Raw genomic sequence first — 72089 nt, forward strand, 5'->3', positions numbered from 1 at the left:
CCTAATTGATGTGTATAAAATTGTGAGGGGCCTAGATAGAGTAGATAGGAAGGACCTATTTCCCTTAGCAGAGGGGTCAATAACCAGGGGGCATAGATTTAAAATAATTGGTCAGAGGTTTAGAGGGTGGTGAGGGTCTGGAACTCACTGCCTGAAAGGGTGGTAGAGGCAGAAACCCTCATCACATTTAAAAAGTACCTACAAGGCTACGAACCAAGTGCTGGAAAGTGGGATTAGGCTGGATAGCTCTTTGTCATCTGGCATGGACAAGATGGGCTGAATGGGCTCCTTCTGTGCTGTAAATTTCTATGATTGTATTCTATGCTTTGTGACACCAGGTAGCTGGGAGGTCCTCATCTCCCTATTCCCCCAGCTCTGATGGCCAACGATGCTGAAACACCACTGATCTTTAGTGCTTCATTTTCTGCAGCTGTTAGCTGGGAAATCTGTGGAGGACCACCTCCAGTTCTCTCCCTCTCCATAGTGTTCAGTGCTCTCTTCTCCTGAGATGGGGCAAAGAACAGGTCTATGAGTGACCTGTAATGGCATGTGTTTACCCGATGGATAGAGTGCATTCGGTGAGGGTGTCTATCAGGGAGAGGCATGAAATTGCATAAGGATCAGGCTGAGTGGCAGTGGTGGATGGATAGATGGGGACATGCATAGGAAGAGAAGGATGGGTGCACCTGCAAGGTAAGTGGGTGTGAGAAGTAATGTGATGGAGTAAGCTTGACAAGGCAGAGTGAGAGTGTGATGCGCACAGCAGGATGTAGGTGAATGTGCAACTGTACCCACCTTTCCTGACCTGGTTAGGTCATAGGATTGCATAGGATTACATAGGATATATGGCACAGAAACAGGCCATTTGGCCCAACCAGTCAATGCTGGCGTTTATGCTCCACACGAGCCTCCTCCCATCTTTCCTCATCTAAATCTATCAGCATAACCCTCTATTTCCTTCTCCCTCATATGCTTGTCTAGCCTCCCCTTAAGTGCATCTATACTATTCGCTTCCATCACTCCCTGTGGTAGCGAGTTCCACATTCTCACCACTCTTTGGGTAAAGAAGTTTCTTCTGAATTCCTTATTGGATTCCTTGATGACTATCTTATATTGATGGCCTCTAGTTATGCTCTTCCCCACAAGTGGAAACACTCTCTCTCTATCCAGTCTATCAAAATTTTCATAATTTTAAAGACCTTTATTAGGTCACCCCTCAGCCTTATTTTTTCAAGAGAAATCCTTTCCTGATGTGTATACCCTCGCATTTCTGGTAGCATCCTTGTAAATCTTCTCTGCACTCTCTCCAGTGCCTCTATATCCTTTTCATAATATGGCAACCAGAATACTACGCAGTACTCCAAGTGTGGTCTAACCAAGGTTCGATACAGGTTTAGCATAACTTCCCTACTTTTCAATTCTATCCCTCTAGGAATAAACCCTAGTGCTTGGTTTGCTTTTTTTATGGCCTTGCTAACCTGTGTCGCAACCTTTAGTGATTTGTGTATTTGTACTCCGAGATCCCTTTGTTCCTCTACCCCACCTAGACTCGCACCCTCCAAGTGATAAGTGACCTCCCTATTCTTCCTACCAAAATGCAATACCTCACATTTATCTATGTTGAACTTCATTTGGCAATTATATGCCCATTCTGCAAGTTTATTAATGTCCTCCTGTAATTTGTTGCAGTCCTCCTCAGTATTGACTATCCCCCCCCCCCCCAATTTGTGTCATCCGCAAATTTAGAAAAAAATACTTCATTTGCTGTAAGGCACTTTGGGACGTTGTGAAAGGTGCTATATAAATGCAAGTCTTTCTTTTTATAAGATTATTACCTGTAACTTAATATTATTGATGTCTTGAAATTCTTTTTAAATTCTGTATATTGAAGTATTAAGCAAGAAGGTGAGCATGGGATGATATTAATCATGGATAATTTCAATGACCCAAACAGAAGCAGAAGTGTGTTTTATCAGGCAAGGTGCTACAGGTCCTTAAAGATGAGAGATGGTGGATGGTGGAGTAGGTAAAATTATGGCAAGACCTTTAAGAGATTTGGGGGGAAAAATTCAGTATCGCCCCGTTTGGGGCGCCATTATCAGCCGCGCACAAAGTTTAACGCCTGGCGCTAACTATCACTTCCGATGGCAAACTTGGCTTTTATCGCCCCTGGAGGTGATTGGAGTGCTAAATCAGGTGCTTCACACCTGTCTTAAGGTGCAAAGGCCGAGGAGCGAGGCGCTACCTCAGAGCGCTAGCGAAGCAAGGAAGGGCAAATGAAAATGAACCTGCAAAGTGCTGCTCAGTACCCAAACCTCCTTCACACAGCGTTGAATCTCTCCAGAAGTCTCTCTCTCTCTCTCTCTCTCTCAGAATGCGTGGTGCAAAAATGTCACCAACAAGAAAAGGCAGGAAGCGGTCGCCTTTAAATAGCGCTCCCCCAGTCCCTTTCTGACTGTAAAACGCTCCCCTCAACCTGTCGTTGCTAGCGGCAAGCGGTAAGGCAGGGGCGCCATTCAATATCCAGTCTGGGGTGCTACCGGGGCGTTGCGCACTTGACTGACGTCACGATCTGCCAGCGCAGGAGATCATGGTGTGGTGGTAGTGTTTAGCACCGTCACAAAATGCCTGGTTAATTTCGTGATCGACGCAAACATCGCTGCGTCCGGGCGCTAGTTGCTTTGCGCCCCATTAGCGCCCTCTTAAGGCGCTAACGGGAGGCGCAAACAACTGAATTTCCCCCTAATGGTAGACTGGCAGAATCCCCTTGGAAAACAGTGGAGACCCGGTTTTTATCTTATATAATGTTAGGAACAAAGCAGCTCTCATCAGGGGGCAGAGCCAGGGGTTGGGGACTCCCTACACTGAGTGAGATGAGGTGTGCCAGCCTCCCAATGGGTGAAAGTGGGGTCCTGAGGAAGCAGCCTGGATCCTCGAAGGAAGGGCTGAATTTTTAAAACAAACAGATTGGACACCTTGCACAGAAAGTTGAAGTGGCTATGGCCAAGGATCGGGGATAGGGTCTGCTCTTGCCTACTCCAAATAAATTAGGCATGCTGAGGAATTTGGGACCATTGTACATTTCCTCCAAGAGAAACCTGGAGTTCGGAGTCTGTAACAACCTGTGCCTAGGTGCCATGCCCTGCTGCCTTGCTTGGCTAATTGTTTCAGTGGTTCCTGCTTGAGACATTCTTGAAAATATGAGGAAAAGATTGATGAGATAGACAGTGGAGTGATCTGAGGGACAAGTGAGTGAGCCAAGCACTTTCCTTCCTTACCCAGTCGTTCCCTAGTCTGCTGCTGAGGATGAGCAGCTAGAACTATCCTTTTAAAGGCCGCACTCCATGGTCTCCAGCAGATTACACCCATTTTATGCTGGATTTACGCCAATGACTCCTCTGAGGTGTAAGAATTTAGATTTCTGGATTCGGCCTGATGGTTAGTGACCAGCCACAGACAAAGAGGAAATAAAAACAGATAATGCTGGAAATACTCAGCAGGTCAGGCAGCATCTGTGGAGAGTTGGGCCATCGACCTGAAACATTAACTCTATTTCTCTCTCCCCAGATGTTGCCTGACCTGCTGAGTATTTCCAGCATTTTCTTTTTTTATTTCAGATTTCCAGCATCCGCAGTATTTTGCTTTTGTACAGACAAAGAGGATATTATTTTAAAATACACTTTATTTATCAATTTCATCGATAGTTGACCAGACAAAGCAATCATACAACCTTATCTGGGGAGTGGCGCTCAGGGCGTCGGGGTGATCAAGCTCCGATCTTGGGTGTCGTTCACTGGTAGTCCACGCATTCATCCAAGTTCTTCTTCTTCTGAGCCCTCCTGTGCTTATTCTTGTGAGTCCTCCTGTGCTTCTTCTGAGTGCTGTTTATGCACCTTATCATATCCCATTGTTCGTGCAGTGTTCGTCTAGCTAATCAACTTAGCCTTTGGCCATTGCAAACTGTAGATGAGGGTGAATTCACAGCCTGTGACACATCTTACCTACTGTCTCAGCAAAGCAACAACCTGCCAATAATTAGCAAACAGTTCCAGTACAGCTACAACACTGGCATCTATCCAACAATGTGGAAAACTGCCCAGGTATGTCCTGTCCACAAAAAAGCAGGACAAATCCAACCCGGCCAATTACCGCCCCATAAATCTACTCTCAATCATCAGCAAAGTGATGGAAGGTGTGGTCGACAGTACTATCAAGCAGCACTTACTCACCAAAAACGTGCTCACTGATGCCCAGTTTGGGTTCCGCCAAGACCACTCGGCTCCCGACCTCATTACAGCCTTGGTCCACACATGGACAAAGGAGCTGAATTCCAGAGGCGAGGTGAGAGTGCCTGCCCTTGACATCAAGGCAGCATTTGACCGAGTCTGGCAACAAGGAGCCCTAGTAAAACTGAAGTTAATGGGAATCAGGGGGAAAATGCTCCACTGGCTGGAGTCATACCTAGCACAAAGGAAGATGGTTGTGGTGGTTGAAGGTCAATCATCACAGCCCCAGGACATCGCTGCAGGAGTTCCTCAGGGCAGTGTCCTAGGCCCAACCATTTCAGCTGCTTCATCGATGACCTTCCCTCCAACATACGGTCAGAAATGGGGATGTTCGCTGATGACTGCACAGTGTTCAGCACCATTCACAACTCCTCAGACAATGAAGCAGTCCATGTCCGCATGCAACAAAACCTGAACGACGTTCATGTTTGGGCTGATAAGTGGTAGGTAACATTTGCGTCACAGAAGTGCCAAGCAATGACTATCTTCAACAAGCGAGAGTCTAACCAACTCCCCTTGACATTCAATGGCATTACCATCACCGAATCCCCCACTATCAACATCCTGGGGGTCACCATTAACCAGAAACTTAACTGGACCAGCCACATAAATACTGTGGCAACAAGAGCAGGTCAGAGGCTAGGTATTCTGCGGCGAGTGTCTCACCTGCTGACTCCTCAAAGCCTTTCCACCATCCACAAGGCACAAGTAAGGAGTGTGATGGAATACTCTCCACTTGCTTGGATGAGTGCAGCTCCAACAACACTCAAGAAGCTTGACACCATCCAGGACAAAGCAACCCCCTTGACTGGCACCACATCCACTACCATAAACATTCACTCCCTCCACCACCGGCATACCGTGGCTGCAGTGTGTACCATCTACAAGATGCACTGCAGCAACTCGCCAAGGTTTCTTCGGCAACACCTCCCAAACCCGCAAACTCTTCCACCTAGAAGGACAAGGGCAGCAGACGCATGGGAAGACCATCACCTCCAAGGTCCCCTCCAAGTCACACACCATCCTGACTTAGAGATATATCACCGATCCTTCATCGTCACTGGGTCAAAATCCTCGAACTCCCTACCTAACAACACTGTGGGAGTACCTTCACCACACGGACTGCAGCAGTTCAAGAAGGTGGCTCACCACCACCTTCTCACCTTCTTAAGGGCAACTAGGGATGGGCAATAAATGCTGGCCTTGCCAGCGACACCCTGATCCCATAAACAAAGAAAAAAAAACCAAGCCTGTGATCCTTTTCAGGACGCATCAATAACCTAATTTCCCATTATTGTGTTTTTGCTTTTATGCAATGTCTCTTTGGTTCAAGGCCTTTCATGTTCAACGTCATTTCAATCCTTCAAATGGATATGTAAATGAGCTGACTGAGGAAACTCTCAGGTAAATACCTCTCCAAACCTACAGCTAGCCCAAATGTTTATCCATTGGTGTAGAAGTGGTGCAACTCACCCCATGGAAATTCTGGACCTAAATGTATTGAAACACAGGATGTGCTTTCTGACCTTACATCCTGATTCAAAAGGAAACTCATTATGACTAAAGTAGTCACTTGTGAGGGAGTTGAAAGTTAAAGTTAAAATATGGCCTCCCAGTTTTGGGGTTACTTTCATGATGTTTCCTAGAAATAATAATATTTAGCCGCACTTTTGTTTTGCTCTTATCAGTCTTGAATGACATGTTATCACTAAACTCATCTTGACATTTGACACACTGACGAAAAACCACTGGGTAGGAGGAACATTCCAAACCATCGCTAGCTTTCTGTGAATGAGGCTGATTGACTACCTTGGTTCTAAGAATGAAACAGCTAATCCCCTCTTTTATCCAGTTTAATACCCAATATGTATTTCCCCAGGGTTAGTTTATTCCATACCAGGGAGATTCCACATTAACACAACTCAAGGGGGGAATTTTAACCCCACAGAATGGGTGGGATGGGAGGGGGGGTGGTGGGTAGTTAAAATAAGTTACTTTTAGATTGTGCCTGCAACCCAGCTCCAACTTCTGGGTTTAATGGAGGTGCGATTAGATGCCTGTGAGTAACCCTACTCGCCGAAGCTGGGGCTTTAATTAGTTGAGGCGGGCGGTTACTGTGGCAGTCCAACATCCCAGACCTTTTCATCCCAGGATGCAGACTTAAGGGCTGGAGAAAAATGGTACCCCTTTCACACTTGGCTCATGATACCTGTGGCACCAATCACCTGACCAGTCGTGTAAATCACTGCCCGGGATGCCAGGAATGCCCTGATAGTGCAAAGGTACAGCTAATGTTGACTCACACAGGAAAACATCACAAATGAAATCCTCTGGCCCATTCCCACTACCAGCACCAACCGGCCCCCCCCACCCCCGACCCCCCACTCCCTTTGCACTAAACCGTTCTTCAACCACGCATCCATCCATTGCACATCAGCCCAATGTGTCCTTTCATGTATTGGCATTCATCATGAAACAAGTGAAAGTGCGAGTTGAAGCAATAATGGGCAAGATGTGGTAGTGGTGCTAATCAATAAATATTAGGTCCTGTTATAAAAAAAGGAAACTTAACAACATAACATTTTGTCAACACCCCATGTGCATACCCTTGGTGAATTACAATAGCTTTCTCTTTCACTTCCTACTGGTTCTATGTGGTGCACCTTCAGATTAATATTGGGACCCACATGTCCACCAGCAAGTTATATCGTTAAAGCTGCCCCTCTCTCCACCGGCCTTTAAAAAGCAGAGCTTGCATCTTTTGAGTTCTCAGATCATACAGCCACATAAATCACCAGTCAATCGTCTTCAGGCCAGAGCAATTTATTTATTAATGAAAAATCTCCCAGCAAAAATGCAACCACATAATTTTTTGGTTGAGGACTTTCCGCAAGAATAACATATTTAATAAAGTAAACAACTTTGAGGAAAAACATTGCCTCACGGCTCCGTTGACTAAGGGATTAAGTAGCTGAGCCATACAGCCAGGATAGGTCCGGGTTTGATCCCTAAGATCAGATACCTGTTTTGAGTTAGCTGATATCATGCAAGATGGTGCCAGGGAAGCTGCAACTGACTTCATCCCCCTTGGATTAGTGAGGGAGAAACTGGCCAGACCTCTTGCTCCTGAATACTATCCAGCACTCCCTGTGTGCCTTCAGTTGCCTAGGCCCCAAGCTCTGGAATTCCCTGCCTAAACCTCTCCGCCTTGCTACCTCTCTTTCCTCCTTTGAGACGGTCCTTAAAACCTACCTCTTTGACCAAGCTTTTGGTCACCTGCCCTAAGTTATCCTTATGTGGCTCAGTGTCAAATTTTTTGTCTTAAGATACACCTGTGAAGTGCCTTGGGACGTTTTACTACGTTAAAGCCGCTATATAAATACAAGTTGTTGTTGTTGTTGTGTGTGCGTGTGGACATTGGGTGACTGCAGGATCAGACCCCTGTAGTAAAATCACCTGCCGATATTTATTGATTCGGTCCACGCATGGCCAGTTTGACGAGCCACCGTGCAGCAAGCAGTTTTGTAAAACTGTATCCTACCAAGAAGACGATGCCTTCAGAAGGAGCGGGAAGAAAATTGTGAGAGAAAATAAGAAGTAGTAAACAAACAGGCACTTGTTGTTGAATTTACAAAACTCTTTCACCTATAGTAAGCACATAAAGAGACATTTTAAGCGAGCGTGCAAGCGCTTTGCTTTCCTTTTATCTGAAGAGTGTTCCAGATCACAAGTTCAAGTTGGAAAAGGCTAGTTTAGCAAAATGAGTTCTCACTTCAGGAAGCAAGTTTTTGAATATAGCCCAAAACGGATGCAACTGTTCTAAATTTGGTTGATAAGTGTATTGGGGTAAAACACTGAAAAAAAGTCAACAGCGTGACAAAGTTATTGGCATGCTCATAGGCAGATCTTTAATAGTACTGTAGTAGCACAATTATGTGCGTACGGGAATGAGTGACAAACAAGGTTTAAAGGGCAATAATAATAATAATAATAATTCAACTTTATTGTCATTGTACAATGCACAAGTACATGAACAACGAAATGTGATCTTGCAAGCTCCCATGAGTCCAGTACAAATAACATTAACATTAAACGTAAATAGCACCGTCCTGGGAGAAGCAAAGCCGCTGCGTCTGTGCGCGCCGCCATTCCATTTCCACCATTCCTCCTGTCCGACAATCTTCAGCCCAACGCCCGGGCCTGCTCACCAACCGCCCCTCCCGGGGCTCCTTCTGTGACCTTCTGCATCTGGTCTTACCCTGATGGTCACCCCTCTAGGTACTAACCAGGCCTGGCTCTGCTTAGCTTCCAAGCACTTGCCAGTGACCCTGTCCCTAGTCCCAGGTACAAGACACCTCAATAAGGAACTTACAAAATTTTGAAAAGTTGCGTGAATTTATTCCTTCATAATTCTAAAGAAAGGTATTAACTTGAATACTCAACAGTGTTTGTTTCAGTTTAATAGCTTTTAAACAAATCTCTTTAAACCAAACTTGATATACCTTGGACCAAATTCAATGACAGCATCAGTCTAAATGAATAATCCTGATCTACTGTCCAGACAACACAGTTAGGTTCTTTGAAACAATTGTAGCTTAAAGTGACATTGTAATTGCATAACTTGCCTTTCAGGACAATTAGGGTCGTGATCCATGACATGGTAAATGTGAAGGTGTCACTAATCACATTGACTGCTAAATAAAACAGTTGCATTTACACCCACCTTCATACATCTGTGAGGACCTCCTCACTGCATCTTACAGTGTTGCTATGTCCTTATGTACCATTGTTGTGGCTTCAAGCCCCACTCCAGAGACTTGAGCACCAAAATCTAGGCTGACACACCAGTGCAGTGCTGAGGGAGAGCTGCACTGTCGGAGGTGCCGTCTTTCTGATGAGACATTAAACCGAGACCCCATCTGCTGTCTCAGGTGGATGTAAAAGATCCCATGGCACTATTTTCGAGGAAGAGCAAGGGAGTTATCCTCAGTGTCCTGGTCAATATTTATCCCTCAACCAACAAGAGTAAAAAAACAGATGATCTGTTCATTATCACATTGCTGTTTGTGGGAGCTTGCTGTGTGCAAATTGGCTGCCGCGTTTCATACATTACAATAGTGATTACACTTCAAAAAAGTACTTAATTGGCTGTAAAGTGCTTTGGGATGCCCTGAGGTTGTGAAAGGCGCTATATAAATGCTTTCCTTTTATAGTAATCTGGGATGTAATGTTTAAGTTATCCACCAGATGGAGCCAAAGATTAAGGATTCACATTCACCAGTATTTAAGGTAATGGGTCATGTATTCAATGTCCTGGTACACCAGTTTATACGGTAATGTGGTATTGCATTATCACAGAATCACAGAAACCCCACAGTGCAGATAGAAGCCATTTCGGCCCATCGAGCCTGCACCGACACATATCCCACCCGATCCCCGTAACCCCTACCCCAACACATATCCCAACCTATCCCCGTAACCCCATGTATTTAATCCCCCTAACACTAAGGGTCAATTTATCATAGCCAATCAACCTAACTCGCACATCTTTGGACTGTGGGAGGAAACCGGAGCGAATCCTCCATCTTGCCATCGTGCAGTAAGAATTGTGTGTTTTGCTTGCAGCCTGTAAGAGATGTTTCTCTGCTACACCGGGTAATTAAACAGTTGGGCTTTGTTCCTAATATCTCGCTTCTCTCAGTTTCTGACCTTACTACTCGGATATCACACCTTTTTTATTGCTGCTCAGGGTGTTGTAGGAGGTTGAGCACCTGCTGGATTCATGTGCAATATATATCACACTGATCCCCAACAGACATAGGAGCCCCTATTTTCAAGGGTCTATGCATTTATAAAGACGTCAGTTGTTGCAATAATAGCACGCACCCGACAGTGCACTGACTGCGCCTCTATTACTGGAATTAGCTTCAGCTGCCAATAATGGCTCTCATTGGGAGCTCACCCATTAGTGGGTAGAGAATCACATGCTCCAATTTAAAGCATGATTGCTGTTTCCAGTACCAAAAGCAAAGGACTCATTGATGACAACAGGTGTATTCGGTTCTTTGACAACAAGGCAGGTAAAAAGTAAACTCGCCTGTCAGTTTCTTATAAAGGGTTGCAGATGTGGCAACTGAGATGAGAGGCTTATGAAATTGTTCTGAACAGTGTAGCTGTAGCCTATGATCAGATTGGGTGATTGAGCTGGGAAGGAGTTCAGAGTGGGATGTGAGTTCGCAGGTGGCAGATACAGATTCAATAGTAGCCTTCAAAAGGGAATTGGTTAAAGCATTGAAGGAGAAAAAATTGCAGGGATATGGGGAGGGAGCGGGGGAGTGGGACTAACTGGATTGCTCTTCACGGGAGCCAGTGCAGACTCGATGGGCCGAATGGCCTTCTTCTGTGCTGTACTGTTCTATGATTCTATTTACAACAATGCAACAGGCAGTCGTGCGAGCAGCAGGTCGGTGCAGGTTACGGAATGGGGGAGTTGGAGATCTTACTGGAGTAGGTGTGCCAGAGGTTCACCAGACTGATTCCTGGGATGGCAGGACTGTCGTATGAGGAGAGATTGGGTCGACTAGGCCTGTATTCACTAGAGTTTAGAAGAATGAGAGGGAATCTCATTGAAACGTATAAAATCCTGACAGGACTGGACAAGCTGGATGGAAGGAGGATGTTTCCCCTGGCTGGGGGGTCTAGAACGAGGGGTCACAGTCTCAGGATACGGAGTAGGATATTTGGACTGAGATGAGGAAAAATGTCTTCACTCAGAGGGTGGTGAACCTGTGGAATTCTCTACCACAGAAGGCTGCGGAGGCCAAGTCACTGAATATATTTAAGAAGGAGATAGATAGATTTCTAGACATAAAGGGCATCAAGAGGTATGGGGAGCGAGCGGGAATATGGTATTGAGATAGAGGATCAGCTATGATCATATTGAATGGCGGAGCAGGCTCGAAGGGCCGAATGGCCTACTCCTGCTCCTATTTTTATATGTTTCTGACCATGTGTTCAGATGAGTAACGCGGGCTGCATGGCAGGTGGTAGCCAGAAACAACAGCACCAGCAGCAAATGGATGGAGTTGCTGTGCAGAAATTTAATGACCTTTCCACATCTGCCAGAGTAGCAAACCACACCTTTATTGATAGGAATGGAACCTCTGGCTGTTGAATTAGAGGTGAAGTCAATGAGGTTAAGGCGGATTTGTTGTGGGCATGTCGGTAATGGAATGAGTTCTGTTGTGGTCGCGTTCCTGGTCCGGTGTAACCCGACGAGCCTGCCATCTCTTCATTCCTGGTCCGGTGTAACCCGACGTGCCTGCCATCTCTTCATTCCTGGTCCGGTGTAACCCGACGAGCTTCCATCTCTTCATTCCTGGTCCGGTGTAACCCGACGAGCCTGCCATCTCTTCATTCCTGGTTCGGTGTAACCTGACGAGCCTGCCATCTCTTCATTCCTGGTCCAGTGTAACCCAACGAGCCTGCCATCTCTTCATTCCTGGTCCGGTGTAACCCGACGAGCCTGCCATCTCTTCATTCCTGGTCCGGTGTAACCCGACGAGCCTGCCATCTCTTCATTCCTGGTCCGGTGTAACCCGACATGCCTGCCATCTCTTCATTCCTGGTCCGGTGTAACCCGACGAGCCTGCCATCTCTTCATTCCTCTTCCTCTTTTCCTACCTCCACATGGCATAAATAAACAGGAATTCTAACAAGAACACTGCTGGCCCCCAATTAGTTGGTTGGTAGCAAAGAATTGGTGGGTTAAAACCCATGCTGCAAACCCTCTTCAACCACAGAGCTGGCCACAGAAAAAAAAAAGAAAGAAAACAGTTGGAAACGATGGTTTAAAAGCTGACATTACAGTTGTAAGCTTCCCATTTACATAAGCTGATATTCAGATGGACAGTCTACCTACCCTGGAAGACCAATTGATACGAACAAAATTATGAATTCGGGGCTTGGACATCTTGTTGATATCCTAATAATGTCCCTTTTGCTGCATTAACATATTGAAACGAAGCTTCCAGACAAATACCATCACTACTCAAGGAATGTGCGCCATGTGCATTGCGAGTAGTGAGCCAGCTAAGTGATTTCCGCTCATATTTGTGGCAATACACCTCGATTATATCCATTCATAAGCTGTAACTGACACTACACGCACCCTAGTGGGTACCAGTGGTAAATAGCAATCTGTTTCCCTCATTAATAGACAGGATTTCTGCAGAAATGTTTTTGCTGGATCTTCAGATCTCATTTTTGTAAATAAGTTCGCGAACCCAGGACATAAACAGCAACAACAACTTGCATTTGTATAGTGCCTTTAACGTAGTAAAACGCCCCAAGGCGCTGCACAGGAGTGTTATCAAACAAAATTTGACACCGAGCCACATAAGGAGAGGTGAACAAAAACTTGGGCAAAGAGGTAGGTTGAGAAGAAGGTTGCTGGTGTTGCGCCTGCTGCTGCTGGTGGTGGGGCTTATCTTGGTCCGATTCTGAGGACCAAGGTGAGACAGTATAAGCAGCACCCATGCTGATGTCGTAGATAGCAGGTCAGGTAGCGAGCAGAGGGCCAAACCCTCAGGGTTTTAATACTGACTAGCAATGTGCTGAGAGTGGCTTCCGAGGCTGCAGAAATTACCTGCAAACTCCAGAAACCTAAATCTGTGCACAAAATGGAGTCAGCAAGAGCCTTTCCCTTAGGCAACTAATGAGGTGTAAGGTGTGTGTATTTATGTGGTTTTCCCAGCTCTCAATTAATGCCCTTGCACAAGGGCCACTGAACTTCCGCCTCCCCTTCACAGGCGAGGCTCCCGAGTTGCGTGCTTCCCATGCTCATCCCGTTAAATTCGAAAGCTACTGTTAAAAACCCTCTTAAGGGTCTGATAACAAGCAGTTAATGAATTGAATTAGGTTGCCCGCCTCTGCCAATCGGGTCCGTGGTGCGCTGGGAAACGCGCCCAAGTTAAAGGCGCGAGGAGGTGGGGCCCCGCCACGCTGCCTATTTCAGCTATTTTAACAGCCGACCCGCCTCCACACCCTCATGCACGGCAATGGGAAAATTCCGGCCTCAGTGTCCACACTCGCAAATAAAGAGCAAACACTTGAGTGTGCAACCATCTCAGGATGGACCAATGCTTGGTCAATGGTGCCAAATCCAAGTCTGCACTTGTAGGGAATGAGGGAAGGAGCAAAGACGGGTGCTGCTACTTTTCTCCAGTTTCTTTATTATGTAATTAAATCTTTGCAGCCAGTGCTGATTTCTTCCATAACATTTATAAACCAATAACACATTGACATTTCTTGTGGTGAAAGCTACAAAAATAAATCACCAGCCATTACAAAGCAGCACTCTGAAAATCTTCTTACAATGATTTTGATGTTGTGTTGCTCTGATTGCAAGGTGATAGTCTCGATGGGCTGGACTTTGCCAGCCCTGGGGAGGTGGGTTTGGAGGCGGGACTGCTGGGAAAACGGCAGAATTTGGGGCCGGGTGCCCATCCCGCCCCCAACCCGCCTCCATGCCATCTTCCCAGGAGGCAGGTAGCCGTCCCATGTCGGGTCCCATCTCCTTGGAGACGGGAAGGGACTAAAGCCACTTAAATAGGATTATCCCCTTTTTGTCCACACAAGTGCGGGCATCCCGAAGGCTCCAAAACCCGCCAGGGTCACTGAGGCGGGTATTGGGTCTGCAGGGGTCGGAGGAGCCCAAAAGTGCACTGTGGAGGTGAGTGATGGGTGCAAGTGTGGAGAGGTGAGTATCTGAGGTAAGTGCAAAGTGTTAGAAAAAGATAACTCACCTTTGTTTCTTCCTGCAGGCTTCAATCGGTGGGTCTGCCAAAAGTCTTGCACCTCCGCGGTAGAGATGACAGATGGCCATTGCATTCTCCAATGCAACAACCATCTAATTTCTACAAAAGAAAGAGGTTTGATGAGCTCTTGAATTCAAGAACTCATCAAACTACAGAGAATGTCAGTGTTTGACAGCTTCACAGAGCTGTCAAATGACAACAATTCATCTGTCTAAAATTTTTGATAGATGAAACGTTATACATTGACGTTCTCTATAACCGGCTTTCCCTTAATTGGCCTGCTAAGCCCGCTGGGTGGGCTTAACAAGGTCAATCAAGGGAAAATAGCGTGGATTGGCCAGAAGTTGAGGGAGGCGGGACTGAAGCCTGACAAGTAGGAGTCCCGCCTCCAAAAGCTCCCCATTGGCAAAATCCAGCCCAATGTGTTGCATTAAGGTACAATTCTTCATAGCAATCAGATATGTGAGACTGTCTGTATAAGAACGGTGACCAGGTGGCAAAGGAACAGTTAGAATAGCTCCTGCCAGTCTTGTAGAATGGAAGTGACAATTGAAACAGGCTTTCCTTTTATCCCTCAACCAACGCCTAAAACAGATGATCTGCTCATTTGCTGTATGTGGGAGCTTGCTGTGCACAAATTGTCTGCCGCCTTTCCTACATTACAACAGTGACTACACTTCAAAAGTGCTTCATTGGCTGTAAGGTGCTTTTGAAGGACCTGAGGTCGTGAAAGGTGCGATAGAAATACTTTTTTCTCCCCTTCAGTTTCCACCTGATAATTGGATCAAAACAAAGTGAATTACCTTGAATTATGCAATGACATAGAAAAGTAAGAATTTAGTGCTGGAAAAAAATTAGAATTATCAGATATTTTGAATTAAGTGACTTTGAGTGAAGTTTAAACTGTATTCTTTAAATAATTTATCACTACCGTACTAAATTATGCATGTCGTATTTTTCAGACATTTTTATAGAGATTTTCCACATCTCATGAAATTGCGCATCTCCTCACCCAGTGGTTTTCCGTTCAATAGTTCTAATGGATGGAAAATCATAGACCGAGTGTTGGCAATTTCCTGAGGAAAAAATGTCAATGAATTTTCTGCCAATGAAGTGGAAAGGTTTTCCTAAAAGCCTTGGGTATTGAGGAGTTTTTTTAATAAACAGTTACAGTGGCAGTTTTGTTTTGTCAATTTTCTCTGCCATGCTCCATTCCTCCTTTCCTGAAGGTGGCAACTCCTTGACATGTTGGAGTTCCACAGCCATTGGCCATTATTCATGTGCCATTCTTGCCAGTGACTCTTGACAACCTATTTAACCTCAGAAGACCATCAAAACCAAATCTTATCCCATTCTTAACTGATGCATGTGTACATACACAGTTCCAACAATGGTTGCAGGATGGGGATTAAGAGTTAGAACCCTTGCCAATTTTCTCCTGCGTAACCGAGGGAAAATGAGGCCAATTTTTTTAAAATTCATTCTCGGGATGTGGATGTCACTGGCAAGACCAGCATTTATTGCCCATCCCTAATTGTCCTTCAGAATATGGCAGTGGATCGCCGCCTTGAACGACTACAGTTGGTGTGGGGAAGTTGTTCCCACACTGCTGTTAGGTAGGGAGTTCTAGGATTTTGACCAAGTGACAATGAAGGAACGGTGATGCATGTCTAATCAGTGTGTGACTTGGAGGGGAACTTGGAGGTGATGGTGGTTCAATGCACCTTCTCCCCTTGTCCTTCTAAGTGGTGGAGGTCGCGGGTTTGGGAAGTGCTGCCGAAGAAGCCTTGGCGAGTTGCTGCAGTGCTCCTGTTGTAACCAATTGTAACCATCCTATTGTTGCCTTGTCTGAAATCAGCTAAACCAGCCCAGTTATACAAGTAAATCTTGGAAATTTCTTGTCCATATGGTTCAATTGCTCACTTTATTCAGACCCACTGTATGGTGTGCTGTAGTGAAATAAATATCATCCAGTTCAAGTTTTTTTATTGAGTACATTGTAGATAAAAACATATTTAATATGTTTGTACTTTGTTTTATTGTGAAGGAATAAGCCATATTTCAGAAAAATACACCAGCGTATGAACAGAATTCTGATTTTATTAATACATGATATACTGGGTTTAAAAATCGAAAGTCTCGGCAACACAAGCTGTGTCAATACAGGCTTCTGAGATGGGATGGTTTGATAACACAAAAGTTGTAAACACCACAAACTTTTGAAATGGGAATTGATTGTTAATGCTAAAACAATGGCCCTATTGAAATAGCAGTTTGGCACTTGCAGAAGGTCTGGAGTTTGGGAGAAACACAATGGACCCAAGTATAGTGTTAAAAACGAACACTCAGGGAAGCAGAAACAGAATATTGAAAAAACATGTGCCTTTGTAAAAGTAACTTCAAACAAGACAGGAAGAACAATTATAATATGCAACCAATTGAGATAGCTAGAAAACAAGCAAACACCCTAGTTGAAGTGGTTTTGATATACATATTGTAAAAGGTACCTACAGAAGGCTTTGAAAATATGACTTCAATAGATGACACCAAGCAATCACATGGTTTTTGTATTGAAAATGGAATAGTTAGTAGACACAACGGGCTGGATTTTCATTGAGTCGGGTAGGAGGCGGGACTACAACTTTTGGGGTTGTAGTCCCGCCTCCATTGAGTTCTAGCCAACCCATGTGATTTAGACTTGATTGACCTTGTTGAGCCCACCCAGCGGGCTCAGCAGACCGATTAAGGGCCACCCGGCAACAGGTGACATCACAGATTGAAATTTCATCTGTCAAGACCTTTTGACAGATGAAATATCAGTGTTTGACAGCTATTTGAAGCTGTCAAACACTGACAATCTGTACTCCAGGTTAATTCCTTCCTCTCAGGATGATTTAGAGATCTCCCCAGAACAGAAAGCAGAGGCTGCAGATTTTGCCGGTGAGATGAAGGACTCCCGAGACCTGAAGGAAGGAAGGCTGTAAAGGTAAGTAAAGGTTAGTATAACTTCTTTAAACACTTTACACAGACCAAGCACACTTACCTCTGCAATCATGCACTCATCACTCACCTGAACACCAGACATCTTGACCTCTCCAAGCACTTCATCCCGACAGCCCGCCTCGCTAACTTGGCATAGTTTGGAGCCATTGGGAATCCCACATTTCAACAATGAAAATAGGGATTAGGCTAAAAAACTGCCTGTTAACTACCTGTTAACATGCAGTTAATTGGCACTAATCCCCTTCCCGCCTCGGGGAGGCGGGTCCCAGTGTGGGGCAGGTACCCACCTCCTTTGAAACTGGCATGGAGGCGGGTTGGAGGCGGGATGGGGTTAGGACCCCCGATTTTGGGATTTTAAACCCTCACACGCCTCCAATCCCAACTCCACGGCCCAATGAAAATCCTGCCCGATGTCTGTTTTCAAACAGCTAGGTCATTTTAGAATTGAATGGAAACCCTTTGCTAAGAATGGCATCAAAGAGATAAATCTGTAATAACAATTTTATGATAAGTTTTGAAAAACCTAAACACAGAGACAGGATTCTAAAAGTTAACAGCTAAATTGACAGAAAGAATAGAAAATGTCAACAGAGGATGACTTAGAGATAATTAGCTTACATCAGCAGAAAACTTCAAAGAATATAAAAAAGAGTATAAAAGATAGGATTTTCAAATGGAAAGTCAGAAGTCGCTGGAAGGGCAAGCATTTCTCAACTTCACAGGCACGCTCTGTAAGTTTTTAACTTTGAGTCTCGGGTCATCAAGGTATTTGATTTTGGTGGATATCCTGGATTAGAATTAAGAATAAGAAATGTAAAAATGTACAAAGTTAAGATTTGAGAATAAGGATCTCTGAGGATAAGAAATGTAAGCTATTTGTATATTGAACTGTTAAAGTCGCAATTGACTCACAAGCTGCTAACTATATGTTGGCTCTTAAATAAATCTATATATTTTTAGAATTGTCTCAAGTAGTATTTCTGTATCAATCTCGCAAACTCAATTTCTGTACACTCTTTTCTAAGGAGTTGCAGAATTCTGGGGGGTATTCCAGACCCTTATAATATCCGGAAGGTTACAGTCTAGTTAAACGTATTAAAAGTGCTATCCGGAGGACGGTAACATCTTCACATCATCCCTTTCCTTTAGGGAGAGATAGTCTGAACCTTTAGACCCAATTAGACCATTAGACCCAATGCTGAGGACATCATGGATAGCACGTTTAGGGAGTTGGTCGCACCGCAGGTAAAGGCTGCACAGGCAGGAAGGGAATGGGTGACCACCAGGCAGAGTAGTAGGTGCAGGCAGGTAGTGCAGGGGTCCCCCGTGGCCATCTCCCTCTCAAACAGATATACCACTTTGGATATTGTTGAGGGAGATGGCTTATCGAGGAAAGGCAGCAGCAGCCAACTTCCTGGCACCATGGGTGGTTCTGCTGCACAGGACGCGAGGAAAAAGAAAGGGAGAGCTATAGTGATAGGGGATTCTATTGTAAGGGAAATAGATAGGCATTTCTGCAGCCGCAAACGAGACTCCAGGATGGTATGTTGCCTCCATAGTGTAAGGGTCAAGGATGTCTCGGGGCGACTGCAAGGCATTCTGGAGGGGGAGGTGAACAACCAGTTGTCATGGTGCATATAGGTACCAACAATATAAGTAGAAAATGGGATGAGGTCCTAAAAGCTGAATATAGGGAGTTAGGAGGTAAATTAAAAAATAGGACCTCATGAAGGGATAATTACAGTCCTACCGCAGATCAGGTGTATTCCCCAGACGTTCACCTTCAACTTAAGTTAGAGATAGCCGAATTCCATAAGATGCTTAAATAGGTCTAAAGGTTCAGGCTATCTCTCCCTAAAGGAACGGAATGACTGAAGGTGTCGCCATCCTCCAGATAGTACTTTTAATAAGTTGAACTAGACTGTAATCTTCCGGATATTATGAGGGTCCAGAATACCCCCCAGAATTCTGCAATTCCTTACAAAAGAGTATACAGAATTTGTGGGTTAGCGAGTCTATACAGAATTACTCTTTGAGACTATTCTAAAAATATATAGTTTTAGTTAAAAGCCGACATTCAGTTAACATCTGTTGAATCAGTTGCAACATTAACAATTCAAAATACAATTAGTTTACATTTCTTATTTCTCAGAGATCCTTATTCTCAAATCTTTATTTTGTTACATTTCTTATTTCTTACTTATTTCTAAATCCAGAACATCCACCAAAATCAATCTGACTTCCCGGGACTCATAGTTGAAGACTTACAGAGATGCCTCTGGAAAGTTGAGAAACGCTTTGCCCATTCAGCGTGTTCTGACTTTCTGTTAAAAATGCTGATGTTAGCTAATTGTCTTTATTGATACCTCTTTCGAATGCGTTCTCTATTATTATCAATTCAACTATTGCATGCATAATTATTTCTCTACCTTTAAGTGTTTCAAAAATCATCATAAAAACAATGACAGCAATGGTTTCTGTTTGATGCCATTCTTATCGAAGATTCTTTATTCAATTCTTAATATTGGGCCAAAAATTCGGGTCGTGTAAGGTTCTCAAAATTCTCACATTCCCCCAAGGTTATTAATAAAAGGGACCCTGCATGGACAATTTAAAAAGGGTACCCAAAAAGATGGCGTCCGCACCTCGTGACCAAAAGCCTGTAAGATTTTAGAAGCATGGACTCTGCAGCACAAGCTGGCAGCTTTGGGAAATCAAAACTTAAAATGCATTTACGTGAAAAGGACTTTGTGTTTGAAAAGCCAGACAGCTAGGCAAACATTGAATATGCATTGCGTCAGATCGAAACAGATCAGCCCAGTTAGGCCTAAGCATAAGGCCATTAGTTTGTCCGCATAAATAATCGGAAACAGCTCAAGGGAGCCACCAAGTCTGGTCAGGCTGATTAAAATGCACTAATGACAATACAACCCAGACATCAGGGCCATCAGGTGCGATAAACAGCCATCTAAAGCCAGTTAACTTAGATTGGTATAATAATTTAAAACAGCCCGCCAAAAGTTGGACAATAGACTGACCTGATTTGGTGCGCAGATAAGGGCTTTCAACGGGAGTATAATTATAGGCCCATTGGTAGCCACGTTGTTCGCTCTCTCTCTTCCTCCTGCGCTTGTTACCTAGCCACTGCCCGTGTCTTCCCCAAATCCATCATGGATGCCCGGCACAGCAACAGGCGAACACGGGCAGACCAGGCCGGACGAGACGTGACGAGACGAGATGAGACGAGACGAGATGAGATGAATTTGAGACGAGATGAGTTGGAAGGAGATTGAAGAACGTTTCGAATAATCGGGCCTTCAATCCAGCTTACCCACGACGATCTTCATGCAAAATTCAACCGCCACCTGAAGAAGAATGTAATACCCACTGGAAATGTTATGTACGCTAAGTATGGTTATCAATCTTTAACTTAGACACTGTATTATCATTGTTATAAATCCCTGGGTTAAAGTTGCCCATGTGAAGGTACGGCAAGAACTTTTAAGGACACAATGTGACTAAGAGCAGACTTTCCATAATTCTGCACCAGTATCAACTGTTGCAGACAGTGAGGCTGCACAGTCTCCAGGCAGAAACCCCAGGAGGAAGGGGTGGAGTCGGGTTTTTCGAGCGGGAAGAGGGAGTGACTGGAAGAGAAGAGGGCAGGAGCTCTGAAAAGAGGGCTCAGGAGGCAAATGGCTGCCGCATCCCGTCCCGGGCTTCCAAACTCGGCCGCCGCCCTTCGTATTAGTAGCTCTGCATCCAGAACTCAAAGTGGGATTCAGTGATCGTGAAGAGAATTCAACGAAGGGGTTCGGAGTCGTAAGTCTTGCAGACATTATACATACCATGAGCTCCAACTTAAGCGCGCCAACAAAAGAGTGCACTCGAATTTGGACACAGGGACAGATTCTCCTTTGAATCCATATAAATGGAGAATGTATGTTTATTATGCCTAGATTCATTCTAATGTATGCAAATGTCTAATTTAGTTCATTGACCTGTAATCTTCTTATACTGTCTGACGTTAAAACTATAAAGTAAGATAATTAGAATTAAGCCATTGTAGTAGTGATCTCCTTACTGGACTATAGAATACTGTCTACAACAGAGACCACATCTCACATATATCTAGAGAACCGTGAAGGGGTTACATTTTGGGGGCTCGTCCGGGATTGTGGTCTATTTATGTCAGTAAACTAACAGTATTGAATGCTCATTGCTAAGAGAGTGGTTTGTGGTTTCTACTGGGCTGTTTGAGCATAAAAGATGGATGTTATTGAGGTTGAAGCTTGGTGCAAACAGAAGCAGATAGCTACTACCCATGCCATTGTGCTGAATGGTGTTGCTAACGATGACCCTGATGATGTCTTGCTAAGGGCTCTGAATTGTGTCAAAGCCTTTGGAAAGGTTAGGATAGTTGAGCGCTGCTTGGATACAGCTACCAAGAAGCAGTTTGTGTTGATCCAGACATCAGAGAACCTGAGAGGTCATGGTTTACCTGAGGCAGTTGGGCTTTCTGAAGAGGCTGGTCCCTGGCCAGTTCAGTTTGTCCCTATTACTACTAAGGAAGAAGAAGGGTTTCAGACCAAGTTGTTGTCATTCTTGAGACAAGAAGGAAAGACTGTTGCTGATGTCAAAGGTCTGATAGGTCCTTTGGCCCTGGGTATGAACACTCAGTTGGTCAGTGCCATTAGTTCTCTGGTGGATAAATGCACCAATCTGCCCTTCGAGGCTCAGGGATACCGTAAGCTCCGTATGTTCTCAGGAGTGAGACCAACTCCCAGTGGGGAAGAGGAGTACGACGCCTGGGCTGAGCAGACCCTGCCTCTGCTAGAGGAATGGCAGAGCAGTGACAATGTGAAGAGGCAGAGAATAGTAGAAAGCCTTAAGGGTCCTGCTGCTGACATTGTAAGATTCTTAAAGGCGCAGGACACCTCTGCTACTTCCTTTGACTACATGCAGGCTCTAGAAACTGCCTTTGGAACTACTGAAACCATTTCAGATTTGATGGTCAGATTCAGAAGCACATTCCAGTGTGAGGGAGAGAAGCTGTCCAGTTATCTGCTGAGAATAGACAAACTGCTGCATTGTATGTTACGGAAAAGAGGGATTGAGTTGCCTGAAATGAATCGGTTCCGCATTGAACAGGTTGTGCGAGGTGCATTGCTCGAAGACGTGACTGCTCTTCGCATACGCATGACCCATAAGTTGTGAGATCCACCTACCTTCACTGAGCTGCTAAGGGAAGTCAGAGAGGAGGAGGATATGCTTCAGGCCCGGAATGTAGCAAGGAGTGCTGTGATGTCCAAGCTTGTGACTCCTGTTACAGTTCCTACTCCTAAGGGGGATGTCAACCCTGAGATGGAACAGCTGAAGAAGGAAATAAATGTCATGAGAGCCGAGATGGCATATTTTCGGTCTAAGCCCAACACAGAAAGGGATGACGCACGGGTGCAAAAGGTTGAACACCCTGCGAAGTCTAACAGCAAAATGAATGATTCCTCTAAAGGATATCCCCATGAAGGAGATAGACCTGGAGTCTTTTGTTATAACTGTGGAAAGGATGGACATTTCAAGCGAGAATGTAGAGGTGAGGAAAATCTAAAAAAAAGTAAATGACCGTCTCATAAAACTTACCAAGAAGTCGGGAAACTACAAAGGGGCACAGTAACGGAACGGCCTGCTGTCCCTGTAGTTAAGACACGTTCCGCTAAGTGCAATAATAGATGAGGGGATATGAAAGACATCATACCTGAAGGTTTAGTAGGGCCGAGTTCTGCTGTATCAATACAGATTGAAGGCATTTATACTAAAGCTATCCTCGACACGGGTTCTCAGGTTACCATACTGTACAGATCCTTCTATGACCGATACCTGACGCATTTGCCGTTAACCCCAATCAGTCTTCTGCAGATCTGGGGCCTTAGTCCTGCTGATTACCCATATGATGGCTATTTGTTGCTGAGGTTGGAGTTCTTGGAAGCTGATGTAGGAACCACTGAGACCATTGATGCACTTGTGTTGGTTTGCCCTGACCCCATGGTGAAAGGTGAGGTTTCCATACTGGTTGGCAGTAATACACCCATAGTGAGACGACTCCTGACAAGCTGCAAAGAGCAGGGAGGTGAAAACTTCTTGAGCACCAGACACATTCACCCTGTTTTCAAAAAAACTTTTGAGAAACTGCCTGAACTTTCTTCCGACGTAGATGATAGCAAAAGAGGAACTGTGTGGTACGTTCGAGCCAAACCTATCACCCTGCGTCCTGGAGGAGTGGCTAGAATCCCTGGGATACCAAAATTCCCTGGAACGCCAGGTACTGAAGCCATTCTGATAGAGTCACCTGATGATCCTGCAGAAGAGTCACGGTTTCCAAATGAGCTTCTGGTGAGACCAGAGTTGCAGACCCCGACAGCTGTGATGTCAAGGAGAGTTACAGTGACCGTGAGGAATATGTCAGGCAAAGGAATCACATTGAGGAAAGGAATGCCGATTGCGCATCTGTTTCCTGTAAATGTACTGTCGTCACATGTGAAGGAAGAGTCCAAAGTTAACTCAACCGGAGATCTGACACCCTCCTCCTTCAACTTTGGAGATTCATTCGTTCCTAAAGAATGGAAGGACCGATTAGTCAGGAAGATGATGGAGCGGAGAGGAGTTTTCTCTACTCATGAGTTTGATGTTGGTTGTAGTAAGAGTACTCGCCATTCTATCAGAATTACCGAAGATAAACCCTTTCGGGAGAGGTCTCGACAGCTGGCACCAGCTGACATCGAAGCAGTGAGACAGCACCTGTCGCAGTTAAAAGAAGCTGAGATCATTACCGAGTCCAGGAGTCCTTATGCATCTCCTTTAGTGGTGGTGAGGAAAAAGAACGGAAAGATTCGGATGTGTGTGAACCTTAGGATGCTTAACAGACGTACTATTCCCGACCAATACACCGTTCCAAGAATTGAGGATGCACTGGCTTGTCTTAATGGAAGCAAATGGTTCAGTGTGTTGGATCTCAGAAGTGGATACTACCAAATACCGATGAGTGAATCGGACAAAGAAAAGACAGCCTTTATATGTCCAGTTGGGTTCTACCAATTTGAAAGGATGCCACAGGGAGTTTCAGGTGCTCCAGCAACTTTTCAAAGAATAATGGAACAAACAGTTGGGGACATGAACTTGCTCGAAGTATTGGTGTACTTGGATAATATCATTGTGTTTGGGGCAACCCTTGAAGAACACGAAGCTCGATTGCTGAAAGTGCTTGGTCGCCTGGAGGATGAAGGTCTCAAGCTATCATTGGACAAGTGTCAGTTTTGCCAAACATCCGTGTCCTATGTGGGGCATATTGTATCACAGGATGGAGTAGCCACAGATCCATCCAAGATCGAAGCTGTTACCACATGGCCCAAACCGAACACAGTGACTGCCTTGCGGTCATTTCTTGGGTTCTGCGGATATTACAGGCGCTTTGTGCAGGATTACTCCAAAGTGGCCCATCCTCTGAATCAGCTGCTGGCTGGTTACCTCCCACCAGCCGAGAGGAAGAAAAAGGCTAAAGGTAAAGAGAACAAGGACTACTTCAAACCCTCTGAGCCTTTTGGTGTTAGATGGGATGAGAAATGCGAAGAGGCCTTCCACACCTTAAAGCAAAGTCTTACTCAAGCCCCCGTGTTGGCTTTTGCAAACCCACAGCTGCCATATGTGCTACACGTGGATGCCAGTCAAGAAGGGTTGGGTGGTGTGTTGTATCAGGACCAAGGAGCAGGGCTGAGACCCGTAGCGTTCATCAGTCGCAGTCTTACGCCATCAGAGCGTAACTACCCAGCTCATAAGCTAGAATTCTTGGCGTTGAAGTGAGGGGTGGTGGATAAGCTGCAGGATTATCTGTATGGAGCGAAGTTTGAAGTGAGGACAGACAATAATCCATTAACCTAAGTGTTGACTTCGGCAAAACTTGATGCCACCGGCCACCGCTGGCTTGCTGCACTATCTGCTTATGACTTTAGTCTCAGGTACAGACCTGGGAACCAGAACATTGACGCAGATGCTCTGTCTCATCGCCCACACTACCAGAAACCAGAGTGGAAAGATGTTGCTTCAGCAGATGTGAAAGTAATGTGTCAGATGTCCGTGGTATCTGGACCAAAGAATTCATTTCATGCCCGAGAGATTGACCACTTGGGAGCGTCAATGCATGCTGTTCCCCAGGCATTTTGCAACCTTTCCAGTTTGGATGTACAAAACTTACCCATGTTGTGTTCATCTGAAATATCCAAAGCACAACAGGAGGATCCCTGTATTCATGAGGTGTTTTAAGCTCTCCGTCTGGGTGATATTACACAGATCAACAAATCAAAACATCCTGACTGTTGTCTGCTCCTAAGAGAATGGGACCACTTGGAAATTAAAGAGGGAGTGTTGTGTAGAATCACTCACCCACCCACTAAACCATGTCATTCACAGTTGGTCCTGCCTGAAAAGTACAGGGAAATAGTGATGAAGTCTTTGCATGATGACGCAGGTCATCTGGGAGTAGATAAGACCTATGGGTTGGTCAAGGACAGATTCTATTGGCCGCGTATGAAGTCTGCGGCTGAGGAGTTCTGCAAGTCCTGTGCACGTTGTGTCCAGGGAAAGACTTTACCTAAAAGAGTTGCTCCTCTGTTTCACATGCAAAGTGATGGACCTCTAGACCTTGTCTGTATGGATTTTCTGTCCATCGAACCCGATTCCAGCAATACCGCAAATGTCTTGGTCATTACAGATCATTATACTCGCTACGCCCAAGCTTTTCCCACAAAGGATCAGAAAGCATCCACCGTTGCCAAAGTGTTGTGGGAGAAATACTTCATCCACTATGGACTGCCAAAGCGAATACACAGTGATCAAGGTAGAGACTTTGAAAGTAGACTTATACATGAGTTGTTGTCCATGCTCGGGATTGAGAAGTCAAGAACAACTCCATACCATCCTCAGGGAGATCCTCAACCTGAGCGGTTTAACCGTACTTTGTTAGACATGCTTGGAACGCTGGATTCAAAGCAAAAGAACAAGTGGAGTCGGCACATTGGACATCTTGTTCATTCTTATAATTGTACCCGAAATGACGCTACTGGTTTTTCACCGTACTACCTCATGTTTGGACGTGAAGCGAGGATGCCGGTGGATTTGTGTTTCGGAGTATCCAGTGATGGCACATCACAGAGAACTTACCTCAAGTATGTATCTGACATGAGAAAGGAATTGTAAGCTGCTTATGAACTTGCTGAGTCTGTTTCTGCCAAACAGAATAAAGGAAATAAGCAGAGGTATGACCAGAAGATCCGTTTTTCCCAACTCATGCCTGGTGACCAAGTTCTCATACGGAACCTAGGACTTCAAGGGAAACATAAGTTAGCAGACCGCTGGGCTTCTACACCTTACATTGTTGAAAGTCAAATGTCACAACTACCTGTGTTTCAGCTAAAACCTGCAGGTGGGAATGGACCCATAAAAATACTGCACCGGAATCATATCCTGCCATTGGGACAGCAAGTGCGTCTGGATCCGCCAGTGGATAATGAGCCGACACCTAGTAGGAGAACCCTGCAGAGAAGAAGAAGGAAAAAAACGAGAAACCAGGAAAACTTTGTTCCAGAAGACAGAAAACCCATGACACAGTGTGTGGATCATGAGGAACCTGATGAGTTGGAAGATGAAGAATGGGATCTATGGTACGACCTCCCAGAAAGACGCACAAGACAGAATCTGGATGAATTGTCTGAACCATTTAGCTCAGACTTGGACATGGTCTGGGAAGAACCAGATGCTTCCGAGAAGGAGATAAAAGAGACTGAAAGGCATGATAACAAAGGAACCAACGCCTCCAACGTAGTTGAAGGAACTGAAGACCGGGTATCCGAAATAAGGAGCTCACAGCGAGTTAAGAAGGTTCCTGAAAGATTGACATACAGTACACTAGGAGTGCCAAGTGTAATGATAGCCCCTACGGTTCGATATGTTACCTCCCTTTATACATGGTTGGGAAGCATGCAACCACTTATGTGTAAAGTTCATTAGTCATGGGGACATGCCTATATTTGGTAGGGGGGGAGTGTAATACCCACTGGAAATGTTATGTACGCTAAGTATGGTTATCAATCTTTAACTTAGACACTGTATTATCATTGTTATAAATCCCTGGGTTAAAGTTGCCCATGTGAAGGTACGGCAAGAACTTTTAAGGACACAATGTGACTAAGAGCAGACTTTCCATAATTCTGCACCAGTATCAACTGTTGCAGACAGTGAGGCTGCGCAGTCTCCAGGCAGAAACCCCAGGAGGAAGGGGTGGAGTCGGGTTTTTCGAGCGGGAAAACGGGAGCGACTGGAAGAAAAGAGGGCAGGAGCTCAGAAAAGAGGGCGCAGGAGGCAAATGGCTGCCACATCCCGTCCCGGGCTTCCAAACTCGGCCGCCGCCCTTCGTATTAGTAGCTCTGCACCCAGAACTCAAAGTGGGATTCAGTGATCGTGAAGAGAATTCAATGAAGGGGTTTGGAGTCGTAAGTCTTGCAGACATTATACATACCATGAGCTCCAACTTAAGCGCGCCAACGAAAGAGTGCACTCGAATTTGGACACAGGGACAGATTCTCCTTTGAATCCATATAAATGGAGAATGTATGTTTATTATGTCTAGATTCATTCTAATGTATGCAAATGTCTAATTTAGGTCATTGACCCGTAATCTTCTTATACTGTCTGACGTTAAAACTATAAAGTAAGATAATTAGAATTAAGCCATTGTAGTAGTGATCTCCTTACTGGACTATAGAATACTGTCTACAACAGAGACCACATCTCACATATATCTAGAGAACCGTGAAGGGGTTACAAGAAGAACCATCATCCCTGCGAGGTAGCAAGGTGCTCTCAAGCCACTTGCAAGTGCTGAGGGGTACCTGACCCATGAGAGGGAAGTTGGTGGCAAACATCAAGGAAGTGGGGGCTCCTCTCCAAGCGCTCACACTTCCATGCCACTGCAGAGCGCTCGGTCAGAGCCCCACCAGAGTCCACACCCAATTGAGATCGGTGTCTCAACCCCTGCACAGCTGCAGGAGCAGCAGACTGTTGCCGAGCCCTCACAAGTTCGTAATCCCAGAGGACGCCCGGCAAAGGTGTCAAGACAGGAGCAGCAGGAAAGTGAGCAAGGGGCCTCCACATCTGCTGAAGCCACAGGGGAATCACCACGTAGGAACACGCGTAAGAGAAAGATACTGCACAAATAGTCACAAGGGTAGTCACTTGGGTGAAATTTGATGTTTTCTGTGAAAAAGCCATCAGATGAATAATGTAAATAAAAAATCTGATGGCTACTGCTGTAGTTGTGGCGTGTGTCATTTTGCGAATGGGACTTCCACTTTGAGGGCTTAGGATTACTTGCAATTGTCAGTATGGTGGTCAAATTGCTAGGAATCTGCTGGTCCTTGGCCATTGTCGATGCTGTAAGAAGCTGCGAGGCAAAAGTGCTTGATTGGCTAGGCTAAGCAAATCTGGCCAAGATAAGTGCTTTCCTTGCATCCCGGGCAGCAATGTGGTCGCGCGCTGGCACCTTCTGGCCTGTGCAGCTTCAGGTGGGTGAGAGCAGCAGCTTGGAGCTCCTGCTGTTGCTGCTGCTGTTGGTGGTGCTGTTGTTGATGGGTCTGCTGCTGCCGCAGCTGGTCTTCATCCGAATCTGATGTCCAGGAAGAAAGGAAATAAATGGCTCCCATGCTTCTGGTATATGCCTCAGTTGAGGAAGCGCTCAGTGAAGGTGGGGTTTCCCAGGAGGTCACACTGGAGATGGGTATCAGGCTCCAAACTTCCACAGCTGTGGTTATGCCTTCTAAAAGTTCCCCAGACCTGAGACAACAAAGTCCTGCCACCTGCAAATGATGGCTGATCAAATATCCTCTTTAATGGTTGACCTGCAGCTGATAGTCAGCAATCCAATTGTGCTCCCACCAGGTTTCACCACCATGTTTCAGAACAGGCGTGTTTCATGTGGGAAAAGGGTTAAAATCGCAAAGGCTTTTCAAAATGGCATTATAGAGGCAACTTAGTGCTTGTTAAGGGCCTTAACGGCCTATCGGCAGAGACGGGACCATTAGGCACGAATTAATGAAAATTGCGTGGAGGCGGGATGGAGGCGGGGTTGGGCCCGCCCGCCAGTTTTTGCAATTTTAACCCCCCACACCCCTCCAATCCCGCCTCCACGGCCCAATGAAAATCTTGCCCAGTATGTCTTTTATTAATAATATTAGAAATCTGTCCATGGTATTGTGTATTTCTCTGAATCATGGCTATTCCTTCACACTCAAAGGTAGTAATCTCAGGGTTGCTACCAGTGCCACACGCTAGTCAGAGTAGAAATAGAAGGATATTTCAGATGAATACATGGCTAGAGGAGTGGTGCAAGGGGGAGGGATTCAAATTCCTGAGACATTGGAACCGGTTCTGGGGGAGGTGGGACCAGTACAAACTGGACGGTTTGCACCTGGGCAGGACCGGGACCAATGTCCTAGGGGGAGTGTTTGCTAGTGCTGTTGGGGAGGGTTTAAACTAAAATGGCAGGGGGTTGGGAACCTGTGCAGTGAGACAGAGGAAAGGGAAGCAAGGATAGAAACAAAAGACAGGAAGGAGAAAAGCAAAAGTGGAAGACAGAGAAATCAAGGGTGTAAATCAAACAGGGCTACAGTAAATAATAATTCTAAAAGGACTAAGAGTGTTAAAAAAACAAGCCTGAAGGCTTTGTGTCTTAATGCGAGGAGCATTCGTAATAAGGTGGATGAATTACCTGCGCAAATAGATGTAATCGGATAAGATGTAATTGGAATTACGGAGACATGGCTCCAGGGTGACCAAAGCTGGGAATTCAACATCCAGGGGTATTCAATATTCAGGAAGGACAGGCAAAAAGGAAAAGGAGGTGGGGTAGCATTGCTGGTTAAAGAAGAGATTAACACAATAGTAAGGAAGGATGTTAGCTCTGATGATGTGCAATCTGTATGGGTAGAGCTGAGAAATAACAAGGGGCAGCAAACGTTATTGGGATACAGACCCGCAAACAGTAATGCTGAGGTTGGGGATGGCATTAAACAGGAAAATAGAGACACGTACAATAAGGGCACAACAGTTATCATGGGTGACTTTAATCTACATATTGATTGGGCTAAACAAATTAGTAACAATACTGTGGAGGAGGAATTCCTAGAGTGTATATGGGATGCTTCCCTGGACCAAAATGTCGAGGAACCAACGAGAGATCAGGCCATCTTAGACTGGGTAGGATGTAATTAGAAAGGATTAATTAGCAATGTTGTTGTGCGAGGCCCCTTGGGGAAGAGCGATCATAATATGATAGAATTCTTCATTAAGATGGAGAGTGAAGTAGTTGACTCAGAGACTAGGGTCCTGAATTTAAATAAAGGAAACTAAGATGGTGTGAGGCACAAGTTGGATAGGATGGATTGGGGAATGTTACTTAAAAGGTTGACGGTGGATAGGCAATGGCAAACATTTAAAGATCACATGGATAAACTAGAGAATTTGTTCATCCCTGTTTGGCATAAAAATAAAACAAAAAAGGTGGCTCAACCATGGCTAACAAGGGAAATTAGGGATAACATAATATCCAAGGAGAGGACATATAAATTGGCCAGAAAAAGCAGCAAACCTGAGGATTGGGAGCAGTTTAGGATTCAGCAAAAGAGTACAAAGGGATTAATTAAGAGGGAGAAAATAGAATATGAGAGTAAACTTGCAGGGAACATAAAAACTGACTGTAAAAGGTTCTATAGATATGTGAAGAGAAAAAGATTGGTGAAGTCAAGCGTTGGTCCCTTGCAGTCAGAATCAGGTGAATTTATAATGGGGTAGAAAAACTGGCAGACCAATTAAATACATACTTTGGTTCTGTCTTCACAAAGGAGGACACAAGTAACCTTCCAGAGATGTTGGGGAACATAGGGTCTAATGAGAGGGAGGAATTGAATGAAATCAGTATTTGTAGGGAAATGGTGTTAGGGAAATTGACGGCATTGAAGGCCGATAAATCCCCAGGGTCTGATAATCTACATCCTAGGGTACTTAAGGAAGTGGCCCTAGAAAGAGTAGATGCATTGCTGGTCATCTTCCAAAATTCTATAGACTCTGGAATAGTTCCCATGGATTGGAGGGTAGCTAATGTAAACCCACTATTTAGAAAAGGTGGTAGAGAGAAAACGGGGAATTATAGACCGGTAAGCCTGACATCGGTAGTGGGTTAAATGGTAGAGTCCATTATAAAATATGTTATAGCACAGCACTTGGAAAACAGTGAGAGGATCGGACAAAGTCAACATGGATTTACAAAAGGTAAATCATGCTTGACTAATCTACTAGAATTTTTTGGGGATGTAACTGGTAGAATTGATAAGGGAGAACCAGTGGATGTGGTGTATTTGGACTTTCAGAAGGCTTTTGGTAAGGTCCCGCATAAGAGACTGGCGTGCAAAGTTAAAGCACATGGGATTGGGGGCAATGTACTGACTTCGATAGAGAACTGATTGGCAGACAGGAAGCAAAGAGTTGGAAAAAACGTATCTTTTTCCGAGTGGCAGGCAGTGACTAGTGGGTACCGCAGGGATCGATGCTAGGACACCAGCTATTCACAATATATATTAATGATCTAGACGAGGGAACTAGATGTAATATCTTCAAGTTTGCCGATGACACAAAGCTGGGTGGGCATGTGTGCTGTGAGGAGGAATCCGAGAAACTCCAGTACGATTTGGACAGGTTGGGTGATTGGGCAGACACATTGCAGATGCAGTATAATGGCGATAAATGCGAGGTTATCCACTTTGGTGGCAAAAACAGGAAGACAGATTATTATCTGAAGAGCAATGGATTGGGAAAACGGGAAGTGCAACAAGACCTGGGTGTCCTTGTGCACCAGTCGCTGAAGGTAAGCATGCAGGTGCAGTAGTCGGTTAAGAAGGCAAATGGTATGTTGCCTTCATAGCGAGAGGATTCGAGTACAGGAGCAAGGATGTCTTGCTGCAGCTGTACAGGGCCTTGGTGAGACCACACCTTGAGTATTGTGTGCAGTTTTGGTCGCCTTATCTGAGGATGGATGTTCTTGCCATGGAGGGAGTGCAGCGAAGATTCACCAGACTGATACCTGGGATGGCAGGATGATGTATGAAGAGAGATTGGGTCGATTAGGCTTATATTCGCTAGAGTTTAGAAGAATGAGAGGGGATCTCATTGAAACTTATAAAATTCTAACAGGACTGGACAGACTAGATGCAGGAAGGATGTTCCTGATGGCGGGGGAGTCCAGAACCAAAGGTCACAGTCTAAGGATAAGGGGTAAGCTATTAGGACTGAGATGAGGAGGAATATCTTCACCCAGAGAGTAGTGAACCTGTGGAATTCTCTACGACAGAAGGCAGTTGAGGCCAACTTACTTTTAAGGGATATGGGGAGAAGCCAGGGACAGGGTACTGAGTTTGGATGATCAGTCATGATCTCATTGAATAGCGGAGCAGGCTCGAGGGGCCGAATGGCCTACTCCTGCTCCTATCTTCTATGTTTCTATGTATTAAATATATTCAAGAAGGAGTTAGATATATTTCTTAAGGCTAAAGGGATCAAGGGATATGAGGAGAAAGCAGGGACAGAGTACTGAATTTGGATGATCAGCCATGATCATTAAATGATAGAACAGGCTCGAGGGGCCGAATGACCTACCCCTGCTCCTATCATCTATATTTCTATGGGCCAGAAATTCCAGGCCAGAAGCGTGAGTGCGGTCGGCTTACTCACACTTCTGGCCGTTGGAAATGCCGGCGTTCAGCATGAACAGCGCATGCGGGGAACGCCGGCATTTCCAGACCTCGAGCGCGTGCGACTGCACAGGCAGCGCTTGCGCAGTGAACTTCGTGGATTTCATTCATGAAATCCGTGAGGTTAAGTCCTTAGAAGTTACACTGAAAAAAAGCAAGTGTAAAGTGGTTCATTGGCTGCGGAGGAAGATATATTTTATCGTGGAGCTTTTGAAATGCAATATTTTTGTTTGGGAAAGGGAGGGAAGTTATTTTAAGAAATTTTAAGTAAGTTTTAAAGTTAAAATTTTTTTTTTTTTAAAGGGTTTTCAGAACGGTAGGTAGAAGGAGCAATTGTGGCTGTGTGAATGGAATGTGAGAATGAGTTATGTATGTATGTCCACATATATTCCTTTACGTATATGTATGTATGTTTTATATTCCTTTACTATGAATGTATGTTTTTAATTATGATTTTCCAATAAGTTACTTTCTCTGAAAGTCATAATTAAATAATACATTCATACACATAAGTAAAGGAATATATACATAACACGCAAAGGAATATATACAGACATACATACTTTCAGAAGCTCCACGATAAGAAATATCTTCCTCCGCAGCCTCTGTAGCAACTGTACCCATGCTTTTTTCATGTGTAAGTTGTAATGACTGGACCTCACTGAAAGCATTAATGAAAGCGGCGAATTATACTGCGCACGCGCTGCCTGTGCAGTCGCACGCGTTCTGCCTCTGAACCCCTTCGTTCAGAGGACAGGAAATGCCGGTTTTCCCCACATGCACTGTGCATGCTGAAAACCGGCATTTCATCCGGCCAGATGCGTAAGTACCCCGACCGTACTAGCGCATTTGGAAGGGAATTATTGGGCCAACATTTTACATGTCAATAAAATAAAAAATTTAACACTTGCACGACTTGCCCCCTCGCATCTGCGACTGAGGGTCCAAGGAGGTGCATTGCGCAAGAGGTCATCATCGCACGTATCCTCACACTGTTCCCTTTGGGGAACTGTATGAAGTGGTGGAAGGATTTATGGCCGTGATTAACGCTCATTCCGTGACCGTAACCATCTTTGAACCAGCCATTAGGGTGGTTAGTCCTATGGCGGGAGGGTTTTACGGGCTCCCACAACCCATCTGAGGGGGGGGGGGGCCACCAACACCCACGGACGCAAGTATCCCGCTGGATGTCCACCCAGAATTTAAAGTTGGAGCTCCGACTCCACTTGCCGGGACTGTCTGGAGTGGTGTTCAAAACCCTACTCCTTCTGGCCCAACGGCGGGGATGCTTACTGCTACGCAAAAGGCCCACTCCGCACAAAAGGTGACACCCATACGTTTCCTGCGCCTTTTCCCTCCCCGTGACTGGAGCCCTATGCTGCCATTTCACGTAGCTAATCGGATTGGGCGTTTGTCATAGCGGTAGGATCCCCGCCGCTGGGCCAGATCAGGGTAGGGTTTCGAACCCCGCTCCAGACAGTCCCGGCAAGTGGAGTCGGAGCTCCGGCTCTAAATTCTGGGTTGACATCCAGTGGGATATTTGCGTCCGTGGGTGTGGGTGGCCCCCCCTCCTTGTATAGCTTGTGGGAGCCCGTAAAACCCTCCCGCCATAGGACTAACCGCCCTAATGGCTGGTTCAAAGATGGTTACGGTCACGGAATGAGCGTTAATCACGGCCATAAATCCTTCCACCACTTCATACAGTTCCCCAAAGGGAACAGTGTGAAGACACGTATGACGACGACATTGCTAAATAAATAAATGGAATTAAAAAAATTCTTTTAGGGCTTTTAAAAGTCTTTAAATTGCTTTAATTCTCTTTAAAACTACTTCAGATTACTCAAAATAATGTAAACATTTAAAAAAGTTTATAAAAGTTACCAAAATCTTCAAAAAACTTCCAAAAACCTATTTAAACTGCTGCTTTGCATGTAAAAATGCTTAGCAGCTTGACAGAAACATTGGGGGCGTGTCCAGTGAAACTGAGACCTCAAGGGGCGTGTCTCACTTGCACTGCACGCTCCTGGGTCCGCGCTGGCTGCACTCCTGGGCGGCGTGACGTCATACGTTGCCCGGGAATGTGCTTTCAATTTCTCCAAGTTCAGGCGTCCCAGAAGCTGATCGGCAGGAGCGCGGGGTAAGTGCAAATACGGGGCTTGCACGCGCTGCAAGCCCCGTTCTGGAATTTCTGGCCCTATGTTTCTATTAAGCGTCTTATAGAATTCAGCGATCTTTAACTTTAGTTGAAGGTAAACGTCTGCGGAATACGCCTGATCTGGTGTAGCCCGAAAAGGGCCAGGACTAGTAATTATTCCTTCATTATTATGTTCTATAATGTTAAATGTTAGATTTTTAGAGTGAGGGTGAAGTAGCACAATCAGAAACCACAAGAACCAAAGACTGAGCAGTTTTACTGTCTCTGAACTGCTTCTGTAACCTCAGTCAATTCTAAACGACCTCTCCCTCTAACTTTCACTCCTCCTCTCTTTCTCTGTGAACAAGAGCCTTCCTTTCATTTGTTGACAATGGCCTCTCTTTCACCTGGTGGCTCTCAGGATTGAGAAGTTAGGCCTAGAAATTGTTTACCTTAGTGCCGGCCGTTACGCTGGTTTTCTTGAACAAATGACGGGTGCTTCGCTTCCGGCCGCTTTCAGTGCAGGGCCCGGTGGTCACCATTTTGGTAAGGGACATAGCGCAGCCATTGACAGCGCTGGCCTCTGCAATGTAAATTAGCAGATTGTGATGTCAATCAGCGTGCAATGCCTGACTTGATGCCACAATTGCTATTTTGGACGTTTTCACTCATCATTACGCTGGTTCCATAGTAGGCATAGAAAAGCGTGTGTATACATACTTTGGTTCTGTCTTCACAAAGGAGGACACAAATAACTTCCCAGAGATGTCAGGGAACATAGGGTCTAATGAGAGGGAGGAATTGAATGAAATCAGTATTTGTAGGGAAATGGTGTTAGGGAAATTGATGGAATGTTGTATGCAGAGAGATTCAGTCGATTAGGCTTATATTCGCTAGAGTTTTGAAGAATGAGAGGGGATCTCATTGTAACCTATAAATTCTAACAAGACTAGACAGACGAGATGCAGGAAGGATTTTCCAGAACCAGGGGTCAGTCTAAGGGTAAGGGATAAGCCATTTAGGACTGAGATGAGGAGGAATTTCTTCACCCAGAGAGTGGTGAACCTATGGAATCCTCTACCACACAAGGCAGTTGAGGCCAATTCGTTAAATATATTAAAGAAGGTGTTAGATATATTTCTTATGGCTAAAGGGATCAAGGGATATGGGGAGAAAGCAGGGACAGGGTACTGAATTTGGATGATCAGCCATGATCTCATTAAATGGCAGAACAGGCTCGAGGGGCTGAATGGCCTACTCCTGCTCCTATCTTCTATGTTTCTATGTAAAGCAGAGACACTGTCAGCGCTTCTTAAAAGGAAGTACACATCTTTCAGGTAAGTTTGGATTTAAGGTTTTGCACTTTTAAAATATTTTATTCAAGTAGTGGCTTGGTGCAATAGATGTTAACATTTTTAAAGTATGCAAGGAGTGCAGGGAGTGCTGCTGGATGCTTGCAAGGCTTTGGATGGTAAAGGAAGGTCTCTGAGAAGAGAGAAAATGCTGAAAATACTCAGCAGGTCAGTCAGCATCCATGGATAGAGAAACAGATTTGCTGTCTCAGGTGGAGATGCTGCCTGACCTGATGAGTATTTCCATCATTTTCTGCTTTTATTTCAGATTCCAGCATCCGCTCGCAGAAGGACGAGGAAGAAGCAGAAGGGGAAGACACAGAAGCAGAAGAGGAGGAAGCGGAAGGAAGGATGCAACCCAGCCAGCCCCTTTCTGGCCAAGGTATCCGGGATGGAATGTTTCGCATGCGGTACCACAACCCCAATTCCCCTTTCAATACTTGTCCCACAATTTATCTTCCTTCTGTCACTATCCATCACAGCGTCCTCTTGGCCTCAGTGCTGAAATAAAAGCCACCACAAAGAAAAATTTTAATCTAACTTTATACATCTATCCATTCAATATGAAATCAAGAAATCAACTATTCAAATCTGTTAGTGACTCTCTTGTGTGCCTTTGCCTATCCTACTGATGTCACACAGTGCTACCCCAGTAGCATGGCTGGTGGAAGGCTGCTGACTTTCAGTGGGAGACACTGCAGATGGCCTTGCTGGCCGACCTTGAGGAGCAGGTGGCTGGGAGTGTCAAATTGAGTGACGGTGTTTCTTCTGTTGATTCTTCTTCTTCTTCTTCTTCTTCTTCTTCTTCTCTCTCCTCTGGGCAGGCTGCATTTCTTGGGTGCATGAAATGAGGAAGACACAAGGGTAGAGGTGTGGTGAGGGGAGGACAGGAAAGCAAGAGCTGCATGCTTACACCATATGCACCCTGTAAATCAGAAGATATTGTGGGATGAGGGGGACGTGGGATGTGAGAAGGAGGATAATGTATGAGGATACCAGCATCTTGTATCCTTTCAGCCCCACCGCTGACCAAAGGCTCAGCCATGCCCCTGCCAAGAATGGCCAGCACTGTCTCCTCCAAGGAGGTGAGGTGAAGCTAGGAATGGGAGGTGTGCCTCGTGTTTAATTAAGATTGTTGGTAGGTGAGTGATAGGCGGGTGAGGTCGTGCAGTTTGTGAAGCTAGTGGTGCAGTTGGTAGGAGACGGCTTTTGAAGATGCTTCACTGACCTTAACCAGTGGTCTGAGGTCATGAAGCTTCTTTGGGCACTAGAGCCCAGTCGTGGGGGTGACACTGCTGGCAGTGACAGCCTCGGTGATCTGGTCTCACGTCGTTCTTTCTGGTGGGCCTCCTGGCCCCTGTGGGTAGAGGACCTCTCGTACAGTGTTGACCCCCTGCACAAAGCTGGGTGCCCCTTCCCTGGCTTGTTGAGCCATTTGTGTTAGTGCTGAAGCACTTTTACCATTTTTTTACATCCAGAAGGCAGTTCAGCTTTAAAAGCTGAAGCCTGCCATTTCAGAATTATTTTTAATTTTTTTTCAGAAGGCAGTTGAACTCTAAGGCCTAAAGGCTGCCTATATTTAAATGATTTTTATTTTTTTCATTTAAGAAGGCAGTTCCCCTTTAAGGGGTCAACTCTGCTTTCTAAAATGACAGGCTAGATTTAAGAGAACGCTGCATTGCTCCAGGGACGCTATAGCCACGCTTCATGGGGCCTCCTGCTGAGACTGTCACCCGGAACAGCGTGTTACACTGCAGGTTTTGCGCTGCGCTAATTTAAATCAGCAGGCAGCACTAAAATACCAGTTCTGCCTGCGCGTTTTTGCGGGCGGCCGTAAGCTTCGGCCCGGGGTGGCAAGTTTCCGGCCTAATCGAATTTCTAGGCTTTAATGTCCAGGGTAAGTCATTCAAAATTTTCTGGTGTTACAGTGCAGCCGCAGATTTCTCAGCATCAGCAAGTGTATTTTAAAAGCTTCGTATCCCGAGCAAATATTAGCTACTGTTCCTGTAACTGCTTTAAGTGAGCTATTCAGTTTTTCACTAACCTGTGTATTTCCACATCATTGCAACCCTTGTCCTAGGGCGTCAAGTATTCCATTTGTTAGCAGCTGAGATATGATGGCCTCACAGCAGAGGGAATATTGTAACCAAATGATTTATATTGCCAGTAAAGTGCAGAAATCTGTTATGAGTGTCAGGATAGTGGGTAATTTAAAGCGGATGCATCATAAAATGTTTGACAGTGGCAAGTCACACACAATTCTGTCTCGCTGTACATGTTGAATATCACTAGATTATATACACTGTTTATATATAAATAGAAGCAGACTAATTGTAAACAATATGAATCCGAATGTCATAGAGTCATAGGGCTCGATTTTGCCATTGAGGTCGGGCTGGGGCGTGTCAGGTGGTTTTCGTGTCAGGACCCCGACTCCGATGTGAAGTGGGAAAAAAGTGCGATTTTCCCCTAATTGGGCACTTGATTTCCAGCGTGTGGGAACCCCTGGCCCAATTAGTCTTTCCATCCTGGAAGTCGCCTCCGATGATATCATCAGTGCTGCTGAATTTAAGGCCTGCAAGCAGGCTTGCTTCTTCTGGAGACTGGAAACGCTTTGGACATTGTATGAAGGACTTCATTTACCGACCATGTCCACCAGCAGGCAAAAGTGTGCACCTCGCTTTGATGAGCCCTCCCTCCAACTCTGGTGCAGGGAGCAAGATCTAATAAGGAGATGCTCTTCCCTTCCTCAGGGAGAAAAAAGCCACCACAACAGACTAAAGCTGTGTGGCTGCAAGTGGCCCAGGAGGTCAATGCCATCGCTATGTGCTGCAGAACCTGGCTGCAATGCAGGAAGAGGTTTCATGACCTTCTCCGCACAGGAAAAGTATGACTTTCTCATCACCCTCAATCTCATCCCCATCGCCTCTCCTCACCAGCACTCTGCTTTGCCAACCTCATCCTCCACATCCCACTTGACACTGACATCCCTGCACCCTTACTCATTCCCTCTCTCTCTATGGTCACATTCACTTAACTATTCGACCATGCAGCCCTCACACTCCCCATCACTGTGACGCAATGACAACAGCTTACAACACACAGGGAGGGCCCTTTGACTCTTTCTAAGCATTTATGCTACGGATTCTCTATACTCACTCCTTCATTCTCACTCAAACTCCACTTTTGTCCCTCATTGCAGGAAAAGAGAGCCCACAATAAGAGGGAAAGAGCGAGGACAGGAGGGGGGCCACCCTCAGTAGCCCAGCTCACCACCTCGGAGGAGGCGGCCCTGGACATTGCCGGGATCGAGGAGGATTCCCAAGTGGGGGACGGACAGGCGGGCACATCACAGAAAGCTGGTGACAGAATAGTTTGGCATCTCTCTCATTGACATTGCATGAGTGACTGATAATGATTCTGATGCTCTAACAGATTGACTTATGATTATCTGCACAATTCAATGTGCATGCAACCTTTACCTCACATCTCTAACTCTTTCCTTTACTCCCCCACAGGACCATCGAGAGCCCCCCGTCCCCACTGTCCAAGAGGAAGAGCCTGAGCTTCCAGACTCCTCAGAGGAAGCTGCAACCTCTGAGGGCGCTCTGTCAGCAGAATTAAGCGCACCCTGTACCAGCGCAGACACTCACACCTTGGTGGGACCTTCGGGACATAGAGTAGAGTTGTCACCTGGTGTATCACAGCTCACAAGTGAGCATCAGCAGATGGTGGAGACAGGGACAGCAGTGGAGAGTCCTCGTCGCAGTGGAGAGGACGCTCCCAGCTCGGCTCTGCTGCATGTTGACCCTGTGCCTCCGGGTCCATCCAGAAGGAGAGCGGTGCGCGAACTCCAGGAACAGGTGCAGGAGTCTCTGGCAGGTTCTGTCTCCAGGGTCGATGCGAGTGTGGAGCGAATGGAGGAGTCCATCGCTAACATGAGCAGAGCCTTTGTGGAGGCGTTGGCACATGAAAGCATCACCACAGAAAGGATGGCAACCTCCGTGGAAAGGATGGCTACCTCCATGGAAAGGATGGCTACCTCCATGGTAAGGCTGGCTGCCATTGAGGAGGGGATGGCTAGGGTAGAGGAGAGGATGGCTACGTCCATGGAGGAGCTTAATTGCCAGGGTATGGAAAGCATGGTAATTGCTCAGAATAGACTGACATCTCTTGAGGAGCGATGGTCAGCTATTGAGCAAACAAACCAGACTTTCATGCAAGTCCTCTGGAGTAGGACTTCTAGTGCAAAAACGGGTCTTCATGGCCCCCCTGCAGTGCAGCAAGGTGCTGTCCAGCCACTTGCTAGCTCTGAAGTGGGGCTGACTCATGAGAGGGATGTTGGTTCCATACAACAAGGAAGTGGGGCTCCTCTCCAAACGCTCACATGACCATGCCACTGCAGAGCCCTCAGTCAGAGCCCCATCAGAGTCCCCACCCAACTGAGATTGGCATCTCAACCCCTGCACATCCACAGGAGCAGCAGACTGTTGCCGAGCCCTCACAGGTTCACAACCCCAGAGGATGCCCGGCAAAGGTGTCGAGACAGGAGCAGCAAGAAAGTGAGCAAGGGGCATTCACATCTGCTGAAGCCACAGGGGAAGCACCACGTAGGAGCACGCGTAAGCGGAAGATAATGCACAAGTAGTCACAAGGGTAGTCACTTGGGTGTAATGTTGTGTTTAATTTTGAAAAGCCATCAGTTGCTTATTGTCATAAAAAATTCTGATGGCAAACTGTTGCAGTTGTGGCATGTGTCATTTCGCTAATGGGACTGCCACATTGAGGGCTTAGAGCAACATATAATTGTCAGTATGGTGGTCAGAGTGATAGGAATCTGCAGGTTCTTGGCGATTGACGATGGTCTGATAAGAAGGTGTGAGGCAAAAATGTTTGATTGTGCAGGCTGAGCAAATCTGGCCAAGATGCGTGCGTCCCTTGCATCCCGGGCAACAATGTGGTCGCTCGCTGCTGCCTTCTGGCCTGTGCAGCTTCCGGTGGGTGAGCAGCAGCTTAGTGCTCCTGTTGTTGCTCCTGCAGTTGGTGGTGCTGTTGTTCATGGTTCTGCTGCTGCCATGGCTGGTCTTCGTCCGAATCTGATGTCCAGGAGGAAAGGGAATAAATGGTTCCCATGCTTCTGGTATATGCCTCAGTTGAGGAAGCTCTCAGTCAAGGTGGCGAGAGGGGTTTCCCAGGAGGTGACACTGGAGATGGGTATCAGGCTCCAAACTTCCACAACAATGGGTATGCCTGCTAAAAGTTCCCCCAGACCTGAGACAACAAAGTTCTGCCACCTGCAAATGAAGATTGCTGAAAACTCCTTTTTAATGGTGGAGCTGCAGCTGTTAGTAAGCAATCCACTTGTGAGGCCGCCAGGATTCACTGGCGTGTGCCAGAGGAGATGTGCAGGACATGGGAAAAGTGGTAAAATCAGAAAGGCCTCTCAAAATGGGATTATAGAGGCAATTAACTGGTTGTTAAGGACCTTAAGGGCCTATCCTACTTCTTGGAATTGGGATGGAAACGGGGTCAGAAAACACGCATTTGGGAAAATTGTTTGGAAGCGGGATCGGGCCCGCCCGTCATTTTTTGCGATTTTACCACTTCAGACGCCTCTAATCCCGCCTCCTTGGGTCTGGTAAAATCGAGCCCATAGAGTCATGGGAAAAATTTGGTTGCTTTGCGCCTCACGTTAACGCCTCCTGCTCCTATCTTTTATGTTTCTATGTTTCCATTGCTTCTACCTTTTCCACTTCTACCGATATTTTGTCAGCATTCACCTCCTTAGTAAACACCGATGCAATGTACTCATTGAGTATTCTAGCCTTGCCCTGCACCTCTAAGCATATATCACCTTCTTTGTCCCTAATAGGCCCCACCCCGCCTCTTACTACCCAATTACTGTTTACATGCCGGTAGAAGATTTTTGGGTTCCCTTTTATGTTAACCGCCATTCTACTCTCATATTCTCTCTTTGCCAATTTTATTTTCATTTTCACTTCCCCTCTCAACTTATTGTATTAAGTCTGGTTCTCCCTTGAAGAATTCACCTGACATGCATCATATACCCTCTTTTTTTGCTTCACCATCTTCTCTATCTCCCTCGTCATCCAAGGAGCCCTTGCTTTGGTTCCCTTACCCTTCCCTCTTGTTGGAATGTACCTAGCCTGTACTTGGAACATCTCTTCCTTAAAGATCACCCATTGTTCCGTTACAGTTTTTTCTGTCAGTCTTTGGTTCCATTTTACCCTGGCTATATCCTTTCGCATCCCATTGAAGTTAGTCCTATTCCAGTTTAGATGTTCCACTCTAGATTGTTCCTTGCTCCTCTCCATTGCTAATCTAAATCTTATGATACGATGATCACTCGTACCCAAGTGTTCTCCCACAGACACTTGGTCAGACAGGACTATGGAGTTTAGCCCATGTGATTGACAGCCATGTGTGAACAGTCAGCCTCCTGACATCAGTAGTAGGCAAAATGCTAGAATCTATTATTAGAGACATGGTAACAGGGCACTTAGAAAATTGTAATACAATAGGCAGAGTCAACATGGTTTTATGAAAGGGAAATTGTGTTTGACAAATCTGTAAGGGGTTTCCTCTTCGAGGTCGCAGAGGTTTCTCTCACCAGAGGCCTCTCTCTCTCTTTTGCACTGTAAAACCTTGAGTGGTTCGACCCACTCACCCCTTAGATTCTAGACACTGGACTTAGGTGCAGGAACTACAATGTAGAGAAGACTCTTATAGACCAAGTTTAATGAATCAAAATGGAATTTTATTGCATATGGAAAAACAAATCAAATGCAAGCAGATAAGAGGGTACATGGGAGGGAAAACAAATCAAAACAATACAGTACTAGCTAAAATAGATACAGACATATTATACTTTACAAAAGTCATCATGAAATGGGGAAACACACGGAACATCGAGGGACAACAACTCATGTTGATTATACCCAAAATGACCACCCCCTTAAACCTAACTAGATCCAATTATGAAGGGCCTGAAACATGCTCACCAATCCAGTTGGAAAAGTATAGAGTTTTGAAACAGGTCTGCGTTTTGATCCCCTCAGGCGTCCTGTTTCCTCGTGGTCAGTGGAGCCACAGTGGGCTGCGCCACACCTCACTCTCTTTCTCAAGGTGAAGGTCATGGAGAGGCTGGACACTGACGGGCCTGGATGTCGGCGGAGATCATCTGCTTGACCACGGTTGGAAGCCGCTAGCCGGCTTTCATATAGGTTTCTTCAGTAGTTTTACTACCCTCCCATTTCGTCAACGGCCCGGGGTTGGTTGATGATCTCCCGATGTTTTACCCTGGGGCGGGACGCCGGCTCGGACCGTCTTCTTCTCCGAACTCCAGCTGCTATCGAAGGTAACGGCTATTACCGACGATCCCACGAAGATGATGAAGAAAGGAACCTCTCTCTTCCCAATATCTAAGATGAAGCTTCCTTCTCTTTTTTCTACCCCCGGTGTCTCCCAATTATACTTCTCAGCAGAAGCCCTTATCTCGCGCCAAATCAGGTTGGTCTTTTGTTTTAATTTTGGCGGGCTGGTTGCACAACGGGGTAGTTATTATATTTAAACTGCTTTCGGGATGGCCGGTGATGGTCATCTCTGGTCTGGAATGACCTGGTAATGTTTTAATGTCTTCTTGATGTCTTTAGTGGGTCCTTGATGCGTTCTTTATGAATATGGAACTGTTCCCCTTTGTCTGGGTAAACATTTAGATGGCCTTTATCTACAGGCCGATCTGACTGGATCTGCATCCAATCTTTATGTATGTGTGGGTGTCTGGTTTCGTTCTCTCAGAAACGGCTTCCAGAACCTACTGTGGGTTGAATCCACAAAGCTGTCTGAGGACTGCAGGAACCATTTTAAAATGTCCCCATAAGTTGGTCACGGGGTCTGGCGGCCATTTTGAATGCCCCTTTTTCCTGGGCTTCTTTTAAAACAGTCTTTAAAATCATGGCCTCTTCTGCCATTCGACCCTTATTAATAGAATATCAATTTTGCGAATCCTACAAATCTGTTAGAGTTTTTTGAAGATGTAACTAGTAGGATGGATAAGGGGGAACCAATGGATGTGGTTTATTTGGATTTGTAAAAAGCATTGAATAAGGTGCCACACAAGAGGTTATTACACAAAATTAGGACTCATGGGATTGGGGGTAATATATTAGCATGGATTGAGGATTGGTTAATGGACAGAAAGTAGCGTAGGAATAAACGGAACTTTTTCAGGTTGGCAGGCTGTAACTAGCGGGGTACTGCAAGGATCAGTGCTTGGGCCTCAGCTATTTATAATCTATAACGACTTAGATGAAGGGACTGAGAGTCCTAGGCCCAACCATCTTCAGCTGTTTCATCAATGACCTTCCCTCCATCATAAGGTCAGAAGTGGGGATGTTCACTGATGATTGCACACTGTTCAGCACCTTTCGAGACTCGTCAGATACTGACGCAGTCCATGTTGTAGGGGGGGCATCTATTTCCTGGTTTATGGTAACATACCTGGCCAGCAGCCTTTTTGCCTGCTGCACTGTAAACCAATTTTAACAGCGGTTCCGAATCGCTACCCCACCTTTCAGTTCTGACTGGAGGACTTACAATTAATAATGATGTTAAAACGGACAATTTGTTTGGATATGAGCAAAGTCAAAATTTATTAAACTAAGGAACCATCATCAAATATAAACTATACCACACGAACACAGTAAATAAATAAATGCAGTATATATATGTAGCCTGGCGAAATGGAGCAGCACAGGACACGAACTTTCGTTTTTGGGGTTTTTTTATTCTGTATTAATAACTTGGGTCTAGGTTTAGGATGAAATTGTAAATACATAAAACACAGTCGATAAAATACGGCAGTGGCTTGCTGTAAAACAGAACATGAGGTAAACCACAGGTGCAGGTAGTTAATTAGCTAACAATCATTATACAAAACAAAACATATCATACCATACATTCGTATGTCCCGTTATCACTTGTTACCTCTTACAAGCAAACAGAAAGTATTAAACTCGTTCGAAACGTAGCCCCAAGGACTCAACAACAATTTTAACAAAGGTTAACACCAGCACATGGTGGGACAATCTGCAAGCATCCCCGTGATATCGAGTGATTTGGGAAACAATATCACTTTAAAACTATGTCTGGCTGCACTAAATGCTGTTTTAGTTGTACTTTACGCAGACTAAGTTCATTTCAAAAGTCATATTCACCCCAACTCTCCTCAGAGCACATCCCTCACGCTGGATCTAGAAAATGGAGGCTGTGAAGAAAGGGGAGGTTCCTTTGGCATCACATGGCCCTTCCCATAACCCTTTTCTCCTTTTTTCAAATTCTAAAGGGGAAAATGAACCGCGCCATCTAGTGGACTTAAATATTCACTGCATTTTCCCACTTGGCTACATATATAAAAGTATATAATAAGGGGGTACACACGGCAAAAGCGAGGGATACAGTGGCTATAATGTTATTTAAACAATCTTAGCAATTCCCTTAAATCACCACCCCAAAGTCCTTGCTAGGTTGTCTTGTTTGAGGAGCCAAAACACTCTGCTCACCTGATCCAGCGAAGTAAAAAGAGAAGAGACCCGATAGCTTCTCAGTAGCTATCTTTATACCTGTGCTGCTGCCGCTCTGGCTGGAAAAATTCCCGCCTAAAGTTCCAGTCCACAAACAAAAGGGCTGTGATTGGCTGCTGAATTGCTTGTTTAAACATAGCCAGCCATAATCGACCTCGGGTCAGGTAGGCAACTCCTGACCTCCCTGGTTTAATTGACAGGTCTTTCATTCTGCTGCCGCTCCGTCTGACCAGTACACAAAAAAGGGACTGTGATTGGCTGTTGAGTCATAGCCAGCCATAATCGACCTCGGGTCAGGAAGGCAACTCCTGACCTCCCTGGTTTGATTGACAGGTCTTTCACACAAACACATTACAAGCTGTAAACCTCTGTGTTTGACCGGGCTCCAAAGCACAAGCCTTAAAAGATGTTCCTTCTCAATGTGTGTGAATACTTCCCCAAATTTCCTTGACTCTGTTGTAGTCTAGTCCAGCAGTCTTTCGTGGCTCTGAACATGCTTCAAAACATTGATCTGACCCAGAGGCAATTCAAAAACACATAAATCTTCATCCACGATGTGGACCAATGTTTCTCTTGTTTTCAGGGGAATTTTGCGAAACCCTTACAGTGTCCATATGCAGCAAGACCTGGACAACATTCAGACTTGGGCTGACAAGTGGCAAGTAACATTCGCACCACACAAGTGCCAGGCAATGACCATCTCCAACAAGCGAGACTCTAACCATCTCCCCTTGACATTCAATGGCATTACCATCACTGAATCCCCCACTATCAACATCCTGGGGGTTACCATTGATCAGGAACTGAACTGGACCAGCCATATAAATACTGTGGCTACAAGAGCAGGCCAGAGGCTGGGAATTCTGCGGCCAGTGTCTCACCTCCTGTCTCCCCAAAGCCTTTCCACCATCTACAAGGCACAAGTCAGGAGTGTGATGGAATACTCTCCACTTGCCTGGATGAGTGCAGCTCCAACAACACTCAAGAAGCTCGACACCATTCAGGATAAAGCAGCCCGCTTGATTGGCACTTCATCCACCACCTTCAACATTCACTCCCTCCACCACTGGCGCACTGTGGCTGCAGTGTGTACCATCTACAAGATGCACTGCAGCAACTCGCCAAAGCTCCTTCAACAGCACCTTCCAAACCCGCGACCTCTACCAATTAGAAGGACAAGGGCAGCAGACGCATGGGAACATCACCACCTACAAGTTCCCCTCCAAGCCAAACATCATTCTGACTTGGACCTGTATCGCCGTTCCTTCACTGTCGCTGGGCCAAAATCCTGGAACTCCCTTCCTAACAGCATTGTGGGTGTACCTACACCATATGGACTGCAGCGGTTCAAGAAGGCGGCTCACCACCATCTTCTCAAGGGCAATTAGGGATGGGCACTAAATGCAGGCCTAACCAGCGACGCCCACATCCCATCAATGAATAAAACAAAACATATCCAAGTTTGCTGATGATACAAGGTTAGGTGGGAAAGTAAACTGTGAGGAGGAGGCAAAGAGGCTGCAGAGGGATATAGTCAGGTTGACTGAGTGGGCAAGAACATGGCAAATGGAATAGAATGTGGGGAAGTGTGAAGTTATCCACTTTGGTAGGAAAAACAAAAAAGCAGAATATTTTTTGAATGGTGAGAGATTGGGAAATGTTTGCATTCAGAAGGACCTGGGTGTCCTTGTACACGAATCACTGAAAGTTAACATGCAGGTACAGCAAGCAATTAGGAAAGCAAATGGTATGTTAGCTTTTGTTGCAAAGGGATTAGAGTATAAGAGTAAAGAAGTCTTACGACAATTATACAGGGCATTGGTGAGGCCGCACCTGGAGTATTGTGTACAGTTCTGATCTCCTTACCTAAGGAAAGACATACTTGCCTTAGAGGGAGTGCAACAAAGATTCACTAGACTGGTTCTTGGGTTGAGGGGATTGCCCTATGAGGGGAAATTGAGTAGACTAGGAATATATTCCCTAGAGTTTAGAAGAATGAGAGGCGATCTACAACATCAACAACAATAACAACAACGACTTGTTTTTATATAGCGATTTTAACGTAGTAAAACGTCCCAAGGCGCTCCACAGGAGTATTTTAAGACAAAAAATTTGACACCAAGCCACATAAGGAGAATTTAGGGCAGGTGACCAAATGCTTGGTCAAAGAGGTAGGTTTTAAGGAGTGTCTTAAAGGAGGAAAGAGAGGTGGAGAGGTGGAGAGGTTTAGGCAGGGAATTCAAGAGCTTAAGGCCTAGACAACAGAAGGTACGGCCACCAATGGTTGAACAATTATAATCAGGGATGCTCAAGAGGGCAGAATTAGAGGAGCACAGATATCTCGGGGGGTTGTGGGGCTGAAGGAGATTACAGAGATAGGGAGGGACGAGGCCAGGAGGGATTTGAAAACAAGGGTGAGAATTTTGAAATTGAGGCTTTGCTTAACCGGGAGCCAGTGCAGGTCAGCGAGTACAGGGGAGATGGGCGATTGGGACTTGGTGCAAGTTAGGACACAGGCAGCTGAGTTTTAGATGACCTCAAGTTTACGTAGGGTAGAATGTGGGAGGCCAGCCAGGAGTGCGTTGGAATAGTCAAGTCTAGATGTAACAAAGGCATGAATGAGGGTTTCGTCAGCGGATGAGCTGAGACAAAGACGGAGACAGGCGATGTTACGGAGGTGGAAACAGGCAGTCTTAGTTATGCTGCGGATATGTGGTCGGAAGCTCATTTCAGGGTCAAATATGAACAGTGTGGTTCAGCCTCAGACCGATGTTAGGGAGAGGGATGGAGTCAATGGCTAGGGAACGGAGTTTGTGGCGGGGACCAAAAACAATGGCTTTGGTCTTCCCAATATTTAATTGGAGCAAATTTCTGCTCCTCCAGAATTGGATGTTGGACAAGCAGTCTGACAATTTAGAGACCGTGGAGGGGTCGAGAGAAGTGTTAGTGAGGTAGCGCTGGGTGTCGTCAGCGTACATGTGGAAACTGACGCTGTGTTTTCTGATGATGTTGCCAAGGGGCAACATGTAGTTGAGAAATAGGAGGGGCCAAGGATAGATCCTTGGGGGACACCAGAGGTAACGATGTGGGAGCAGGAAGAGAAGCCGTTGCAGGTGATTCTCTGGCTACAATTAGATAGATAAAAATGGAACCAGGCGAGTGCAGTCCAACCCAGCTGGAAGATGATGGAGAGGTGTTGGAGGAGGATGGAGTGGTCAACTGTGTCAAAGGCTGCAGACAAGTCAAGAAGGACGAGGATGGATAGTTTACCTTTGTCACAGTCATAAAGGATGTAATTTGTGACTTTGATGACAGCCGTTTCGGTACTGTGGCAAGGGCGGAAACCTGATCGGCGGGATTCAAGTTTTGGAATTGTGGGAAAGATGGGCACGGATTTGGGAGGCGACAACACGTTCAAGGACTTTGGAGAGGAAAGGGAGGTTGGAGAAGGGGGCGATAGTTTGCAAGGACGGAGGGGTCAAGGGTTGTTTTTTTGAGGAGAGGGGTGATGATGGCAGATTTGAGGGAGAGGGGGACAGTACCTGAGGAGAGAGAACCATTAACAATGTCAGCTAACATGGGAGCCAGAAAAGGAAGTTGGGTGGTCAACAGTTTGGTGGGAATAGGGTCAAGGGAACAGGAAGTGGGTCTCATGGACAAGATGAGCGTGGAGAGGTCATGAGGGGAGATCGGAGAGAAACTGGAGAAAGATGTGAGTTCAGGGCGAGGTTCAGGGGGGATCCTTAGAGGAAGTTTGGCCCGGTGGGCTAGGGGAAGGAAGGGAACTGGTAGAGGCAGCTGAACGGATGGTCTCAATCTTAGAGACAAAGAAGTCCATGAGCTCCTCACACTCAGAGGTTGTCAGAGGTGAGGGTGGAGGGGACAGGAGAGAGGGGTTTAAGAAGACGGTTAGCAGTGGCGAATAGAAGCCGGGGTTTATCTTTGCATTCCAGAATGATTCTGGAATAGTGAGCAGTTTTGGCAGATGAGAGCAGGACCCGAAAATGCTTCATGTGGTCCATCCAGATCTGGCGGTGAATGGCTAAACCAGTTGTCTGCCATATCCGTTCAAGTCTGTGTTCCTTGGACTTAAGGAAGCGAAGATGAGGGCCGTACCGGCGGAACGGCCAGGGTGAGAGGGGGTGGTGGAAGGGGGATGTGGGTGGGGAGCTATACGAGGAAGTGGTCAGAGATGGCCTTATCTGCGATTGACACGGCGGGAGTAGCAAGGCCAAAAGAGATGGCAAGGTCGAGGGGGTGACCATGAATATGGGTTGGGGAGTTTACATGGAGGGAGAGATTAAGGGGGGATAGGAGGCTAGTGAATTCAGAGGAGAGAGAGCCTGATGAATTGAGATGGAGGTTGAAATCACCAAGGATGAGAAGTCGCTCAGTGCAGAGGCTGATGGAGGAAAGCAGTAAAGATATCTTGGTAATAAAATTTTTATGGTACTTGGGTGGGTGGTAGAGAACGAGAATTTTAAATGAGAGGTGAGGGGGTGGAATAAGGCGAGATGCTCAAAGGAGAAGAAAGTGCCGGAGGAGTAAGGGGACAGACCAAGGTGTGATTTGTTAATGAGATCCACACCACCACCATGGCAAGTGATTGAAGGTATAGCTTAATTGAAACATATAGGCCTAGAAATTGGGTTGGGGCGCCAAAGTGGCGCAAAAGTCGCCTGAGCGCAGGATTTAGCGCAGCGTTCGAGGCTTTAGCGATCGTCAGATATTCAGTTCCATTGCCCCTAGAGGGAGACGGGGCGAGGCTCGAGGCACTCCGCGTCCCTCTTAGGGCGCTGAAACTGAATATCGCAACGCAACGTGCCACAGCGCCACACGCTGCAGCACGGCACGCTGCGGTACTGCAGGCCTTCCTCCCATTGTTAAGGGGAGGGGCCTGCAACAGCGCGATCCCCGCTCGCGAGTGCCGGCAAACGAGCCCGGCACCAAGAAGAAGTGCCGGGCTCTCGGAAAACAGCCAGCAATGCCACGGGGGGGGGGGGGGTCAGGAGGCCGGGGACGGAGTTGCTGGCAGGCGGCCCGCACCTCCACCTTAACTTGCGCTGCTGCCGGCACAGTAAGGCCCCGTGAACCGGGCGCGGGTAGCGAACGGCGCAACTGCGGCGTTCGCTACCAAATATCGCGAACGGGGCGCTGCGCACACCGATGACATCATCGGTGGCGGCGCAGCGCAAATGGCTAACGCCACCATTAGCGTCCCTGCTGAATATCGCGGGAGGCGCAGCCAGTGGCGCTACAGCCGCTGACTGCCTCTTTAGGCGCTAACAGGTGGCGCTACTCACCCAATTTTTCCCCCATAAAATTCTTAAGGGGCTTGACAGAGTTAATGCTGAGAAAATGTTGCCCCTGGCTGGGGAAATCTAGAACACGGTATCACAGTCTCATAATAAGGGGTTGGCCATTTGGGACTGAGATGAGGAGAAATTTCTTCACTCAAAGAGTTGTGAATCTTTGGAATTCTTTAACCCAGAGGGCTGTGGATGCTCAGTCGTTAATATATTCAAGACAGAGATCGATAAATTTTTGGCCACTAAGGGAATTAAGGGATATGGGGATCGGGCGGGAAGGTGGAGTTGATATAGAAGATCAGCCATGATCTTGTTGAATGGCGGAGCGGGCTCGAAAGGCCAAATGGCCTACTCCAGCTCTAACCTTATGTTCTTATTGTTCTTATAAGCAAGTAATACTATTGAGACTGAGTTCTAGCATCAGTAGAATTATTCAGGCAACCACCGCCACTATTTGCTGATCAGATCGATGAATTCTATTTCCATCTTTTTATATAATTGCACTTCATGTACTCAATCAACTATTGTCAAGTTCACCAGCTTGTGGGAAATACCATTAATACATAAAGGTTTAAGGTATTCAGGGCAATACAGGAATGCAATATAACACAAAATGAGAAATGACTATCTGGCCTATCAAAGACAATGGGGTAGATCTTGACTTTGTGCCATAGTGTAAAACGGATGATAGTGAGTCGTCAGCCCGGTTTACATCTCTCCTGATTTTTATTTGTTGGATATTTCATTGACTTCAATGGAAATAAAAATGGGGAAAGATGCAAAACGGGCGGACAACTCGTTATCGCCTGTTTTGCACTATGGCACAAAGTCAAGATCTACCCCAATCACACAATATCTATTCAAAGTTTTAATCTATGCTCACTTTCCACAGATTTTCACTGTACCAATGAGACAAGAATCACCATGTTCCATAGGGTATTTGATTCTGTTTGTTTACACGTTCCTAAAGCTTCAGCCCTGCTCTTAACCACATATTTGTTCAGCTCCTTTTTGAAGGAAATATTGCAGCGTTAACTGTTTTTGCTGAGAGGCCTTTCTACCTATCCATTACTCCCTGAGAAAGAAATGCTTCTAATCTCCAGCATTATCTGGGGTTTGCTCATTTTGTACTTGTTTTTGATTTGTTCATGGGATGTGGGCATCACTGGCAAGGCCAGCATTTATTGCCCTTCCCTAGTTGCCCTTGAGAAGGTGGTGATGAGCCGCCTTCTTGAACCACTGCAGACCGTGTGGTGAAAGTACTCCCACAGTGCTGTTAAGGGGGGGGAGTTCCAGGATTTTGACCCAGCGGCGATGAAGGAATGGCAATATATATCCAAGTCAGGATGGTGTGTAACTTGGAGGGGAACTTCCAGGTGATGGTGTTCCAATGCGCCTGCTATGCTTGTCCTTCTAGGTAGTAGAAGTATTGGATTTGGGAGGTGCTGCCGAAGAAGCCTTGGTGAGTTGCTGCAGTGCATCTTTTAGATGGTACACACTGCAGCCTGCAGCCACAGTGCACCGATGGTGGAGGTAGTGAATGTTTAAGGTGGTGGATGGGTGTCAATCAAGTGGGCTGCTTTGTCCTGGATGGTGTTGAGATTTTTGAGTGTTGTTGGAGCTGCACTCATCCAGGCACATGGAAAGTATTCCATCACACTCCTGACATGCCTTGTAGATGGTGGAAAGGCTTTGGGGAGTCAGGAGGTAAGACACTCACTGCAGTATACCTAGCCTCTGACCTGCTCTTGTTGCCACAGTATTTATGTGGCTGGCCCAGTTAAGTTCCTGGTCAATGGCGACCCCCAGGATATTGATAGTGGAGGATTCGGCGATGGCAATGCCGTTGAATGTCAAGGAGCGGTGGTTAGACTCTCGCTTGTTGGAGATAGTCATTACCTTGACTTGTGTGCCGTGAATCTTGTACTTACATCTCATTCTTTGCTCACAGTTCAAATAAAATGGCCTGATTACACCCGCATTTTCAAAAGTGGGATCATGTCCAGTATCAAATATGAAAACACACTGTTAGATTTCCTTCATAACGGAGAGCCCTAAGTCCCAGAGTTCACTCTCTGAACCTTCTCCAACACACCAACCTTATATTAAATGTGCAAACATTTCACACAATATTACAAATATTGTTTTGTGAATGATCGACACAAGGTTATAATAAATCATTTCTAATTTATAAATATATATTTCAATAATTGATTAGCCTCTTTGATAACAGTCCCACATTAACAGATTACTGTCAGTAAATTAAACCAAATCCTTTTCCTTTCTCTGCTTTACCAAAGGACTTTCATTGTGTAGATGAATCAAGTTTCCTATTCTAATATATGTTGCATTACCTTTGTCCACATTAAAATCCATATCAGTCTTTAGCTTGTACTCCTATTAATCTTTGAATACTGCCAATCTCCATTACAGTAACAAGTTACATTTTCGGGAGGGTACTTGTAGAGGTCCCGCATGAAATAGTTTGAAAATCACTGGTTTATATATCACAGAATCACAGAAACCCCACAGTGCAGATAGAGGCCATTTTGGCCCATCGAGCCTGCACCGACACATATCCCACCCGATCCCCGTAACCCCTACACCAACACATATCCCACCCTATCCCTGTAACCCCACGTAGCAACATAGAAGATAGGAGATAGGAGCAGGAGTAGGCCATTTGGCCCCTCGAGCCCGAGAGTGTTCTGGATATCCAATGCCAAATGCTGCATAACAGGCTAACTCATCACCAATTACTTAATCCAGCTCCTCCTGTGAGATAGCAGTTAGCCACTAGAGGTCAGACTTGTTACAACAAAAAAACAAGGCTTCCAAATCCTGATTAGATATTTCCAGGATAATACGTACCTTGTCCCAGTTCATGGCCCGGATTTTCTGGTTAGTGGTGAATGAACAGCGCCAGCTGTTCATTGCATTTACACGTGCCCACAGACTTTCTGTGGGATTTTGTGCTAGAAACTGTGGTGATTCGAAAACCTTTTTGGCGCAGCACGCTCTCCAGAGGATCTGGGACTTGCATGAACAGAGCAAGCAACAGTGTATCTCCTGAACCAATCAGTTTGAAGAATTGTTACTGAGCCGTGCAGAGTCTGAACCAGGAAGTGTCAGTTAATAATATTTAACTCAATGTAAAATCAGGTACAGAAAGCAAAATAAAGCGAGGGGAAAAAAGATGGGATTAAGAGAGAGAGAGATAAAAGAGACAGAAAGAAAAAGTTAAAAAATAAATTGATTTAATTTTTAAAAATTTTTAAATCTCCAACAATAATGAGACTCCACACCTTTTCAGTGCTAGAGAGGTGGTTTGGCAGTAATTAAGACTTAGCATGCTGTTAAAAATGTACTTACACTGGAATGGAGAAGTCCTAACTTTTTGTGGCATGTTTAGTAGGTATTTACCACGTAAGTACAGCAACTTCCATGTGTTTCAATGCCGAGTCTCTCGGCGAGATACTGTTATAGCGCAGCTTCTGGAGGAGCAGGGCAACTTGGACAGCAACTTCCTAATTTCCATGTTTAACTGCGCATGTGCAATCACTAGAAACCACTGTCCGATTTACTCCTTAATAACGGTGAGTGCTGATTGCCTCACCTTTATTTTTACCATAAATTCCGGGCCATTATATCACATTTTCCTTGTATTTTTCCCATTAAATATTCACTCATTTTCCTGATTATATCATTTAGGTAAAACACAAAGAAAAAATAAGAACCATAGTATTGCTGTGACAGTTAGGTAAATATTAAAGGACCATAAATAAATGCGTCCCAAATACCCAATATAACTCCCACATGACTTGAGTAATTCTTGAAACTTGTGGGAACATTTCAGATTCTAGAGACAACAGTCAGCCATATTAGGGTTTAGTTAAGAAGAGAGCAGAAGCCCAAATCCTATTAATTATTTACTTTACCATTTGCTTTTCCTTGTCCCACTCACTTGCTGGCCTCCCCTCCATAAACTTGAGCTTATCCAAAACTCTGCTGCCTGTATCCTAACTTGCACTAAGTCACATTTACCTATCGCTTCTGTGCTCACTGAACTACATTAGGTCCTGGTCCAGCAATGCCTCGATTTTAAAATTCTCATCCTCACGTTTATATTTCTCCATGGCCTCGCCTCTGCATATCTCTGTCACCTCCTCCAGCCCTACAATCCTCCAAGAACTCTGCATTTCTCCAATTGTGGCCTTTTGTGCATCCACCACTACCTTCACCCCACCATTGGTGGATGTACCTTTAGCTATCTAGTCCCAAAGCCCTGAAATTCCCTCGCTAAACCTCTCCATCTCTCTCTCCTCCTTTAAGATGCTCGTAAAAACCTACCTCTTTGATTGGGCTTTTGGTCACCTGTCCTATTGTCTCATTCTTTAGCTCGTGTCAGTTTCTTTTGTCTAATTACAGTCCTGTGAAACACCTTGGGATGTTTTACTACATTAAAGGTGCTATATAAATGCAAGTTGTTGTTGAATCATTGGTTTTCTTCCCCCACTCCTTGCCTTTAACATTGCCCAGTGCTGTAAAGGTTTTGTTTATCTTACAGTTTCCACTTCTGATGAAGAGTATAAACCCAAAATGTTAACCTACTTTTCTCTTTTTCAGATGCTCACAGACTTGCTGTGTATTTCCAAGTTTTTTTTACTTCATTTATTGTGTGCAAGGTACAAAATTCCTCATATAATTTGGAGTGATACTACCACTACCTTTCTATTATATTGTCACTACCCTGTCCAGATGGACAGTCAATCCTCCAAAACCCACTGGAGCCAACACATCGGCATAATTGCTGGGATGCAGCTGACTGTGACCTCCGGTGTTGACCCCACCAAAGTTCACAGGTCAGGGGAGGGGCCACATAATTTATCTAAAATGGGTAGGGATACGTACCACCAAGGATGCATCTTGAGTACCTGCCTGCTTCAGGAGGTTGCAAAATGCAACCACTCTAGGAAAGAAGACTCCAGTGGCCCCCTCAACACCTTTGTAACTGGGCCAAAATGTACCTGCAAAATTTGTTCTTTCTTCGGGGGTCCAGGCCACAATCCAGGCCTGGACCACCAGGTAACCCCAACTTCTGCCATTCAGCCGTGGCTCATTGGTAGCACTCTCGCCTCTGAGTTGGAAGGTTGTGAGTTCACGCCCTGGGTCATGGCTTGAGCACATCCTCACTATCTTGTCATATTCGCAAGTAGCCTCCAATGTAAGGTTACTACTGTGCTCTGTGTTAGCAATATGTCAGGGAGGAGTGGTCTGGTCTAGATGTCTCTGGAGCCGTGTAGTGAAGAGATAGCAATATATTTAGAGAGGTTAATGATGTTACAGTGAAAGTTCAGTAGTGTGCGGTATTGGTTCAATTTGTGGTATATCTGGGTAGAATAGGTATGCTGTGCACTTCTAATAATCTTCGCCACCATACCCTCAATATATGTGCACATTCTTACACTCAACCTCTAGGTAATGCCTTCCAATAGGTGGTGTCCCAACTCTGGGTTTCCTCATCAGCTATGCAATGGACCTCCAGCATGGTGGAAGGACCTATCCAGAACAGCTAGCAACATAGAAGATAGGAGATAGGAGCAGGAGTAGGCCATTTGGTCCCTCGAGCCTGCTCATGTAAACGAGTGTTCTGGATATCCAATGCCAAATGCTGCATAACAGGCTAACTCATCACCAATTACTTAATCCAGCTCCTCCTGTGAGCTGCTTTGGTAAGGAGACATAGCCACCATGAGGCTGATTTACCCTCCAGCGTGCTCAGTGTAGACTGGAGCAATCTCTCCCTGCAACCATTCCACTTTTTGCTGTAAATCCGTCTCACAGCTTGGTCCCAGATTGTGCACTGAATAGATGGACAATCAGACGGTCTCCTTTAGGAGTCTATACTCTTCCTCAACGGGCCCAATAGTCCCAGGCACAGGAAAATATGCCCTGAAGCCTTTGACCTGCCAAATCTCTGGAAATAAGGCTCTCTAAATTATAACTTCTTACTTACCCCATGTTTCTTTCTGTGACTAACAGTGAGGATAGCCATATAATGGTAATTCAAGGTTTCTGTAAATAGATTAACATTGCATTTTGTCCTCTTCATATTGTTTCTATTTCCAGTTAAGGTATCTATTTCTTTCATTTCTATGAAATGTTTTCTTTACTAATGATGACTCATGATGGCTGACTGATAATTGTGAGCTCTTCTATGATATGGTGCTGGTTCTTGCCATCTACAGTAGGATGTGGTTGGGTTTCTTCATCTTGATGACTCGCTGCATTCAAAACTTTTGCATGAAGATTGGCAGTGGCTAAGCCATGCAGGGCAGGAAGGCCCCATGTTTGATCTCCCTTGCTCTGTGCTGAATTCACCCATCTCAGCAAGCGAATTTCTGAGGGAGATTAAGCTGCACGCACCTGGCTGTTTCCCACTCAGAATAAGGACAGAGAGAATTTGCTGTTAACGAGGCAATTGCAGCCTGAGCGAGAGTGACTAGCCAGAAACTAACGAGATGACTGGCCAAGAAAGACATTCAAAGGTTCAGCTTTTTCCCACGGACAATGGTCGACTGGAACAAAATAGTAACAGCAAGCTCACTAGACACATTTAAATGGTGGATAGGCAATGGCAAACATTTAAAGATCGCATGGATGAACTACAGAATTTGTTCAACCCTGTTTGGCATAAAAATAAAACAAAAAAGGTGACTCAACCGTGGCTAACAAGGGAAATTAGGGATAGCATAAGATCCAAGGAGAGGACATATAAATTGGCCAGAAAAAGCAGCAAACCAGAGAATTGAGAGCAGTTTAGGATTCAGCAAAGGAGGATACAGGGATTAATTAAGAGAGGGGAAATAGAATATGAGAGTAAGCTTGCAGGAAACATAAAAACTGACTGTAAGAGCTTCTATAGATATGTGAAGAGAAAAAGATTGGTGAAGTCAAGCGTAGGTCCCTTGCAGTCAGAATCAGGGGAATTTATAATGGGGAACAAAGAAATGGCAGACCAATTAAATACATACTTTGGTTCTGTCTTCACAAAGGAGGACACAAATAACCTTCCAGAGATGTCGGGGAACATAGGATCTAACGAGAGGGAGGAATTGAATGAAATCAATATTTGTAGGGAAATGGTGTTAGGGAAATTGACAGGATTGAAGGCCGATAAATCCCCAGGGCCTGATAATCTACATCCTACGGTACTTAAGGAAGTGGCCCTAGAAATAGTAGTTGCATTGCTGGTCATATTCCAAAATTCTATAGACTCTGGAATAGATCCCATGGATTGGAGGATAGCTAATGTAACCCCACTATTTAAAAAAGGTGGTAGAGAGAAAATGGGAAATTATAGATGGGTAAGCCTGACATCGGTAGTAGGGAAAATGCTAGAGTCCATTATAAAAGATGTAATAGCAGAGCACTTGGAAAACAGTGACAGGATCGGACAAAGTCAACATGGATTTACAAAAGGTAAATCATGCTTGACTAATCTACTGGAATTTTTTGAGGATGTAACTGGTAGAATAGATAAGGGAGAACCAGTGGATTTGGTGTATTTGGACTTTCAGAAGGCTTTCGATAAGGTCACACATAAGAGATTAGCGTGCAAAGTTAAAGCACACGGGATTGGGGGTAAGGTACTGACTTGGATAGAGAACTGGTTGGCAGACAGGGAAGCAAAGAGTTGGAATAAACGGGTCTTTTTCCGAGTGGCAGGCAGTGACTAGTGGGGTACCGCAGGGATCGGTGCTAGGACCCCAAATATTCACAATATGTATTAATGATCTAGACGAGGGAACTAGATGTAATATCTCCAAGTTTGCAGACGACACAAAACTGGGTGGGCGTGTGTGCTGTGAGGAGGATGCAGAGAAACTCCAGTGTGATTTGGACAGGTTGGGTGATTGGGCAGATACATGGCAGATGCAGTATAATGTGGATAAATGCGAGGTTATCCACTTTGGTGGCAAAAACAGGAAGACAGATTATTATCTGAACGGCAATAGATTGGGAAAAGGGGAAGTGTAATGAGACCTGGGTGTCACTGTGCACCAGTTGCTGAAGGTAAGCATGCAGGTGCAGCGGGCGGTTAAGAAGGCAAATGGTATGTTGGCCTTCATAGCGAGAGGGTTCGAGTACAGGAGCAAGGATGTCTTGCTGCAGTTTTACAGGGCCTTAGTGAGACCACACCTTGAGTATAGTGTGCAGTTTTGGTCGCCTTATCTGAGGAAGGATGTCCTTGCCATGGAGGGAGTGCAGCGAAGATTCATCAGACTGATACCTAGGATGGCAGGAATGACGTATGAAGAGAGATTGAGTCGATTAGGCTTATATTCGCTAGACTTTAGACGAATGAGAGGGGAGCTCATTGAAACTTATAAAATTCTAACGGGACTAGACAGACTCGATGCAGGAAGGATGTTTCCGATGGTCGGGGAGTCCAGAACCAGGGGTCACAGTCTAAGGATAAGGGGTAAGCCATTTAGGACTGAGATGAGGAGGGATTTCTTCACCCAGAGAGTGGTGAACCTGTGGAATTCTCCACCACAGAAGGCAGTTGAGGCCAACCTATTAAATATATTCAAGAAGGAGTTTGATATATTTCTTCAGGCTCGCTGTTGAAAGCACGCGACGCAGCATTTAAATCTGGCGACGCGGTGGCTTACAGTGCAGCTAGGACCAACCTAAAAAAGGGTATCAGGACTGCCAAAAGGAAACAGACACTGCGGATAGAGGATCATTTCCACAACAACTCGGACCCCCGGCGCATGTGGCAAGGCATCCAGTCCATCACTGACTACAAGAGTAAAAACACCAGCCCCCCGGTTAGCGATGCCTCCCTTCCGGAGGAGCTTAACAACTTCTACGCTCGCTTTGACAGGGACAACAGGGAGCCGGCTACCAGAGCCTTGCCACCCCCGGAAGACCAGGTGCTCACTCTGTCGACCTCCGACGTAAGGGGTGTTCTATGCGGAGTGAACACACGAAAGGCTGCTGGACCTGATAGCATCCCTGGAAGGGTACTCAAGGAATGTGCTGATCAGCTGGCTGATGTCTTCACCGCCATCTTCAATCTGTCATTGGCCCAGGCAGTAGTCCCCACATGCTTCAAGACCACTACCGTTATTCCTGTGCCAAAGCAAACGGCTGTGACGTGCCTGAACGACTATCGACCTGTCGCACTCACACCCATCATAATGAAGTGTTTCGAGAGACTGGTCCTGGCTCACAACAAAGCCAGTGTTCCCGCCTCTCTTGACCAACACCAGTTTGCCTATCGTGCAAACAGATCAACGGAGGATGCAATCACAACTGCTCTACACTCGGCACTGAATCACTTAGATGGTAAAGAGACCTACATCAGAATGCTGTTCATAGACTGCAGCTCAGCATTCAACACTATCGTCCCCAACAAGCTGGCCACCAAACTCCACACTCTTGGCCTGAACACTTCCCTCTGCAACTGGACCCTGGACTTCCTAACAAACAGACCCCAGCCTGTCAAATTAGGTAACCACACCTCCCCCCCCCGACCCTGAACACGGGGGCCCCACAAGGATGTGTGCTGAGCCCCCTCCTCTACTCCCTCTTCACCCACGACTGTGTGGCTGTTCATGGTTCCAACACCATCATCAAGTTTGCGGATGATACCACGGTAGTAGGCCAGATCACCAACAACGATGAGTCAGCCTACAGGGAGGAGGTCCAGCATCTCGTGAAGTGGTGCGCCGATAACAACCTGGCCCTTAACATCAAGAAAACCAAAGAAATCATTGTGGACTTCAGGAAGTCTAAAGGCGGAAGTCACACCCCCATCCACATCCATGGGGCTGTGGTGGAAAGGGTGGACAGCTTTAAGTTCCTCGGAGTCCACATCACGGAAGACCTCTCCTGGTCCCTCAATACCTCCTCTCTGGTGAAGAAGGCCCAGCAGCGCCTATATTTCCTAAGGAGGCTGAAGGGGTGTATCCTGTCACCCCTGATCCTCTCTAACTTTTACCGCTGCACAATAGAGAGCATCCTGACGAACTGTATCACAGTATGGAATGGCAGCTGTAGCTACTATGACCGGAAAGCCCTGCAGCGGGTAGTCAAAACTGCCCAACGCATTACCGGCACCCGGCTACCGACCATAGAGCACATATACCAGAAACGCTGTTTACGGAGGTCACGGACCATCATCAAAGGCCCTACCCACCCCAGCCACAGTCTGTTCGCCCTCCTGCCATCTGGGAGACGCTACAGATGCATTCGCACCCGTACGACCAGATTTAGGAACAGCTTCTTTCCCAGGGCTGTCATCCTACTGAACTCCACAAATAAACTCTAAAGCCTGCACATCTGCCAATGCACTTTATTATGGTTATGTTTATGTTAATGTATTACAAGCCAAATGAATGTTGAATGTTTAAATGTCTTAATATAAATGTACACTCTCGGGAGCCGCAAGCCTACATTTCGTTGTACTGCACTTGTGCACTAACAATGACAATAAAGTTGATTATTATTATGATAAAGGGATCAAGGGATATGGGGAGAAAGCAGGGACAAGGTACTGAATTTGGATGATCAGCCATGATCATTAAATGGCGGAACAGGCTAGAGGGGCCGAATGGCCTACTCCTGCTTCTATCTTCTATGTTTCTATGTTTCTATGTAAATATAAACTGAAGTACTTGCATTAGTAACTTCCCTGTTGCACTTGCCCAGTGACCCCTACCCTTACAAAGTTGGCAGAGTGCAGCTAGGGTGTATATGCTGACTCAACCGAGACAAGACAAGACAAGAGATATGTATAAGGGCAGCAAGGTTGTGGCAATCGCATAAATAGATTTTAGCTTTCAGTTGCAGTTTATAATTATAGATACAGTATATTACTGCACATTTATCTGATAACACATATACTGCACAGTATTTAATCACCAGATACATCTTGCAAATTCGATGGTAAGAATTATTTTGTGAAAAACTTTATTGATTTTTATATTCTGAATCTACTGATTAAATATAAACTTTACAGACCAATCAATGCTACTTAGTCTTAGTCTGCTTTATCGTCCTCACATTCACATGTTATATCTTGTGTTGTCTGTGTATTGTCTATATCTGAGCGAAAATAAGGAATCAAACATCAAATAAGCCATGGACATGCACTACCTGTGTATACTCTAGAGTACCTGGCTTGTGGGTTTGTCTATGATACATTTGCACTGGTGCGCTCCATACCATTGCATAGGTATCTTGCTAATACTAATTCTATATAAATCTCTTAAATAGAGTAACACTGGCACCCAATGCCATATCATTAGCTGGGACCTTTCACGTGCATTGTCTCACTCATGTGCTGAATTAAGGGATGACATTACTCTGTGTATTAGAATTAATGCACATACTGTATGTAGCAATTAAAAATAACAAAATATATATTAGTGGTGATATTAGCAGATGAAACACTCAACCCATTTGTTCGGCATTCTTCCATCTCCTCTTATTAATGTTTATTTTAAACAGGTCTGTTAAAACAGCGGATAGAGAAATGCCAAACAAATCTGTTAGGATTACCAACAGTATTTTCTATGCTACAATGTGTTAGCATGAATTTTTGCCCATGCTTCCAAAATTCCTTCTGGGACCAAACCAAGTTCACTTATTAATGCACAGGCCTGATATTAACAGTATTCTTTTGGCTTGTTAAAAGGGGGAGCAAGAACAGAGTGACCGTGGGGTGCTTGTGCACAAATCTTTGAAGGTGGCAGGACAGGTTAACAAAGCAGTTTATAAAGCAATATGGGATCCTGGGCTTTATAAATAGAGGCTATGGGCTTGATTTTAATTCCTGAGGCGGGGTGGAGTCGGGTTGCGTGGTTGGCGAGTTCCGGAGCCGCTTCAGGCAGGATCAGCTGCTGATGTCCAATTTTAAATAAATCAGCTTGTTGAGTTATTTGGGGCGCGCTGGCTGGCCCAATGAGTGCGATCGGGTTGGCTGGCCGCCTCTGATGACGTCATCATAGCAGCTGGTTTTAAAGCTCCCATTCAGCCTGAGCCTTTCTCTTCTGCATTCTGATAGTCAATGATATTGGTGCAACCACAATGACTTCTTCCAGAGGCAAGGTAGCTCCACAATTTAATGATGAGACTGTAGTGATTCGTGTGCATCGCCACTAAATAATCGAGTTCGACTTTGACGAACTATAAATAAGTTGTTTATTTACAGGAACAGGTTAAATACAACAGGTAAGGTAGCAGGTAAGATGGCTGACTGTAGGAGCACCGTGGTGTAGGTCTTTCCCCAGCGGGGACGCCACGAGGACTGAGTTCGCAGTCCTGTGGAGAGCGTGATGGCGTCATCACGTTTGTGTTGTGACATCATCACGTTGTTCGCGTTTCCTGCGCTTAGGGCATCATGTGATGCACGTCGTTGCATCGCTGGCCATTGTGGCCGAAGTCGCGAGCGCGGGAGCGGGAGCTGGAGACCAGGCTGAGCCGGTGCTTGCCGTGGGAGCGGAAGATCGCGTCGCTCCCGTCGGCTGGCCGATACAGCCGAAGTCGCGAGGCCAGGCTGTGCCGGCGGCCGTCCTGGAAGGCCGAGTCAGGCCGGCGGCCGCCGCACGTACATCACGTGACGTGACGTCAGCGCGCTAGGGCACGTCTTAAAGGGGCAACGGCCCAAACAGGTAGGTTAAAGGGGCAACGGCCCAAACAGGTAAGTTATACATACAGTAAGGTAAGTTAAAGGAAATTATGTATCTCAATGTAAGGGACAACCGGTGGTACCGCCACATAGGCCCTCCATGCTCTTGTGGATGCTGTAAGAGGGCGCAGGGAGATTCTCTTCCCTCCAGATGACGCACTGCTGAGGAGGTCAGTGCAAGATGCATATGTTCATGCTGCTGGATCCAGTGCAGGAACCACTTTAATGATCTTGTGCAAACATCAAAAGTGAGTAGCCCATCACACTTACCTTCAATCTACTTCCCTTCTCTTCTCATCACCAGCACTCTGTGATATAAGCCTGCTCCTCCACATCCCACCTTATCCTTACTTCCCTTGCACCCTTACCTATCCATCTCTGTCTCTGAACTGAATCACTTCAGCATCCTGCCTATGCACCCCTTAGATTCACTCTCACTGTTATGCAGTGACAACAACTAACAACGCAGAGGGAGCTAGCTTCCTCTTGGCACCTTACCCCAACCTCATCTCCCTCAAAGCTTCTATGGTAGGGATTCATCACACTCACTCCATCACCTGTGGTTGAAACTCCGCTTGTGTCCCTCCTTGCAGGAAAAGATAACCCATAATAAGAGGGAGAGAGCACTGACTGGAGGAGGTACACCAACCCTAGCAACCTTGACAAGTGCTGAGGAGGCTGCACACAAAATTGTTGGAGGTGGCGAGGATCTGGAAGTGGGCGATGGAGAGACCGGCATACTAGAGGAAGCTGGTGACATAATAAAGTTTCATCCCTCTCATTGACATTTAGTGAATGACTGCAATGGCATATGATGTTCATAGAGAATCGTGTTGTATCATCTGCTCAAAAGGATGTGTCTGCTACATCAATATCAGATGTCTAAATCATGCCTTTTCTCTCCCACAGGACCATCGAAAGCCCCCCTCCCCACGATCCCGGACAAAGAGCCAGATGACTCCTCAGAGGAACCTGAAGCCTCTGAGGGAGCAGCATCACCAGGACTCAGTGCACCCGGCAACAGTGCAGCAACGCACACCTCGGTGGGGCCCTCGTGAGTTAGAGTAGTGTGGCCACCTGGCCTATCACAGTGCACAAGTGAGCATCAGCAGATGGTGGAGACAGCGACAGCAGTGGCATTGGTTGCAGTGCTGTACTATTCTATGATTCTATGAGCAAATTTACTATGCTTGTCTGCAAGTCCAGAGTGCATCAATGACATCCACTGCGAAGATGCATTAAAGCAGTGTGGTAGAGTCAGCAGAGCTCCAGAAAGGTGTAGAACAGCAAACATTGTAAAGAGTGCAAAACCAGAAATATACCCTTAAGGAAATATCAAACTAAGAATTTAGGCCAATTTAAGAAATGTAAAAGCAAAATTCTGCGGATGCTGCAAATCTGAAATAAAAACAGAAAATGCTGGAAATGCTCCGCAGGTCAGGCCGCATCGGTGGAGAGAGAAACAGAGTTAACGTTTCAGGTCGATGACCTTTCGTCAGAGCTGGAAGAAGTTAGAGATTTAATGACCTCAAAATTCAGTTCAACAACTTCAGATCGTAACCATCGCTCCCATGTTCTCGGACAGCAGGTGCTGGTAATGGTTCTGCTGCAACCATTTACACCTCCTCTGTCCTCTTATGCTTCTTTACTTGTCCCATTCCACCGGCTTTTGCCTTGCACCATCATCCCATTTTTCATTTATTCACTCCTGCCCTCTACCTTAGGCTGCCTTTATTTGCACCACAAGTAGGTTGGACCAGATTTCTGATTGGTCCTCTTAGAGGACAAGACAAATCCTAACAGTTTGCTTGGAATGTATAATTTACCCTGCCTGCTGGCGAGTAATTCAAAGTCTCTGCAATGTGTAATTTGACCCAGTCATTGTCACAGGTAGGCTGCTCCAGTGCCGCCATGACAGTGGCATCTACCTATTAATGTGGTCACCGAGAAAAGCACGATAATACTCACACGGCCACACGCAGTCTGCCCTGTCGTCCTCCTCCCAATCATCACTTGAGTTATATATCATAAAATGCTGGAAATGCTCAGCAGGTCAGGCAGCATCTGTGGAGAGAGAAACAGAGTTAACATTTCAGGTTGATGACCTTTCACCAGAACGTGAAACGTTAACTCTGTTTCTCTTTCCGTAAATGCTCCCTGATTTGCTGAGTAAAATCCACAGCAGTGACATATTTACATAATTTCAGCTGCAAGGTTGGTTTAGTGAGGTGCATTTCATTCAACGAGAACAATGGAGGAGAAGCATCCGGGAAGGCGCCGAACACCTCGAGTCTCTTCGCCAGGAGCAAGCGGAAGCCAAGCGGAGGCAGCGCAAGGAGTGCACATCAACCCAAGCACCCCACCCACCCGCCCCTTCAACCACCGTCTGCCCCACCTGTGACAGAGACTGTAGGTCCCGCATTGGACTCATCAGTCACCTGCGAAATCATTTTTAATGTGGAAGCAAGTCATCCTCGGTTCCGAGGGACTGCCTAAGAAGAAGAAGACTTGCTTAAAACCTGTTACATCTCTAACTTCTTCCAGTTCTGATGAAGGGTCATCGACCTGAAACGTTAACTATGTTTCTCTCTCCACAGATGCTGCCTGACTGACCTCCCGACCGTTTCCAGCATTTTCTGTATTTTTTTTAAAGAAATGTAATATTGTAGGAATTGTCAGATTCCTAATCAAAAGACTGGGATCGAGTCAGTCTGTTAACCAAACGAAGTTTAATACTGTTTTGCAGAAGTAACAATCAAACGCAGGAGAACTAACAAACAGGTCTATGCTCAATGCTGGCTCCACGAAGACTGAGAGAGAGAGCTCCTCCCTCTGACGTCATGATGTCATCACGTTTCCCGCCGTTGGGAACGTCACGTGACCCACGTGGTGACGTCATCGCGTTTGGTCTTAACCCTCTAGGGACCGCGCTATTTACATGTAGCAAAATGAATACAGGTACAGATTCATTCTGTTACAGATAATTATGTACATCGATATAAGAGTCCCTTGGTGGCTCTGCCACAATATGGGCATTTAGAAATGGGGAATAATCAATGGCAAATGGCAATCTGAAATTAGCCAGGTTAGAACATGTCTAATGATCCTAGCAGCTGAAAATAATTTCCCACCTGAAGTGTTTCGATACCGAGCTGAAGCTAAAGGAAGTGGGGTAGGCCTGGTCGCTGTCGACAAGTAACATGCGCAGGTATTGGTTGCTGGCATGTTCATGGGTGTGCTGGGCGCATGGGTGTCCTGTAATAAACGTTCCCATAGGATATCAGCTCTGAATACTTTGCAGGCAGATGGCAATCACTCAGCACAGATACCAATTTCACTGTTACTTCAAGAATTCCAGTAGATCAATATTTAATTGCAATATTATAATATTCTAACATGTGATTCATGAATATTTAATTACCATACAATAGCAGACTGCGTACAATGCTGAAGTTAGGGATTTAGTTGGGATAAAACTGACCTGCCTTATAAGAGGCCCTTTAATTAGCATTAATATACGTTTGTGATGACTCTTTTCACCAGAGAAGGAAGATCAACATGGCAAATGCAATTTAAATTTTATCACACGTTCCCTCAAGTGAATAAACAATGAAATAACTTTCATGCTCTGCTTTTATTTAATGCACTTAGATATCTGAAAGTCAATCTTTCATCCAGACAAATTCACAAATATTTATTAATGAGAGCATCCTCTAATTGAGTTCCATTAAATTGGACATGAAATATAACATAAACAATTACCTGGTAGCTTTCTACCTGAGGAGAACAATGTGTGGTAGTATTCTTTACATATAGCCTGCACTTTCTTCTCTGGATTAAGATTAACAGAGAATTAAACAGGTGTAAACAGCTGAGAAAAACCATTAGAGATTGAGGAGACATTGAGTAGATTGGGCCTATACTCTCTGGAGTTCAGAAGAATGAGAGGTGATATCATTGAAACCTATAAGATTCTGAAGGGGATTGACAGGATAGATACTGAGAGATTGTTTCCCCTGGCTGGAGAGTCTAGAACTAGGGGTCACAGTCTCAGAATAAGGGGTCGGCCATTTAAGACTGAGATGAGGAGGAATTTCTTCACTCAGAGGGTTGTGAATCTTTGGAATTCTCTGCCCCAAAGGGGTGTGGATGCTCAATGCTTGAGTATATTCAAGGCTGAGATTGATAGATTTTTGGACTCTTGGGGAATCAAGGGATATGGGGATCGGGCAGGAAAATGGAGTTGAGGTTGAAGATCAGCCATGATCTTATTGAATGGCGGAACAGCTCAAGGGGCCATATGGCCTACTCCTGCTCCTAATTCTTATGTTCTTATGTTCTTGCAGTGAGAACAGACATTTCTGTTGATGGAAATGAGACCCATACTCTCCCCTCATAAAAGCTTTGCTTGTTAAAGATTGTTCAGGCTTTATTATAGGCAATATGCACAAAATCATTGGCTATGTTCTCACATTCAGAACTATGAGCTGCTAATGCGAAGGGCGGGCAAGATGTCAGCAATTCTCAACAACACTGACAATGTGGCAGAAGGGTCGGTAACCAGGGGACACAGATTTAAGGTGCTTGGCAAAAGAACCAGAGGCGACATGAGGAAACATTTCTTTACACAGCAAGTTGTTGTGATCTGGAATGCACTGCCTGAAAGGGTGGTGGAAACATATTCAATAGTAACATTCAAAAGAGAATTGGATAAATACTTGAAGGAAAAAAAATGACAGGACTATGGGGAAAGAGCAGGGGAATGGGATTAATTGGATAGCTCTATCAAAGAGCCGGCACAGGCATGATGGGCGGAATGGCCTCCTTCTGTGCTGTATCATTTAATGATTCTATGATTCTATGATAATAATGAATAGCACAGTGGAGTATTCAGCATCACAGCATAAGTCATCAGCAACAACCAACAGCACATAGCAACTGCAACCAGGGAGACCTGTCCGGGATGGCCTCAATGCACAGAGCTTCTAGTTGCTATGCAATTGGACATCATAAGAGTCTGTTGAACATACATACAGTGATGAAACTGCCAGTTAGTTGACCGGTTTAGTTGTCTCTAAAAACAGATAAAGGTGAACTTGGTGTAATTTGGAACAAAAGGGGCTCGATTTTGCCAGGCCCAAGGAGGTAGGTTTGGAGGCATGAGAGGTGTTAAAATCGCAAAAAATGGCGGGTGGATCCGATCCCACCTTCAGCCCGCCTCTGATCAATTTTCACACAATTGTGTTTTCTGACCCCGTTTCCATCCCGTCTCCAAGAGGCAGGATAGGCCATTAAGGCCCTTAACAACCAGTTAATTGCCTCTATAATCCCATTTTGAGAGACCTTTCTGAATTTAACACATTTCCCCCGTGCTGTACATCTCCTCCAGAACACGCCAGTTAATCCTGGCGGCCTCACAAGTGGATTGCTTACTATCAGCTGCAGCTCCACCATTAAAAAGGAGTTTTCAGCAATCTTCATTTGCAGGTGACAGAACTTTGTTGTCTCAGGTCTGGGGGATCTTTTAGCAGGCCTACTCATTGTTGTGGAAGCTTCGAGCCTGAGACCCATCTCCAGTGTGACCTCCAGGGAAACCCCTCTCCCCACCTTGACTGAGCGCTTCCTCAACTGAGGTGTATACCAGAAGAATGGGAACCATTTACTTCCTTTCCTCCTGGACATCAGATTCGGATGAAGACCAGCCGCGGCAGCAGCAGAACCCTAACCAACAGCAGCACCAACTGCAGGAGCAACAACAGGAGCTCCAAGCTGCTGCTCACCCACCTGAAGCTTCACAGGCCAGAAGGCGCCAGCGCATGGAAGCACGTCGCCGCAGGAGATACCCCAAAACAGGGTCTACAGACAGAGGATCAGCTACCTCAGCATGACTGAGCAGCAGTGCCAAAGGAGGCTGAGACTTCCGCAAGAGGTAGTGGGTGCAGCAAGACCTGGAGCCCAGAGGAGCAGGTGGACACCCCTTACCAGTGGCCGTCAAAGTCACTACCGCACTCAACATTTTTGCTTCAGGCTCATTCCAGGGATCAACAGCAGACATCAGCGGCGTCTCCCAGGTGACCGCACACACTTGCAACATGCAGATAACCGATGCCCTCTTTGCCATCGCACACAATTACATCAATTTCTCCAAGGATCAAGCCAGTGTAACCGTGCGTGTGGTTGGATTGACTAATTTGGCAGGCTTCCCAAGGGTGCAGGGCATCGTTGACTGCACACATGTGGCCCTTAAGGCACTCCATCTCAATCCGCAAGGGCTTCCACTCCCTCAATGTGCAGCTGGTGTGTGACCACAAGAAGGAAAGTTTGCATGTTTGCGCCAAGTACCCTGGCAGTTGCCATGATTCCTTCATCCTGCGCCAGTCTAGTGTGCCTCCACTCTTCAGTCCGCTAGACCAACTTTTCGGATGGCTACTTGTAGACAAGGGCTATCCCCTGAAGAAGTGGCTAATGATGCCATTGAGGAGCCCATCCAACAAAGCTGAGGAGCGCTACAAATCCAGCCACATTTCTACCAGATCCATAATCGAGCAAACCATTGGCTTGCTGAAGATGCGATTCAGATGCCTTGATAGATCAGGTGGAGCCCTGCAGTACTCAGCAGCCAGGGTCTCCAGAATCATTGTAGTCTGCTGTGCACTTCACAACATGGCACAGCATCGTGCCTTGCAGATGCCTGAGGTCCAAGTGGCTCATCGCATAGCCTCCTCAGATGAGGAGGAGGAGGGGGAGAGCGACAATGAACACTTTGCGGAGGCGCACCAACCAGCGGCAGCAGCATGCAAGCACATTGCTGCCCGGGATGCAAGGGACGCACTCATTTTGGCCAGATTTGCTTAGCCTGGCCAATCAAACACTTTTGCCTCGCACCTTCTTACCAGAGCATCGACAATGGTCAAGAACCTGTGGATTCCTATCATTCTGACCACCATACTAACAATTGCAAGTCGCCCTAAGCACTCAATGTGGAAGTCCCATTTGCGAAATGACACAGGCCACTTCAACAGTTTTCCATCAGAATTTTTTATCACAACAATCAACAGATGACATTTCAAAAATAAACACAACAGAACACCCAAGTGACTACTTTATCTTCCTCTTACGCGTGCTCCGTGGTGCTTCTCCTGTGGCTTCAGCAGATGTGGAGGCTCCTTGCTCACTTTCTTGCTGCTCCTACCTCGACACCTTTGGCGGGCGTCCTCTGGGGTTGTGAGCCTGTGAGGGCTCGGCAACAGTCTGCTCCTCTTGCGGCTGTGCAGGGGCTGAGACGCCGATCTCAGTTGGGTGAGCTTGACAGCACCTTGCTGCACTTCAGGGGGGCCAGGAGGACCCGTTTCTGCACTGGAAGTCCTACTCCAGCGGACTTCCATGAAGGTCTGGTTTCTCTGCTCAATAGCTGACCATCGCTCCTCAAGAGATTTCAGTCTATTCTGAACATTGACCATGTTTTCATGACCCTGACGACTAAGCTCCTCCATGGCCACAGCCATCCTCTCCTCTACCATAGCCATCCTTTCCTCTACTGTAGCCAGCCTTACCACGGAGGTAGCCATCCTTTCCACGGAGGTTGCCATCCTTTCTGTAGTGATGCGTTCATGCGCCAACACCTCCACAAAGGCTCTGCTCATGTTAGCGATGGACTCCTCCATCCGCTCCACACTCGCAGTGACCCTGGAGACAAAACCTGCAAGAAACGCCTGCACCTGTTCCTAGAGTTCTAGCACTGCTCTCCTTCTGGATGGGCCCAGAGGCACAGGGTCGACATGCAGCTGAGCCGAGCTGGGAGAGTCCTGCACCCTCCGAATAGGACTCTCCGCTGCTGTCCCTGTCTCCACCATCTGCTGATGCTCACTTGTGAGCTGTGATACGCCAGGTGACAACTCTACTCTATCTCCTGAAGGTCCCACCAAGGTGTGAGTGTCTGCGCTGGTGCTGGGTGTGCTTAATTCTGCTGAAGATGCGCTCTCAGAGGTTGCAGCTTCCTCTGAGGAGTCTGGGGTCTCAGGCTCTTCCTCCTAGTCA

General features: G+C 45.8%; 1 long non-coding RNA gene across 1 annotated transcript; it reads right to left on the reverse strand.

Moving 5' to 3' along the window:
* Positions 1-15957: 15957 nt before the first annotated feature.
* Positions 15958-54412, reverse strand: LOC147114195 (uncharacterized). Its single transcript, XR_015079370.1, has 3 exons — positions 54221-54412; positions 20146-20472; positions 15958-17082 (listed from the first exon to the last, which is right to left on the reverse strand). It is a non-coding gene; the product is annotated as an uncharacterized LOC147114195 (long non-coding RNA).
* Between the last annotated feature and the right edge of the window lie 17677 nt (positions 54413-72089).

The sequence above is a fragment of the Somniosus microcephalus genome, chromosome 8 (assembly GCF_052327205.1).
Source record: "Somniosus microcephalus isolate GS21.2 chromosome 8, FLI_Smic_1.0, whole genome shotgun sequence".
Taxonomy (NCBI): Eukaryota; Metazoa; Chordata; class Chondrichthyes; order Squaliformes; family Somniosidae; genus Somniosus; species Somniosus microcephalus.